The sequence below is a fragment of the Periplaneta americana genome, chromosome 3, assembly GCF_040183065.1.
Source record: "Periplaneta americana isolate PAMFEO1 chromosome 3, P.americana_PAMFEO1_priV1, whole genome shotgun sequence".
NCBI classification, from domain to species: Eukaryota; Metazoa; Arthropoda; class Insecta; order Blattodea; family Blattidae; genus Periplaneta; species Periplaneta americana.
Window position 1 is genome coordinate 53,915,876 of NC_091119.1, and position 72,089 is coordinate 53,987,964.

The window sequence follows — 72,089 nt, forward strand, 5'->3', positions numbered from 1 at the left end:
TCGTCACAACTTTAATTACCTTACAGCTAGTCTAACCTAATATGAAATAATGTAATTCAGTGCTCACCAGGTGATTTCAAGAGATACGACGTATGTAACTAATAGGAGTAAAATATAGGAAAGGTAGTGGCGAAAATTAAAAAAAAAAATCCAGTAATTAATTTATTGAGAAAAATGCATTTGGAATTGGAATTAACACCAAGAACTTTTGAAAACTGCAATTATTAAAAGTACAACCTCTTAGGATGCAACATAATAATTAAAGAATGCCACTAATAGAAAGTTACTCATGATCATAACTCACCACATTTATTGAAACGATAAGATACTTACGATTAACATTGTTATCAGAAACAACAGGAGCCACAGCTAGCTACGCTTCTTTTCGCATGATGGACACATCGTGTAGTCTAATATAATTTGAAACAAATATTGATCTCACACGTGTCTCGCAACTAGGCAGAGGCTTTTGCTGAATAAAGCTGTTCTTACATTTGACGCAATAATGACAAATTGTGTGTGATGCAAGTGCTGACTTTCCCCTTTGTCAACAAAAAGAGCCCTACGCATTAATAAAAAGAAAATTGGAGTAGGCCCTATAAACACAAACTTGATGGTACAAACTTAGTAATACAGATATTTCGCTTATGCTCAGTCCGTCTTATCTTATAATTATCTGGGGCAATGGTACCTGTATTGAGAGGGTTTAATTATCCAGCAACGAATATTATGATTTATGGTACATTTCATTTAAATCGGAGGGAATGAGACATTTTTGGAAATTTTAAAATCTTAATTATTACTTTTTCATTTATAAATCAGCTTTTTACAAAACCTATAGCGAAATGTTTAAATGAAATATTGATGTATCCGAAAAATATAATAATAATTTATTTTATTTTACCTGGCAGAGTTAAGGTCTGCTCTTCCACTGACCCCGTCTACAACTAATACAAATACATAGTAATAATAATAATAATAATAATAATAATAATAATAATAATAGATATGTTGTGAAATATTATTATTGAAACTGTATCATACAAGAATATGAAATAAAGTATTCATTGAAAACTACGGGACACCTTATTATTCAAAGTCTCCCGTTATTTCCGTTTACCATATTATAACCAAATTACTACTTGACATAATTTCAAATTTGTAATAAGTTTAAGGTGGTGTTAAAGGACTATTTGTTTCATAATTTTTATTCGCATCAAGAATTTTATTGTAATTAAATATACTGACATGTCCATCTGTACATTGTATGGCAGCTGACAAAAATAAATGATACGATATAACGGTACCAGTACACAAACACAAATGAAAAAGCAAATCCTTACATTTATGAAAAAAAAAAAAAAAAAACATAGTCCTGTTTTCAGTCAGAAAACTGAAACAATTTAGGATATGGAAATGCGCACAAGTTGTGCATATAACCATAACTAACAAGAGTTACTTTCACGCCTCCGCATGGAGCGCTTATCAGAGATATATTGCCTCTCTGTAGTATCAAACTCGTTGATTAAAACTTAAGGGTATCTTTTGTCGGCAAGTGGGTCAGCTTACTGTCACGCATGAAGAGGGGTGAGTATGTATGGCCTTCCTTCGAAGGAAGAAGGCCGTCATTTTCTGTAGCGAAGTTAGTGCCTATATTGTACAAAATTGCACAACAAATTATTATTCTTGTAATGTTTCTCAACTTATTCTACATTTCAAAATACAGGCATGGAAAGCGCCTTTTCCATGTCCCAATTGTTCTTTTGACCCCACTTCTAGTTATTTTAAGGGCATTGTTGTAATTTTGTTCTGAGCGGGTGTTAGGATGTGAAATTGGAGTATAAATGTAATTACGTTGTGAATATAATAATACAATGTAAAGCGCCGAATGGGCACGCAGTAGGTAAAGCGTTCTGGGTGAACCCCACACTAGTCTATTATTCTCCGTTTGCAGCTAGACAGAACTGAACCAGAGATACTGTTCTCTTGTTGCACTCCAAAGCATGGTACTATCACACTGATTGTTACACAATACACATCTACACTCGTGGCCGGGCTGAGGAAGAACTTCCTGATACATATTCGGTGGTGAAATCCATGAATCGCAAATCTTGTTACAAAGTGTCTGAGCTCGTACTCTGCTCGCATCCATTCTCTGTTTAGCATGGAATCCGTGTTGTAGAAACTGTCGCTAATAGACTCTCTCTTCCTTCTCATCTCCCGTAGCAGTTCTTCGCATGCTGGTGTGGATGGCAAGAGCAATTGTAGTCTGAGGTCTACCAGGAAGGTTTGCCAGTACGTCGACTTTTAAGACCCCTAGCACCCTCTTCAAGAACCTAGGCTTCAAACTCTCGAACTCCCGTAGACGTGAATATCCACTTTCGCCGAAAGATGTCCAGGAATTTGTCTCTCACCTAACCTAACTCTAAAACCACTATTTTCATAAATCCTGCTGTCATGCGCAGAACCCGGCCAGCTCACAACAATATCCAGGTTTTCATCGTTGGGTCCACTAACAATCTGGACATTTATGGAAAAATAACCTTTCCTGTTCCTAAACATTTCTGCATTATTTCCTCCAGGACTTTTAATAGGCACATGTGTGACATCAATAACATCGACAACTCGGGAAACCAGCTTTCTTAAAGAAGTCCACTTTTAATGGATTGAATACCTCCACAGATGCTGGAAATTGACACGATACTGCTTCGGAAACTTTTGAAATTATTCTGCACACTGTAAGCTGACTTACGTGGTACGGATCTGCACACATCAACTGTAAAATAACGTATTCTATGTTAATAAAGTATATGCCTATTGAATCTGCTGTAAGAAATAAACCTAGTGTAATTACGACTTACCTATAATTATGTTGCATAAAATCTTAGTGCTATCAACATTTTCAACAGCGTTGGGAGTGGAAACCCTCTGTTGTTTGCAACATATTTGTCTATTAAAGGCACTAAAATATCAACAACTGTGGTCTTGCTAAAACGATATCGTTTCTTAAATTCCAGTTCACTATACATTTCCAGCGGATTCTCCATGTCTCTAATAATATACCTTTTTGGGACACGTATATCTTCCTCATTTCGTTCAACAAAATCCTCAATCATTTTCGGTATCCATTTTGAAAATGAGTAGTCTTTTAAGGCTACACATCAGCTCACTTAAGTAATCACTTATTATGTGAATGAGAGACAACTATGAATTAGAAACGAGTATAAGTAACCACTTAAGGGTTCACTCATTTATAAGTGACGACTATGAATTCCGCCCTTAGTTTCAAAAACCGCCACTGATCGCTGAAAAAAATTATCTTTCTATAAGGATTTGTATATTCTATGAATAAGTGCCAAGGTCAGAAACATGTGATAAATATTGGCTAGGTTTACCAGGGGGAGAGAGTATTGGGGTACCTGAATGGTCCCTCAATCTGTAGCTCATTATCTTTTCAGTCAGTCAGTTGTGAAGGAAGTGTGATTGCCTTAACAGGTGGGAGTTTGTCTAGTAAAGTGTTTTATTGTTCTGATACGTCTTTGAATTAATTTTTAATGAATTTAAACACTGATAAAAACAAATTATAGTGGTAGAGGTTCGCATTAAGTAAAGACATGACAAGTTTCGAACGTGTGTAAACTATCCGAATAATTTCTGTTATATTATTTTTTTATGGAAAATTCACTCCGAAATCACAAAATAAAAACATAACACCGACTATAACAAAAGTCTAGTAACCAGTGGCGTGTGGTGATAAATAATCCTGGTGGTGCACAAATATTATTACGATTATGATTATATTATTATTATTATTATTATTATTATTATTATTATTATTATTATTATTATTATTAGTCTATTATTATGGGTACTAACTACTATATAACTATTAACGTATGTTACGTAGGTATAGATTTACATAATTTTGTTAGTCAAGAAATTGCAGTTAATCAGTTTCCTATGTAGGTCCAGTAATAGCAAAGTAAAGTATTCCATTTCTATTGCAGCACACCGTAAATAATATTGTTTTCGCTATATTGCGTTTTATAACACAGTTCACACGTTCACAAGCATTCGATACGTGTGTCGTCTCATCATGGCATACATCAAAATAGCTTGAAGGATTTCGTACTGTATAGTGTTTGATGTGCTCTTAAACACTGTTCCTCTTTCCAAATGTTCCTTAAGAGTGCGTCTAATTCAGAACTGAAATTGATGAGGCCAAGAAAAATACTAGCGCTTAAAGATGAGTTTCCGTCTTCGTGACCTCTTAAAGCCAGCTCAAAAGCTCCACAAAACCGCACGCACATATCTGTTCCTGGTAGCTTCATCATTGTGTAGTTCAACAATCCAATTGAATCTAATTGTGTCTGTATGTTTGTTTGACCCAACACTGCTAATTTAACATTACTGTTGATGTGTGCACCTGAAGAATCGTGTTTTTTAATTCTTTTTGTTGTTTTCACTGCTTCAAATCAATCATATCTGCAGAACGATAATCAAAATTATGTAGTTACTACGCACAGTTCTAAATTCAAACAGAAAAATAAATAAAATTCATAAAAGTACTTATTTTGTCAATAAATGTTCGCCGTCGAACAATAGGCCAGAAAAACAAAATACAGCGTTTTTTTTTCTATTGGAGCCGCATATTGCATTTTTCGTAAGTCCGAATGTTGAATTTACTTGTCACTTTTCTATTACTGTTCTTCGTCACTTATAATTTCAATTCATGTGTAGGTCTACCCTCTTCTTTATTTTGATCTTTTCGTGAAAAGGTGTGATAGAAAATTATTAATTGTAACATTTATGATGGAACGAGTTTGAGAACATATCTGAAAGTGCTCCTAACTCCTACGCACACTGTACTGGCTCCCTGCCATGCTCCAAAGTCTGCCAATGAAACATTACTACTGCGCATGCTCGAATGGAACAGTGTGCCGCAAGTGTCGAGCGGTAAACGTAAGTCCCAGGCATCAACAAGAACAGTACACGTGCAGTGTTATTTTTACGTAGTATTATAATAAAGAATTTTGTCGCTCACATATTGTACTGCAGCTCATTGATATAAATTTAAAAACATGCGTTATTTGAAGAGGTGGTGCACTGCTCCTGTGCTCCTTAAGAGAAATCGCCACTGCTGGTAACTCTACTTTAGCTGTCCACTAGGTGATCAGGATAGGCTTGAGGCCCCCAAGATATATTGTTCTTGCTTATATTTCATCCAACTCACAGTGGGACGCATTGCGATTCTAGCCGGAACAAAATCTAATATTAATACATTCCTTTCGAATCGTTAAAAATAGCAAGCAAGATGAAGGTAAATTATTATGACATTTGATGAAATATTTGTATGAGAATTGTTACTTCAGTATAGAATGCCTATTTGCAAAAAAATCATACAATAATAGAAATTACATAAACTAATGCGAATAAAAATTAAAGTAAACAAAAATTATTTCATGTAATCTACTATGAAAAGAAAAGTAATATATGTAGTAAATATTATGATTCACATTTAGAAATCTGAAGCGTCTGTTTTATCTCCAGAAGTATCGAACCCTCTAGCTCTAATGTCCTCGTCTTGGGGTTGCAGTTGAACAGTGCTGGTGTTGGCACTCGCAGCTGGTATATATGTTTGTTTTTATCACTTCTCTAGCATTTGTTTCTTTGTTGCCAACATTTAAAAATGCAAATTCTTACGGTACTATAAAACATATTTTGCTATCGTCATTTGTTTTCCGCATAGATAGTCAACTGAAAATATCGGCTCCGTTCAAGCGTTTTGGTGAAGCTAACATTAGTGAAATAGAATTTTATTAAGCCAATTAATATTTTATTGTATTAGAGTCCTTTATTTCTTCTAATCAGCATATACTTTCTTCTAATCGTGTAAATAGTCAATTAAATCCCACTCGAATTTTTATTTTTTCTAGATATATTAAAAGCTCTAGTGAGATTACTGTTGATAAATATTTAAAAAAATCGCATTTTCCGTCCTTAAGTCAACATGCCGTTTCTATAAATTCAAAGTTATTATGAAAACAAAAATTATGTAATAATTATCTACCAACCATGTTTTTCATTTTCCATTTCAGATCACACAGATCACAGAAAACAAACTTGCTTTATACACACTTCAACATGACTGACCGACAAAACCTGTTACGGAGGGGAAACCCCGTCAACATCACTGTGTAAAGTCGTTGTATTCAGTGTCAAAGCTTCTCTCTCACAGATAAGCATTCTGTGATTCATTAGCAACAACTTGAGATAGGACACGCATAAAAACGAGAACATGTGAAAATTGATTGTGTTCCGGCTAGAATCGCAATCCGTCCCACTGTGTGAGGGGCAGAAAGGAAAGAAAAGAGCTATGCGTTTTGCAGTTCCGATGATTTGGCGAGAACCTATAGATCATGTGACCGACTACTACTTTTGCTAGGCAAAATTTCAGGATTCACTATAAAAACCAAACATTTAATTGTTTATTTCAAAGTGGCGTCAGTGTCGATTGAAGCCAGACTTATTCACGTAAACCCCACGAGATCTTTCGTTTGGCATCAAAATTAGCACGCTAGCACATCTGAGTTGCGAAATATATGCCTGAATGCTCAGAAACTCAGATCTAATCAATTTTATGAAAGAACGCCACTGTGGTTCAGTCGCATTCTGCTTTGATTTACAGCAGGTCCAAAATTGGTAATTGGTGAAGCCTATCATTCTCGCCAAATTACATTTTATTCACTGTGCATCACTGACATTCCCACAAAGTCCCCAACATTCTACATATTATGGAGTAGTGCCATTTCTCGAAGCACTCAGCTTTGAGCTGGTTGTTACTTGCATAAGACTTTTCTGTGACGGATCTTTGTTTCTGGCTCCAAAGCAAAGCGCTCCCACACATTTCCGTAGTTGTAGTGCATTTTCCAGTGCGGAGCCATTCATTTCTACCGGCTGATAGACTTCGGAGTCGTAGAGAAAACGTTGTGCAAAAAGCCAAGATAATTACACCTAATGATTATAGGGCTGTTTATGAAACAGTGGATTCCGTTAAAAATCTAGGAGGAAATTGGACAATTCGAGATTACAAATCTCTAGCTTCACAGTGCAAAATGGTGGACAGAATCAAGGACATGAAAAGGGTTACGTTGAAAAGGATCTACAAAAATGGAAAATCAGAGGCTTCTTTGAAAATGGTATCCACATTTAGATGTGACGATCCTTTCAAAGTAGGCACTCATATTATAAAACGAGAAGTAAGAAGAATAACAGAACCACAAATAAAAGAAACTTCTAGACTTCTTACTGATGCTAAGAAGAACGATGAGGATGAGATTGGGAGATATCTGGGAAGAACTGGATGACTTGGGGCTCTATGTTTCTGCTCTAAGCATTGATGCAGGATCTTCTACTGAAAATAGTTAACATGGTGAACAGTGTGGCTGTCTTCTTGAAGAATCAGGTTTTGAAAAACTCTGAAAGATTGTATTTTCATAATTATACAGGGTGGCACATATGTCACGCATTGGTTTCAATGCCTTATAACTTTTTTGTTTGAGCATGCACAAAATTATTCCTGTCTGAGATGAGAAGTACACTGTTGGGAAATGTGAAAACACTAGGTATGAAAAAATATGTCCTTCAAATGACCGCCATTCGCAGTCTCACAAAGAGTGGCTCTTTTTAGTGCATTGTCCATAACTTTGCGAAGAATTGCTGGCTGCAACTCCGTATGCTGTCTTTGAGCTGCTCGATGGTTGCTGGTTTGTTGACGTATACACGTTTTTTCAAATATCCCCAAAGGAAAAAATCTGGGGCTGTCAAGTCTGGGGAACGTGATGACCAGTTGTAATCAGCAAACCGGGATATCACTCGCTCGCCAAAAAGTTGTGTTAACAGTGCTCTGGTCTCACGTGCTGTGTGAGCAGTGGCTCCATCTTGCTGAAACCAGTGTGCAGCATTATTCGCCACAGCTGGTCTGAGAAAGTCCCTGATCATGTTGCGATACCGCTCTCCTGTTACTGTTACGACAGCACCTTCTTCTTCAAAGAAATACGGACCGATGATCCGTTCTGAGGTTACACCACACCACACCGTACATCTTATTGGATGCAAATCACGCGGAACGATGGCCTTGGGGTTTTCCCGTGCCCATATTCGGCAGTTTTGTTTGTTGACAACACCATTTAGGTGGAAATGGGCTTCGTCACTCATCAGATTCTGGAGAAAGTCCTGTTGTTCCCTCGCCAAGTTTTGGAAGCGAACTGCATACCTGAGACGGGATTTCTCTTTAATATCAACCCAAGTCGTTTCATGATTTGCATGTATATTTAAAGTATGTCTAGCATCACCTGTGATTTTTGCCAAAATGTCTTTGACTAATATTGGTTCTTGATCTGGATCAATTAAGGATTTAGCTGACTCGACATTATGAATTCAGTCAAAGTTGACGGATCGCCTGAAAAACCTTTTTCAAACAATTTAGCTGCTGAAGTCACTAATAATTCATTGGAAATTCGTTGTTGTCTCAGAAGGGTTGTTATCTGATCTTCTAATATTTGCAGTCTTTGATCGTGTTCAGTCACATCTTCTCCTTCGAGTCTGAGTCTAGCCTCGACCATGATCTAACGGATACTTTCTGTGCAGAATTAATTCACTATTACAGGAAAAACGGGAAGAATCACTGATATCCCTCGGGATTAATAGAATAACTCACACAAGTGAAGGACTTGTCAGCAGGTGCACTCTGGCGATGATCCTCGGATCTTCGACCACCAGTCGAACAGTGAGGTTCTATGTGGATCAGTGATGACTAGAGATACCGGAAACCTCGATGATAACGGGCACCCCGAAGACCAAGGAGTCACACACGAGCAATCATGAGACGATCACTCTGGAACAACCAGCGCAACCAGGTTCGACGTTGATCGGACTCAGGAAACAATCTTGATGTCCAGCGATGACGTAGTAATTGAAAGAATATTCCCTTTGCTTGTTGATGTTAATCGGCTTCAATTTTCGTGATGATTATCCCCGCACGCCAGATGTATGTGGTGTAATGACTGGATGAGGAACCACATAGGGATACGGAGTGGAAGGGTTCGTTGGAACCTTGATTACGATGAAAATTGAATGAACGCACCAGACGTAATCAAAGCGAATACTATAATGAAATTAATTTGATACAGAGCTTTCCACTGCCCAACTTGACAGTGGTGAAGTGCAAAAGCAAGTATACCTCCTAACAAGATGCATATCTTTATATATGATTTAGTTCGGGTGTGGCAAGTCACATGCCTCTTTTGTTCTGGGCTTCTCGAAGGTTCGATTACCCCAATGATGAAATCTTTGCATACGGTCCAGAATATTCTAGAAGCTACCAAGTGCCGATGTCTCATTGACACATGGCAATGTTTTGTTCGAAAGGTCCAGAGACTTACATCATGCGTGAGGTTCACATAAGGGTGGCATATAGCCTATACACTTGTTACAGATACATACAGTATATAATTTAATATTAATAGAAGATATGATATTCACTGTACATCATTATGATAATATATATATACATGGTAATAAAAGCAGTTACTTCACACAATACACACATTCAGCGTCATTTTCGTCTTTTCACTTCCCCAATCGTCATCCTCTGACAGAGAAGGGAAGTCTGAATCTTCTGAAGAAGATGAAGTTGGAGGGACTAGACGTTTCCTTTCTGTGCCTAGGAACCCGTTCTGGTAACATCCTGGAGCCTTTTGGCCTGTGTAGCAGCTTTCTTATGCACAACTCCGGCGTTCTTCATTTGACTAATACCCAGTTGTTCTTTATGTGGGTACGAAGTTATGATCTTTGCTGAACCAGCTCTAGAACTTCTTTCAGCAGCGTCATTAGAAATGGATGGTAGAGGACTCACGTCTGAAGTACGCACAAACTCCTTGACAAATGCATTTGTGAACTAGAAGAGAATGGGGTTTGTTCAGAACAACCTGCTGAAGCCATAACATCAGTCGTGTCAGGTTCATTTTGTTGTCCGAGTCCATTGACAGAAGACTGTTGATCATGACGCCCGTTATGTTCTTCATCTCCAGAGCGAATGGCAAACCATTAACTGCCGTTTTAACAGTTGCTGCGCGGAGATATGCATTATCAAATAATTTCCCCACCTGGCGTATTGTAACGGTGCGATGGAAATTATTTTTTAAGTAAGACTCAGTTTCCTGCCAGTAGAATGTCTTGAGAGGTTTCATAAATACCAGGTCTAGGGGTTGCATTTTATGATGGCTATGGGGCGGAAGATATGCAATTGAAACCCCATTTTCCCTTCCCATCTCAATTACTTCCATATTCCTGGTGTGGGAGTAATGTCCGTCCAGTATGAGAATAGCAGGATCTGATTTTGTTGATTTCACCACTGCCAAAAAATTCCTGAATCACTGTGTGAAATCCATCCTAAAATATGATAGGCATGGATGTCTTGAGATGTCTAGGGGTTGCATTTTATTAGAGCTGTGGGGCGGAAGATATACAATTGAAACCCCATTTTTCCTTTCCAGCTCAATTACTTCCATATTCCTGGTGTGGGATAATGTCCGTCCAGTATGAGAATAGCAGGATCTGATTTTGTTGGTTTTACCACTGCCAAAACATTCCTGAACCACTGTGTGAAATCCATCCTGAAATATGACAGGCATGGATTGACTCTGGTGGAGTTCCATCCATGAGCTGCATTTGCATTTTTATGCGTGGAAATACAATTAACGGTGGGACGTAGCCCCAGCAGCATTCACACAAGCTGTATATGGTTAATTCTCTGCAGTTCAGATCTAAGATGCTGAAAAAAATATTCACGTTCTTCCCAGAAAAATATTTTACCCGAGCCATTGAAATTCCCTGTGGGATACTAAGACAGAGTTGATGCATCCTGTTTCAGAAATGCTTGCAACTGCTTTTTACTGGCAGATTGGCTAAGAAGCAGAGCTAAAGTCGCTGTATTTTTACCATTATCTATACATATGTTTATATTTTGCACTAAAATAGATTATTCTAGCTTGGTGATTCATATTTCACCAACAGAAAATATAAAGTATTGTTAAAAGGAAATTAAAAATATTTAGATTTTTATATATTGGCGACAATGGAGTTTCGTGTGATGTGATTGGTCTAGTATACCAATATGTTGATTGGTTGATCTATTACTTAAATGATCAAAGTTAATGCCAAATTCAGTCAAATGAGTAAATAACAGATTTGGTCCACGTACAAGTATGTAATTGATGAAATAGTTACAATGTCTAATCACAAAATCAGGTTCATTTTTTGTGTTGATCCATCATTATTTATTAATGTTCCATCCATAACCTCACAAACATTAGTGAACCCAGCAGCAGTATAAAAGTCCTGTGCTACAGTAAATAACATTTGGTGATCAAAAACCTGCCTTGAATTTAACTCTTTTAACAACATCAACTACACTGGAGGCACTTTTGCACACTGATATCTTATAAATTCCGTGCTTATCTCCTAACTCACGGAACTGAAAGCTAGTATGCAACCAATGCAAAACAATTAAGTTCTCGCTTTGAGGTTAGGACACCACTTGTGCCTTTCGGATGTTGGATGTGATGTCCCATGTCTTGTAAGAGAGATGTAAGTGCGAGTATTTATTAAATACAGTCTTCGTATATAAATACTTGCGATATTCTGAAGTATAGCGCGGGACTCATTCGAAACCTTTCATTAAATTCATATACTGATACGAATGTGTTATTAATTCTTGGTCGGAAAATTTTCCGTATACGTCGTTGTTTGATTAGGCCTACATTCAATATCTTTGTCTGAGTCATTAGAACTACTTAATAACATTAAAACTGCTCTAGTTTAATTCTTAATATTATCCATTACTCAAAAATTAATTTAATAAATATATCTTTATTGTATTTATTCACAATTTGTTCACAATTGTTGCAATGTCAAATTTTACATATCTCAGCGCTATTGTAGAAAATGTGCTAACTTTACAAGTAAAGTTTACATGTTTGTAAAATTACCTTTCATTGTGAAAGAAAATACTTGTAAAGTGCGCAAAATTTAATTTATAAAGATTTGATTTCCTTTGTAAAGTTCAACATTACAAACAAAGATTGTGAAACAGAAGTTTACAATTTACAAAGATTGTAAACATTGTGACACAGGCCCCCTGGTTATTCCAAAGAATCTCTCTGTCATCAATAGGCAATGGCTTACCAAATCGGATTCCAGATCCGGTGGAAATATTGACTTTCTTCCTAACTTCGTTGAAATCTCTTCCTTCTCAGATTCTCGCCTTTGTATCACATACCTTTCTAATGTAATTGGTGGTACACAGAATTGCCTGGCAGCTCTCAAGTACCCCATTTCCTTCCTTACAACTGCTTCAACAGCCCTGTTCATGTGGTCTTTATCCCAAGTCTTTCTTTTCTTCGGTGAAGTCATCTGATGAGAAAAAAATGATAGTTACAGATAATGATGATGATGATATTATTATTAATAATAAAGCGTTAGCTTAATTTTGAAAATATTCGGGTATTAAGAAGCACTTACACGTTCATAAAATTAAATTATTAAATAAGCTATTCCCAATAAGGGGTACCTCATATTAAGCTCTTTGCCATCTTTATTTTCCTTCGTAATCACATGCTATACTGAGGCATGAAATAGAATAACTACAGAAAGAACATGTACTTAGCATTAACACAAAATAAATAAATCATTTAGAAGTTAAATTCCTGAAGTTCCAACAACGATACAGCCTGATTACCGCAGCGCTGCAAAACTTTTTCACATAACAGGTTCAAACAAACGCGTGTAACAGCAACAAACACAGCTCAACTGTCACAAATGGCACATTTCTTGATGTGAGCCAGTCAATGATCTTTTGTTTACGCCTTGAGGAGTTTGGTTGGCGGGAGAGTCGTGCACTATGATACGGCGCATTATCTATAACAATTATACTACCCGGCTCCAGCTTAGGCAAAATATGTAAAACCCACTGTTTGAATACATCTCCATTAATTTCTTCGTGGTAGTCAACGATCTTTTTAGAGGTGGATGTAATGGCCTCTGAATATCTTGTGTCATAGGGCAGTGGATACAGAAGCTTGTTCAATGTCGGATGTGACCTGCTGCGAGGAACAACTCTGAGATCCACCGGTTTGACTTTCAATCTCCTGCTCATACGCAAAATCCTCATTTGTAAATTTATTGGAATCCAGAGGCATAATCCCTGTGACCTTAAATCCTGAGATACCCTTGGTAATTGTTGCCACATTTGAGTAAGCACGATTGAACAATGCTGCAAAATCGTCGGGCCGGATGATTCTTTGTGTTTTCACTTTCATAAATGTATCACATTCCCTATGGTAAGCCTTAAGTAGCCCAAAGAACGTAACGTGCTAGGGTTGTAGGCGGTGGGAAATGTGCCATGCAGTTTAGAATACTCGTATGATTCCAGGGTCACATGACTATAATGATTGTCTAGAATCAAAAGTGCAGGTTCTTCTGGAGATGATTTCACGTGACCATGGAAGTGCTGAATCCAGTCCATGAATAATTGTTCATTTGACCAGCCATTGTTAGAGCATTTGTACAATGCTCCAGGAGGTCCATCTTTTTCTAGATTGGGGCTCATTCTCTTCTGGGGGTAGACAAACATAGGTGGAATGAAACTACCTGCAGCATGTTACAGTTATAGTTTTACCCCTTTCCCAACTTGTAACAGAACCCACTCTTTTTTGGCCTCTGGGTGCAATAATGCTGCCATGTTCTTGTACGGTTCCCATACCCGTTTCATCCATATTGTACACCTGTACAGGAGAAAATTTGAACTTGTTCATAACTTCTGCAATGTTACTGAAGAATCTAGAGACTTCAGCCCTGTTAAAACCTTTAATTCGCCCATGCTTGTTGCTTCAGGCTTTCGTACAGAAATTGATGGGTTTCGTCACAGAAACGCCTCTAACCAATCCCTCGCTGCCATTCTACTTGTCACATTGAAGTCATGATTTAAACCTTTCTTTGCAGCAAATTCAAATGCTGCTCTTAAATCAACAGGGGTCAAACCGAAAAATATATTTGCTAATTTCTTAACAGTCAGCAATTTCAATAATTTATTGATTTTTCACATATTTCAGTTCAAAATAAACACAAAAAATTAGTTTTGAAAGCCATTTGAAAAAAAAAGATGAACAATGCAAATCTTAATATTCTAAAGTGTTGCTCCTAATATGAGACCCTTTAGTTTTTCCTATTCTTTACACACTGAAGACACACGAATGTTTTGTCACTAGCTCCACAGTACTCGTGAGCCCAGCAGTAACATACATGTACTGTACCCACTGTTCCCCATGTACATCAGCTGGAAGCATACTGTCACAAAATAAACACTGCGTCGTTGTCTTCACTATCAGAAGAGTCTGAGTATTTTGGGTCAGATTCTTCTTCGCTGGTTTCTTCCTGGTCTGTTTTGGTCGCCTTCTTTCCCTTTCCAATGAACAATCTCCTGGCCGCACTGTTTCCCTTTCCATTTACAACTCCATCTCCTGATTTCTCGTTTCCTCTGATCTTTGCCTGACTTTCGAGCAGAGAAGCTTTGTATGGAGAGGAGGTAACCACACTTGCAAAACCTCTTCTACTTGATGCTGCTGGTTGAATACGTGGTAGAGGTCTGATGACATGGAGACACCCCAGCTGGAGGACATCCTGAAGATTCTACAGTATCATCTGTATCAGGTGGTGTAGTGCCATTTTCATCTTTAAGTGGTTCATCTCTATGGGTAGGGAAATCGTTATCTCTAAAAATGTTTTTATTGAAAGGATAGAGAACTGTTTTTCCCAAAACATTAACAGATATTTCCATGGTTGCAGCTCTCTTGTAGGCTGCACGAAACAGTCCGGCGACCGCAAATGGAGTGACAACTCTGTCAAGGTTATTTCGCAACCAAGTTTCAATTTCTGCTGCATAGTAGATCTTCAGAGACATTTTTTACGATGTGACAATAATCGAAACTTAAAGTTGTCTCTGCGTATGGCAGGGATGCGGAACACAAGTTCGGAGATCACCATTACCAAAATGTTTAAACATAGAATGGTTGGTTCTATGGTTATCGTCACTGATCTTAAGACATGAAAGTCACAGTTTTCTACAGCTCTGATTACTTTTTCAGTCAATAGAAAAAGGTCAGGGCCCTGTAAACTCCTCACAAGAAAATAAGCTGCTGGGATGCTATACTTGGTTGAGTCCAGTGACGACAAAACAGTAATTTCTTTGCTAAAGTAGAATTAGAGCCAATACATTCATCATATACCCCTCAGCATTGACAACTTATCACTCGCTCTATCATATATCAATCTTTCTGTGATTGCCTTTCATCGGCTATTATAGATACTATCTTTTCCAGTGGTTGGAGACTTTCACATTCAGCCCTAAATCTGCATTTAATCAGTGGTGAAATTCCAGCATCGCAATCAGTATTTCCTATATACCTGTCTAAAGTGGAGCGCGAAGGAGGTGAGAATAGTTTGGAATTTCGGACGTGTTCATAATCCTTTGGGGATATTAATCTCCATGTTCTACAATGACGAATGCTGAACTCTGACCATTCCGGTTTTTTTTCGTCCAAAATTATTTAATTGCTCCACTAGATATACGGCTTTGATATCCATTTTGCCTGCAGCATCTTTCAGAGCCATGACCTTATTAATTTCAATGTGACTATGTAACTGTTTTTGTTTGTTTTGAACATTATTTTCCAATTCCATAATTTTCTTTTGTAGCCTCAGAATTTTGGAACGAAGCCTATTAATTTCTTTTGTTTGATACAGAGTTCCACTATTTCTTGTATCAATAATATCTGCTTCAATTCCTACGTCACATTTAGTGTTTGTAACTTCATCGTGGATATCTACGTTGAATAGACGATGCAGCTGACAATTAATTTTGTAAAATTCAGTCTTAGACAAATTAAAGAATGTAGCTATGCTCTCAGGGTTGAAACCCTTCACTCGAGCTTGGGAAATTCCTAGCGGGACCCGAACACACAATTGCGGGTGACGCCTCAGAAAACCTGCTAGCCACTTTTTCCCTGCTGATCCTTTTTTCTCAGAAAAAGGGTGCTGAATTCCATTTCTAATAGCCAGCTGGAATGCCATTCTTTTTACGTCTGTCCTCAACCCATAGAATCTGTCATCCATCTCCAAACAATATAAATGAAGTTTTTTTCTAACATTTCTCCTAATACTGGTTTGCGGCCCAATGATACGTTGACAAAATCGTCAATAGATTTATCATTAGCTCTAACATCTTTTACGAGATTTCATAATCAGAGCCTTTACCTTAAATACCACATTCTCCTTTACATCGCTCGTTTCTTCGATGCAGACAGTGACGTCTTCTGCTATAATAACATGACATACATAAAATACAATACCACATAATTATATGCCACTGAAAAACTTCAGTTACGACAGTTTTTGTTTATAGAAAATAATATAGCTATACGTATCCTCTACTGTCTTCGTCACTGAGGTATCAGCGTCATAAATAGGTCTATCCACTGTACGTACCCTCTATTGTCTGCATCAGAGTCAAACGGGTTATATATGGCCTGATGCAGCAGTTTGTAACATTGAAAGGACCCTTTCGAGGAAAGGGGCCATCACCACCTGTCAGCAGATAAACCAAATACACTGTGCTGCATTTATGGCATTTGTTCTGATGAAAACAAATATGAACAAGTACTGTTCTGAAGGCCTCTACTGTTGAGTTTGCAGCATCTCTTTTGCAGCTTTTTGTAATATTCTCCCACGCCGACTTCAGATTTTCCGCAGAGCGGTAGGCAAAGCTGTTTTCAGAGTTATACTCAACACTGAGGTGTTCCCATGCAGCAATTTTCTGCCGCATGGTCACACGGTCTCTTTTTATTTCCTATTATAGAAAAATAAACTTCAACTAGGTTCATTAACTTACGTTTTTCAGATGGAAGCCAATTTGGTGCTCTCTTCCTCTTATTAAGCAAGTGTCCTTTTGTTCCATTTTTCTAGCACATTTTTCGGAGAAAGCATTGCACAAGAACACTACATAACACTGTGAGACAAGACATGCAGAATAAACATTTCACAGGAACACTAAATAACAACGTGAAATAAGACATGCAGAATAAACATTACAAGGAACGCTACATAAATAACACTGTCAAACAATACATGCACAATGAACATTACACAGGAACACTACATAACACTGAAATAAGACATGAAGAATAAACATTACACAGGAACACTACATAACACTGTGTAATAAGTAATAACGAATGCACAGTAAACAGTACGCTACATAAGCACAGTACATAAAACTGTGAAACGATGAATATACACATAATAAACATCACCCGGTACATAGAAATACTGCACACTACGCAACAAAAAACATACGCATATAATAAACATTACAAAACACTGGAACTGAAGGAGTCACCCAGCAAAGATGTTCAATGGAATTATGGCCTTCCACCGGGGTATAATGTTCTTAATGTCCTCGATCAGGGCAGGGAAGGGATGTCTAGCTAGTCTTTTGCATTCCCTGTCTCCACAAATGCTCACACAAATGCATTGCCATGTCATTGTGGTGAATACCTCCACGATACAGTCTCTTTCTTAGTGGACGCCAGACAGATTCTATGTTATTGGTATGTACACCCGTGACAGGGTTGACAAAGTTAAGGCTGTGATTGACAGACATGTGTTGAAATTGGTGCTGGTTGAGGCTGTTGTAACCCCGCCAGCAGTCTGTATAAATTGTTGTATTCGGCTGGACGTGTTTCCTGGTGAAACGTAGGAGCGTCTGTGCATCCCGACCATTTTCTGGATGCATTGCCATGTCTTTGTGGTGAATACCTCCACGAGACAATCTCTTTCTTAGTGGTCGCCAGACAGATTCTATGTTATTGGTATGTACACCCGTGACAGGGTTGACAAAGTTAAGGCTGTGATTGACAGACATGTGTTGAAATTGGTGCTGGTTGAGGCTGTCGTAACCCCGCCAGCAGTCTGTATAAATTGTTGTATTCGGCTGGACGTGTTTCCTGGTGAAACGTAGGAGCGTCTGTGCATCCCGACCATTTTCTGGATGCATTGCCATGTCTTTGTGGTGAATACCTCCACGAGACAATCTCTTTCTTAGTGGTCGCCAGACAGATTCTATGTTATTGGTATGTACACCCGTGACAGGGTTGACGAAGTTAAGGCTGTGATTGACAGACATGTGTTGAAATTGGTGCTGGTTGAGGCTGTCGTAACCCCGCAAGCAGTCTGTATAAATTGTTGTATTCGGCTGGACGTGTTTCCTGATGAAACGTAGGAGCGTCTGTGCATCCCGACCATTGTCTGGATGCATTGCCATGTCATTGTGGTGAACACCTCCACGAGACAGTCTCTTTCTTAGTGGTCGCCAGACAGATTCTATGTTATTGGTATGTACACCCGTGACAGGGTTGACGAAGTTAAGGCTGTGATTGACAGACATGTGTTGAAATTGGTGCTGGTTGAGGCTGTTGTAACCCCGCCAGCAGTCTGTATAAATTGTTGTATTCGGCTGGACGTGTTTCCTGATGAAACGTAGGAGCGTCTGTGCATCCCGACCATTGTCTGGATGCATTGCCATGTCATTGTGGTGAATACCTCCACGAGACAGTCTCTTTCTTAGTGGACGCCAGACAGATTCTATGTTATTGGTATGTACACCCGTGACAGGGTTGACAAAGTTAAGGCTGTGATTGACAGATATGTGTTGAAATTGATGCTGGTTGACGCTGTCGTAACCCCGCCAGCAGTCTGTATAAATTGTTGTATTCGGCTGGACGTGTTTCCTGGTGAAACGTAGGAGCGTCTGTGCATCCCGACCATTTTCTGGATGCATTGCCATGTCTTTGTGGTGAACACCTCCACGAGACAGTCTCTTCCTTAGTGATCGTCAGGCAGATTCTATATCATTTGTATGTACACCCGTGACAGGGTTGACGAAGTTAAGGCTGTGATTGACAGACATGTGTTGAAATTGGTGCTGGTTGAGGCTGTCGTAACCCCGCCGGCAGTCTATATAAATTTCCGTATTCGGCTGGATGTGTTTTCTAATGAGACGTAGGAGCGTCTGTGCATCCCGGCGTTTGTCAGGGCACACCTTCAAACGAATTTCTCTATTCTGCCTGTCAATCAGGCCCAGGACCCACATTCCCTCTACTAGGCGACCAACGTGGCACTTTGGTCTTCCAATCTTGCATTCGTCCACTTTGACGATATGCCCTTGACCGTCAATCAGAGGTTGATTGCCATATCGGCAATCAAGGCTGTCCATACATACCTCGCAGCAGTACGATGTCCAATCCGCAATGGTGGCATCCGATATGTCAGGCTCTCCACGAGTGTGACACTCCTTCCTTATTCTATCGTACGAATCACCCATGGCAAAACAATACAAGAACACTAACACCTTTTTTACGGCAGTCTAATATCATAAGAAAGGTATTAGTCGTGGTAGCTTGTTCTAATTGCCCTCGTAGAGTATGATCTCTACGGCATCTGAATCTTCCAAATACTTGTCTTGCATTTACTCCAGAGCGTACCGCAAGACTATTATTGCAGAAGGGACAATCCATTTCAGTGGACAAAAGCCTCTGGTCTCGTATCCACTGAATACTAGTGCGTTCTTCCGTTGATAGTGAGGCGTCAGATCAGTGAAATTGCAGATTGACTTTGTCTCCACATCGTGATCTTCGACAGAAATTGATGTGCTATAGTTAACCATGCTAGTTTTGTTTATAAACATTTTCAACCCCACTACCAGATTTCATACTCTTCTGTAACTTCGCATATTCGTTCCAAGACGTACTTCGCAAAGTCCTGATTTTTTCCATGCTGCACTGATGTCGAAACCTTCTACATTTACAGCTTCAACCATTGATTGCAAAGCAACATCGCGGGCTTGTTTATTCTTACATTCTTTATTATTTACTTCCCACAAGCATGGGTGTCTCCCATACTCTCAACAAAACGCAGAGTACTTTCTTCATTCCACCTATCCATCTTTAGCAAGTTCTTTGCACTGCAAAACGCAACTACTTTACGCTCCAATCAGCCATTAAACAGAAAAACGATACATCACTGCTCGCTGATTTTGGAAGGCAACCAAACTGTTTTAGTGATCTGCAAGTAGTGATATGTTGACGTAGTGATGACTTGCACGGCGGTGTACAGTACACGGCGCAGTTTAGCGATTTCTCACCGACTACGCATCACTAAGTGACCACCTGATACCGTGTACATGAAGCTTTACAATCACCTCTGTGTTCCTTGCAACGGTGTTCTTCAATTCCGCTGTGACTGTTTCTTTTATTACGTTGATAAGAATGCTGAGCGTGTCTGCATCCTGAAGTACACGTTTAACAGTGTCTTCTACGGAATCACTTAAGTTTTTTCCACTCGTACTTTCTTTAGAATGATAAATTCTTGCAAACTGGAAGCGAGAGAATAAAAGTGATGCGTAACTAAACCCTGTCTCACGAAAGCTGGGAGGCCGTCAAAACAACTTCGTAGCACGTGGTGGAAAAGCTACTACCTGTTCTGCAAACATTTACTACCAGTCTGGTAATATCTCTGTTACAGAAGTCTTCTCTTTCTAATACGTTATAGACTACATTAACATTATTGTGTACATAACACACAGGAAGTGATAAAAATCTCTTTAACCCTTTATAGGTCAAAACTTTTTTCTTAATTTTTTTTACAAATTATTTTCGTGTAATATGTCTAATTACACAAACAAACCCCTTTTGAAGTAAATTTCAAAAATTAATTCGATATAAATTCATACAACTATGTGGCAAATATTTAACCACAATTCATTTAGGAACACAATTATGAAGGCATGGGTTGATGGTAAAAAAAAATTAGCCACATTCATAAACTACAAATTTTATTACAAAATTATCATTATTATACAATGTCATGTATGATAATTACTGCGCATTACTTTCTATTATGAAAAGGCGCAAAACATGTTTTGCAGTTTTGCAAAGGGCTACGTTACATGTGGAGCAACATATTGACAATCGCTTTGGCTTGTTTCTGGTGCTCCAAAATGCACACCGTCTACAAGTCCCAGGGACTGGCATGTGACCAGTAACATTACTAAAGGGAATAGTGTGCATGCCAGGTGACCTTTTGCTAAATTTTGCCTTTGTCACAAGAACGCTCGGTTTGGGATTCGGGCCCCTTTTTGATTTAGAGCAGTAGTCTCCAATCCATTAGCCAATACATTCCTGAATTCGAGGTGAATTTGTGTTTTCTTCTTGCAAGAGCACAGGTCTCTTTGTACGAAAGAAATGAATTAACAATTGCAGAGTCTATAAGATAACAAAATAATTTCATCCATCCGCGTCTGGATTTCCAAGCTATGTTATAGGTAGAATGATACTGATCAAATTTGTCCACTCCACCCATAAATTTATTATAGTCTGCAATTGCTTGGTAGCATGTTATGTCTTCTTTTATTCCTTTTTTTATTCCTTCTTGCCACAAATGAGATTTTCCGGGGATTATGCAACAACTACTGCTTTCTTTCCTCTGTCTCTCCATTTACATACAGAGATATCCCCAGACATAGCAAAATCTGAATCTCCATATTTCAGAACTCTATCGCAACTAGAGCAGTCTTAGGAAAATGTCTTCTTGTTGTCAAAATTGTTCCACAGCCATACATTCCCTGAAGCAACAGTTTTGACAACAGAGGCAAACCACAAAAAAATCGATCAAAAAATAAACAATATCCTGAATTTCGAAAATATTGTGCCAACTCTAAAACAGTTCTCTCATCCAAAGGGCTATCTCCAGCATCTTCTCCCTTACCTTCACAGACTTGAAAATTTAACATATCCTGTAACTGCACAACAAATTACAAATACTTGGTACCCACGCTTTATAAGCTTGAGTGGTATGTATTGCTTCAAACTAATTCTGCCTTTGAAAGCCACCATGCTCTCATCAATAGAGAGGTACCTACTAGGATGGAATGCATTCTTAAAAACTGTATTCAAATGAACTATCAGTGGTCGTATCTTATACAATTTGTGGTAATTAGGTTCATTTCTCTTGGGCATGGTGTTGTTATCGCTCAAATGGATGAACCGCAATATTTTCAAAAATTGTTTGAGGGACATTACATCAGAAATTCTTTGCACATGGAAATTGGGGTTAGAAGACCAATATGATAGTAGTAGTAGTAGTAGTAGTAGTAGTAGTAGTAATAATAATAATAATAATAATAATAATGATTTATTTTAGCTGACAGATTTAAGGCCGTAAGGCCTTCTCTTCCACTCAACCAGCAAAAAGTATACATACATATGTATCAACTTACAAAGAATTCAACAATTTGATTTAGATAAGAGCTACATGTATACAACAGTTATTTACGAAATAAACAACAAAATACTATGAACTATTAATTAAACACTGAAATACAAACTATGTAGCAGAATTAAGCTAAAATACATAGAATGTTAATATACTTCAAATAAAGTTAGATAATAGAAAGAGATTATTATGAGACAATTTTGAAAATACAGCGCTATCAGGATGCATGTCTAAAGGAAGGAGTAACAATGTAGACAATGATAGTCTAATACTTTGCAAAGAATGAAACCCCATTATGACAAGAATCCCAATGAATGCTTTCAATTCTTGCAAAGTAATGTCTAATGAATTTCCCTTCTGTACAACATACTTATTCGATTCATTGACAATATTTCCTAAGATGTTTTCAGTGAAGAAAATCAGAAAAAATTTGAGAGCAGAGTCCAAATCAACACAGGTATTTGGCCCAAAAGGTTGACAATAGGAAAAATTAATGAAATCGTTTGGAGAGTTTGCTTTTTTCGTAAAATTATACTGAGTGGGGAGAGGAAAAGGAGAGTCAGATTCTGATTCACTCTCTCTATACGAATCTGAATCGGACGTAGCTGAAGATTCATTATCTTGAATGGCTACGTAATCAGGGTCCTCTTGGCTGTCGTCATAGTCATCCAGTTCCATAAGCTGTGCTGCACTGCTACCTGGCTGCAAATTCCCGCTGTTTGCTCTAGGAACTAGTAATGCTAGATTCTGCGTTAGAATCATATTCAGAATCTGACTCCTGTGAAGGCTTATTGATTAGATTTCCAATTGACGCTTCATTTAGGCCCCTTTTTTCATTGTTTCCCTGTAAAAAATACAAAATAAAGTTTATACCGAAAGGTTTCATACACACAAAATCTATAGACATACACATATTCAATATGCAAATAGACCTATTATAATGTAAATATTATATACCGGTACACGCCATTTCTAGTGAATATAAATACTTAGATTTTGAAGTTACATTACCTCGAAGCACCGAAAAGCGTAAATGTTTACCATTATAAACAAAACCGTGCTTTACAAGTAATCTATACGTACAACAGCTAGTTGTCAAAACTTATATCAATGACTACTGCTTATTTCAAGTAATTTATATAAAACATCTCAGCGCAAAACTATACTCAGTTAAATACAAGTTGATATCAAAATTCAAACCTTATATTTACGATGGTCCACTGGAAAACTGTTGATATTGCGATTCAGATTCACAATTAACGCCGAAATACACACCTGCAAAATTCAAGATTGAGGTTAGAATCGTCGTGTGAGAACACGTGGCGAATAAAATCTCTGTATCACTTATATATTTGAATATTTACTAATATTCATATAAATACATACTAGGATAACAACTGGATAATTGTTATTTACTATGAAAAGTACATAATATAACACAACAACTTACCGTTAAATGAAACACGCACGATGATACATACGGGTTCCTAAATGCAATGTGGTTATATTCTTGACCACAAACAAACTCTTAGTTCTGCATTCTCTCGATTAACTATTGAAGCATAATTGTGGGCATTTTCTTAGCCACAGTTCATCCCCAAAGACAAATTATAACAATAAGGTTCATTATTATGAAAGAGTAAATGGACATTGAACCAAAAACGATGTGGTTAAGAAAATAACCAATAACCTATAAAGGGTTAATCACTGTCGTCTAAAGGTTCTACGTCATCGTCACTTCATCGCTGTTGCTGCTGCTGTTGATAAGATTAACAACCAGTCCGTCTCAGCAGTTCTCCGTAAGGCAGTTATAATTCCACATTTTAATCTCTTTTTCTATCACCTGTTGCGCACATGTCCTCCATTTCTCTCCAGTCACAGTTTCGATTCCTCCTTCCAGCAATATTTGGACCCCTGCTAGAGTGAATGTCCTATTATTACGGGCAACATGTCCTTTAATTTGGCTCCACATCAACTAGATGGGATTTAGGGCACAATGGTAAGGAGGCAGTCTTGGTGGGAGAACTGGGAGGAATGACGGTCACGTAAGCAGAATAGTCATTTACGGCATGTATTTTACCTTACGAAGTAAAATAAATGCACCGTAATATTCTTCGCTTATTGTAGTTTTGGCATGATAAATTACATGACTTCATTTTAATTAAAAAAACTGAGTAAATAGAGAAACTCAAAATGCTGCTCTGACCGCCATTACAATACATAAGTATAAAGAACTAGATGCAACATTAAATGTAATTTTGTTTCAATAATACAGTTATCAGCTACAAATAAGTGAATAGCATTATAATGAACGTACCAGAACAAAATCATGATCAAATACAAGTTAGTTCAATAATTAATTAACATATTCAAAACAATTAAGATAACAAAGTTCAAATGGTTAAATTTACAAGATCTAGGAAGAAATAATTATTGAACACAACAAATAAGGTAACAATAGTTTGTAAAATAATTAACAAAACTTACAACAATAATAAAGGTACAATAATGCAATTAATGCAGTAATTACTACAATAATTAAAAAAACACGAGAAATTAATCACCATATACAGGACATGCTAGATTTACATTTGTAATTTACCAGAAAGTTTATTGTCTCGCTTTACTTTTTTTTAAGACATATATCGCACATGTAATTCTCTGGATCGTCCCACCCACTCCATTCAGAATGTGCCCGTAGCCCGCAGGTTGTGCATCTATACCAGAGTTCGCCATCTCTACCAAACTCATTGCAAATAAAACATTGATCACATTCTGATTCTATTGGTATATCATCATCCGAATTGTCATCACAAACTACTTCCTCATCCAATTCACTGTCAGAATCAAATATTTTGTTTAGATTTCTACGGTAACGCTTCTTTTGTTTGGTTTTATGGGCTACAGTAACTTTGTTTTGACTTGAGACTTTCTTCTTCCCATTTCTCTCGTCCGTTTTTTGTCTTCTAAGACAGCTTTCACCGGAGGTTTTGTGAAAATTTGGGAATGCTGTTTGCCTTGTTCTCTGCAGATTCCCACATTACTTTTGTTAGGCCTGGAAGGCAATGGCGATACTGTTTCAAACGGAAGATAGCATTTAGAGGGACCTGGTTGAGGGCTGACTGTGGGATCGTTACGATCTGACTCTGGAATCCCTCCCGGCCGATTCGGAATTTGTGAGCAAAATTGATTTGAGACTGGGTGTGGAGAGGCTGCAGTGTGGTTCGGAATAGCTTGTAGAGTGGGTGTAGGGTGATAGGGAACTAATTGTGAACTGGAACTAGAGTGGTTAGGAAGTGGTTCGGAAGTAATTGCCGGCTGGTTGGTATCTGGTTGAAAAATATGTTTGGGTCCAGAGGATATATTCCAGACGCTCTAAACCCAGACACAGCCTTTGCAATAGTTGCTACATTAGAGTAGGCTTTATTGAACAATTCAGCAATGTTATCGGGTCTGATAATTTTCTGAAATGTACTTTTCATGAGGTAGATCACACTCTCGGCTGTATGCCTTCTTCAGAGGCCCAAAGAACGTCACATCCAGAGGCTGGACCCGATGAGAAGTGTGAGGTGGAATGGAAACTACTACGATTCCAGGCTGTTTACAGAATTTATATGCCTCGAGTGTCATGTGGCTATAGTGGTTGTCGAGGAGTAGGAGGACAGGATTCTCATTGCTGCGCTTGACAAATTTTGAAAAGTGTTCCAACCACTGCAAATAAAGGTGCTCATTCGTCCAACCGTTTTTTGAGCAGCAATACAATGCCCCAGGTGGTCCATCTTTTTCCAGTGCTAGACTCATTTTCGCTCGTGGAAATATGAACGTCGAGGGTACGAAAGTACCAGCAGCGTTCATTGCACAGATAATCGTTATATTTTTTCCACGTTCCCAGCTGGTGACGGATCCCACACGTTTCTGTCCCTGTGGAGCCATAATATTTCCCGGTTCCTGGACAGTCCCGATGCCCGTCTCATCAATATTATATATATTGACGGGAGAGAAGTTATATTTATCCATCACTTCTTCCAAATTGGAAAAAAATATGCCCATTTCGGTTCTGTTGAAGCCCTTCACCCGACTCATGCTCGTGACTTCAGGTTTCCTGACGGAAATGGTTGGATTTCTTTGAAGAAATCCATTTAAGCAGTCCCGACCAGCCATACAGGAATCCTTGCTGGAATTGTGTTTGATTCCATTGCGTTCCGCGAATTCATATGCAGCGCGACAAAGATCAGGTGGACTTAGACCATAGAACATATTCGCTAATACCTTTAAATGATTAGCGATTTCCTCCTCTTGCTGTCTTGAGAACACAGGCGACCGTCCTAGTGATGGTTCACTGAAAACTCCTTTCTGTATTCTTTCCTGAAGAGAACTGAAGGGGATTTCAGTACTTTTGGAAACAGCACGGATCGAGGCACCTTCTGGCAGTTTCCAGAAGTTCCTGACTCCATATCCCTCGTTCTGTTTTTCTTTGGTAATTTCGAGGCATCGAAATCAATTCGAAAGAGTATATATTATATAAAATCACTCCTAATTGTCTGTGAAAATAATTCTGAAATCTTTGTCATACAAATTATCCTTGAATAATTTATAAAACTTGAATAAGTGAATGAATGGATTGGCTAATGAATTAATTAGTTACCGTATACTTCTTTCGCCATATTGATAATTGTTTAAATTTTAATACAAATCGCCTGTCGATATTGTATGTTATTGAAAATGAATTGATTCTACTAGGGTTAATTATTGCGGGAAATGCCGGTCACACGCGGGGTAATACCAGTCACCGTGACCGGCATTCCCCCCGCGCGCCATTTTCACTTTCATGGAATGTGAAGCCTAACAGCAACTTACGAATGAAATCATTCACAAACTAAAAGATATCTCACATTATGATCTTTCAAAAGAAAATGTTTAACAAGCTGTAAATTTAAAGAATTCGGTACTTACTCTGGCTTTTATGTAGGGCTGGTATTATAACAAAAATGCAGAAAACACTTCGTGACGCCAACACAATCGTTGTTTACCAACCACTGCCTGTCGCTTTCGCGGTAACTTTCGAGGGGTAACGGAGATGGCAGCACTTGTCAGAAGCGAGAATGAGCAGTCAAATCTGAAATAAGTGCCTGACCGGTATTGCCCACTGACCGTTATTCCCTCCCGGCTCTCCTACTTGTACTTAGTCTTAGTACTGTCGACATGTTGCATATATGTCACATTTTTTACATGTCGTTGCATATATGTCACATTTTAGACAAGTTGTTGCATATATGTCACATTTTCGACAAGTTGTTGCATATATGTTGCATTTTGTATATGTTGTTACATATATGTGACTCGAAAATGTGACATATATGCAACGAGAATGCGCTATGTGTAGTATGCTTGTCTATGGTGGGGAACAGGGCGATGTATTGAAATAAAAACAACTGTATACACAAGCCCTGTAGGTTTATTATGATTAAATCAAAAGTATATAAATTACAACATTCTTATTATTTTCACACACACACATTTTACTCTTGCACACGTCTTCTTTTACATGGAGGTTCATAAAATCCATGCGGCATTGTATTAAACCCATCTTGTAATATAACTCTTTTATCATCAAAAGAATTTAAAGTCACTTTATTTACACATATTTTAAACACGTTGTGAAAATATGATCTAATTGGATTGTTTTTTGTGTAAGTACATGATACCAGATTCACATGTTGCATAATCTTCAAACGTAAGTTCATTCCTAATTACGCTTTCCTTAATGTCTTTCAGTTTCTTAATTTCAAAATCTGAACACTTTAAGGCATACACTTTAGCCTTCGAACCAACAAACTCATCAATATGCGAATTTGGAATTTCACCCTTGAACTTCCCAAGTACACTTTTATTATGTGTTGAAAATAAAATATGATTTGGTGGATACACACTAGCATCCAAATGATCCCGTACATTTTGCAGATCATGGTACAAATCATCTGTTTCAGTGAGATATATAAAACTGTCTGTATCCATATAACACAACTTTAATTTATCGCCAAACTGTTCTTTCATAGTGCTATAGTGAAAATTGTACATGTGCACTTTTTGAAAGTTCCAAAATATACATACCCACATATAACGCTTTATCAAACAAAATTTGAGTTTGCGCTAAATGAATACCCACCAGGTTTTCAGCATAAGTTACTCTGTCAAGAAAGTATGGTTTCGAAATGAGTTTTTCCAGTTTTTCATCGTTTGAAACTAATCTGAACATTTTCCATCGTCTTTCCAAATACTGCATTATTCATAAGCTTGAAAAAGTCTTTTTGAAAGTCTTTTGCATTTTTACGCATTTCATTATTCAGATCAATTATTTTAACCAATACGAATGCTTGAATTTTATAATGATGTATTTTGACAATTGCATGAGACCGTTCACATACTTCAAAATGTATTAAATTAGAATCCTAATAATAGTAATGATGATGATATTAATAATAATAATAATAATAATAATAATAACAACAACAACAAGAATGTGTGTGTTTAATTTACAAGTGTGCTAGATTAATTTTTTTATCAATTAGCAATTGGCTTAAAGTACAACCATTTACGTCATCAATAATTTCCCCAATCCAATTTCAATTAACACTTGCGAATGTCCAACCCCCAACCCCCCACTTTCCATTTCCCCAAAACTATTTATCAATTAAATTACCATTACAAACTTGTATGAATGTATTTCAAATTATGACGTCACGCCCCAACTTCAATTACATACCTGCACTTGTGCATTTCAAATTTATGACGTCACACTTTAACCTTGCACTCTTAGCTGCCTCTTTATGACGTCACACTTTAAATTACGCCACTATGAATGTGTGTATTTCCAATTATTACCCTCCCTCCCCCCTTTCCAACTTCAATTACATACCTGCAATACATTTCAAATTTATGATGTCACACTTTAACCTTGTACTCTTAGATTTTTGTCATGCCCCTTTATGATGTCATACTTTAAGTTACGCCCCTTTATGACGTAACACTTTAAGTCTCACCCCCTGTTTGACGTCATACTTTAGCCAATCCCTTGATGTCACTTCCCACGCCCACTTATGGCGTCACTTGCCACGCTCACCTATGACGTCACATGGGGATCCATGGGAGCCAGCTGGACTGGCTTCCTAGCCGTCATTTGTATTCTAGTAGACAGGATTCATCATACTGTATACTTTTAGAGTAGCCATTGTTTGATCCGAATTTTTTTTCCAAGTTTTGGAGATTTCGTGAAATGGTCGTACTTGTCTGAAAGAGTTCTTCTATTGCGAACTTCCTTTGGACTGACGAGAATGTTGTTGACTTTATCCTCTTTCCTAATTCTATACACGGTATATCGTCCTCCTTCCGTAGACTGTGATGTCGCTTTAACTATTTCTTCTAAAGTCAGTTCTGGATTTTCTTTACATAATGTATTATACATATTGAGAACACATCTCTTTTCCCCAATTCTAATGGGCTGTCTCCTTTCATGTTTCACTACAGAATTATCAGCCATCGTGAGCTTGTTCTTATAAAATATAGCTACTTCACACGATTCTTATAAACACATTTACTTTCCCCACTTCATACACTTAAGTTAGATTTATTCACTTCACTCTAATCTATACACTTAACTTCATAAACTTCACTAATTTCAAGGAAGAAGGCACATTAGGAAAAAATCACTGCTACAAGTCAAAGACTTCACAATCGTATGGTTTCCTCATGTGTAGTGCGCGTATTCACGCACGCTGTCGGTATACCAACAACTGCACTTCCACCCTAAATCATTTTCACTGAAATAAATGTAACATTTTAGTAATTTCGTTATTTATTTAACAAACACTTATCAACATAAAGTGGAAAGCCGTTACCACTTTTAAATTCAATATAGTTCACATTGCATTCTCTTAAAAACAAGCACAAGCAAGTGAAAGTTAAATTACAAATTGAGAGGCTAAGGGACTGCCTTCGGAAGCCGTAACAGCGTTTCCCATTACTGTGTTTTGTTGAGATCGCCTCCCAGCTTTCGTTAGACAAGGTTGAACTAGCAGCAGTCCGCCATATTTAAAACCTGTTGATTAGTCGAATTGTTGTGCTAATAATTATGATGAAATATGCCCCTGAAAGTATTTTCCTTTCTTATGATTAATTATAATTTTGTTGGTTACTTCCTTATTCCGGGGAGGTTCAATTGTGCATTTACTTCATAATTTTTCCCATCCTATTTCTATTTCTTTTCTTGTCACGTAGATATTGCACCACTTTATTAAGATATGACAGTCGTATGTACAGTATGTTCTTGTTCTAACAAAACAGCTGACAGCTTCGCGAGGTATTTTTTCATCCGCTGCTTCCATTATCTTGTCTGTCACGATATTGAAAATATTTTTTGACTTACAAAAAATAAGTGCTATGAATGTCTTAAAAATATTTGCACGTACATTCATAGCATTTACAAAGTTCTATGAGGTTTTCGTTAAATTCCCTCTGGAAAGGGAATCAATCCAAGCGTTCTTTTTAGTGGGATTAATTTCACAAATTTCGGAATGCTTTGCTCACAATCGATGGGTAACACAACCTGAAAAATAATCCAGGCCTTCCCGACTTACTATGTCGTTAAAATTTGTAAATCAGGGAGTTTGGGAATATCTTATACATCGAAATAGTTTCCTCATCTATTGAACTCGATCCTATGTTAATGTCAAGTCTGAGCTCTTACTCAAGGAATAGATCTTCATTTGTCCCTTCCTGGTGTGAATAACGTTATTTTAAATCTATAATTAAACAGTTTTCCTCTACCCTTTCGCCTTTTTGTGGAGAAAACCGCTGCCGAATTACATTTCATAATTTCTCATACGATATTTAAACTCTATAGGGTGTTTTGATGCCCCATACCTTTTATGCAAGAAAAAAACACTCTAAATAAATCTTGGTTTAATTTTACAGTGGTTATGTAGCGGACTGCTTATTCTTATCTTAGATATTCGAACAAATCTTGGAGGGATTAGATTTCCATAAGAATGCCCTGTTGAAATGGTAATTTCATCCCAAGTCCCTTGGCTCTTATCGTTTCCATAATGTCGCGTATTTTATCTAAGATACTGTCCTGCTCACCTTTTTGCACACCGTAGGCCTATGCATTTAAGGGGACCGGGTAGTATTTTTCCAGTCAAAACTATGTTCTTTTCAAAATTCAATATCTCAAGTTCTACCCAAGATAGGTGTGTGAAACTTGTATCATTAATTAAACTCACAGTGTTCAACATGTAAATATTTGAATTAAACTTGTGGCTGTGTCTGTTTATGATCTAAAATGAAAAATATATGATCAATACAAGATTGAAAAAAATGACATTCACCATATACAGGTAGCGTACACTTTCCTAAAAAAAACTACTGTAACAGCTTTGTTGAAAATTTTTCATGTTATTATCCAACACCTATTTGACATAGCCAGGGGACTCTTCTATGAATTTTATGTTTCAAAGTCAGTTTAAAAAAAAAAATATTATGAATTGTGTAATGATTTTTACTCAGTTTTGTTATAAAATATTTTTTTTAACTCGGTACGTTTTGGTGAGAGATTAATAATTCTTCACCAGCTGTGTAAACCTCCAAAAAATGTATATGTATGCAAAAAATCAGCCTTCTATCTCTAATGGCACGCACGTCTCTCACATCTTGTTGGTTCCTGGCATAACAAGAACTGGAGGAAGGAATCGTCCTTCAGCGTTCTTACATGCTATGATGGTGACATTTTCTCCCTTCTCTGCAGAGGTCAGGACAGAAACATTTTTTGAGCCTTTTGCTGTCAGAACTTTACCTGCTTTGTTAATTTTCTGAATTCCTGACTCGTCCATATTAAATATATTTGCAGGTTTGTCGAACAACCGATGTTCGGTCATAATCTTTTCCAATAAATCGAAACCCTTCACTTCCCGGGATGGGCCCTGATCTCTATTAACAGACAGTCCTTGTGACTGCTTGAGACTAATCTTAGGGTCAGTCATACCCCGTCTCTTGTTTTTCCATATTGAAAGGATGTTTTAAACCCAGTGATTGGGCAAATTGGAAATCCATTCGACGCACCAATCTTCAGTCTGGTACAAACCCCGACGAAGCAAGATGTTTGATGTGTTTCGCCAACCTTTTATCAATCTCCCTCCCAAAAACTCCTTCAGGACCAAGAGCAGTTTTGATCAAACTGTTAGAGGCTTTCCTCCTTCGAATAGTACTTTCAGGGATGCTGTAATACCTAGAAGCCATTTCCCCTTTTGTAATGCATGTTACTGCTTCGCGCAAATTTTCCACCTCCCACTGACCTTGAGCAGGAACTCCAGGCTTCCTCTTGTATGTTCTAGGCATCGTTCCTGCGATTACCTACTTTAAAATGGAATAAGTAAGGCATTAATTAATTAACATTAAAATAATAGTGAAAATATTAATAAACTGGGTTTAAAATGTTTAAAAATTTGTAGTTTTGTTAATACATTTTCTAAATAATTTTTATTACTTTGCTAATTCTTAATTATAAATGCTCAATTTCTGTCCAGGAATAATCAAATATTACTATTTACGTATTTCATACTATTATTCATTCAATACATTCATTTATTATTAATAATTACGTTCAGGATATTTGTTTATATTGCGTAATGTGAAGTTAAAAATCGCGCCATCACTCCCCATAATGATATGCACCATCTATCCGAATTCTCAGGTGTAGATGGCATACATGCCATACGCGCGATGTGGGAGACCAACATGGTCGACAATGCATGAGATGTGTTGTATGAAACCCATGGGTATACAAGCATTTGATACCGCAATGATTTAATACTTATTTTCTGATAAATAGGGCCTTAAATGATCAACAAAGTAAATTTTGACTAATTCTGCAGTGCACTTACCTAAAATATCTAGTTATTACCTCCAGAAAAGCAACAGACAACAAACGGGGAACACAATGCCACTACTCATAGAACTGGTAAGCTACTGAAAACGTCTGCTGCTTTGTAGAACCATCTAGCGGATTACGACCGAGCTACAGAGAGTGCGCCATCTCTCCCTGTGCGCCATCTCTCCGGGAATTACTGTATTCTACACATACCTCATATTTAGAATAACCTAGCACCATATTCATCATTATTTCCACTTTCTTTATCTTCTTCCTCTTGGATCTTCTAGACCTCATTCTGGCTTAACTGGACAAATCATCTGCATCGCATGTGTAGAGATAGAATCCCAAAAGTCATGCTCCACAATCGTCCAAACAGGAAGAGATCTCTAGGTCGTCCAAAGAAGTGCTGGATTGAAAATTCAACTGTGAGATCGTAACAGGCCATTTGACCTAATACTTGAGGGAAGAAGGAGAAAACGCTTAAATTATGTCAATTTCAATTGAATCACAAATCGCTATTAATTATGTAAGTTTCAATCAAATCACAAATTGCTATTAGAATCTCCTTTATTGAACAGAATAAATAAATGCAAATAACAATAAATGAAGTGACAGACATAAAGCACTGAATGATCATATTAACAGAGAATAGCATCGTAGCCTTATTGGACTGGCTGGTGAATGCAGCAGGTCACTTGTGAGCATCTGAATTTCGCATCGTCTGTAAAATGCAGGTTTGCCTAATGACCAATCCACAGGATGATAAGATTCACTCTGTATATAGGGGCTCTTGTTTACTGCACATGCGCAGTGTGTTATAAGCAAAACATAACAGTAAGGGAGCTCCAAATTTTTTTCCGTATCAGCACATACTCGTAGATATGTGACTGATACTCTTGTACACGGTTTGTAACAGATGTGTTGCCTAAACCCCAAAAGACACTAAATCCTATACGGAAGAACATACTGTTTTATCGTAGTTAAAATCTACTCATTTCCACACTTTCAAACATGCAAACTATCAAAAAATCTGTACAAACTAATTTCAAGAATTAAGGAGAATTGCCCATTCAAGAAGTTAAGAATATGCAATAATTAACATGAATATTTCTCAAAGCAAAAGCCTTATATTTCTAGAGGTAAATAATCTTAAATCGCCAGTTTTCTGCTACTGCAATGCAGACCAGGAATACTGCTGGAGTAATAGTTCATAATTCAATTACTTGACCTAATAAAGAAGATGAAAGCCGCAGATTCTTACTTTGTTAGTGAACGTTTAGTCACCGTCATTACTTCCATTGGGTATCCCACAGGGCCGTGCGGTGTATTTTTTGTGTGGGTAAGCTCTGAAGTTTACTTATTCACATTTTTTATAATTACACATTAATCATGACTTATAAAACTTTCAGGGTGATTCGCGAGGATTTACCGTCCCTTACGGAGCTTATTTTTAGCTTTAGAAAACTAGCCAGTTAAAGAAATGGCACTTCTGAATAGTTCATTCTCCATTTATAATATTGTTTACCCGTAAAACTAAAGAAAAAAGGTATTTTACTAATAACTTCAAATTAATGTAACTCTGAAAATATTTCGATTAGGGCAAATGTTCATATGACATTTTTTTGCTCAGAATGTCTTCGGAAATAAGCTCCGTAAGAGACGGTAAATCACCCTGTGTGTGTGTATAGACTATTTTAGCTACAGTACTACAAAATGTTAATAATATTACAGCATTCTTTCATTAGGCTTACTTGCATGTAATATGGCGATGAACAGCAACGACAATAGCTGTAGAATAGTAGCTGTAGAAATGTATTACTTAAAAGTAAAGTCCATTCTTCTTTCTTGTTTTGTGAACTTTTTGATTACATCTTCATAAAATGTGGCAGATCGTATCACTGTATGAAGAAGTCCCTTTTCAATGGATAGAAGTGCTAACCCATTAAGACGTTCTTGGCTTTGTGTTGATCGCTGGTATGATTTTATTCTTCTAAGTGCAGAGAATGTTCGCTCTACGGAAGCTGCAGTGCTAGGGATAGTGACAATAAGTAATCCAAGTTTATAGACTTCTGGTAATGCTGTGTCAAGTTGTTTTTTCTTGAGTGTATTAACCAGCTGGTACGGATGTTGTCCAGAAAATTCATCATAAGAGTAGAGCACAATGAGTTCATTTTTCAGCCTGATAAAATCAAATGTGTCGGAGTGATTTTCTTTCAAAATGTTAAATATTGTAGCAGGAAAGTTCACCCTATATTCTTCGTACTTCTGAGGATCTAACAAAGCCACAAAGTTTAAGTTATGCATAGAACTAAATCTTTCATCAATCTGAAAAACTATTGTATCGATTATCTCAATGTAAAGGACCTTTCTTGCAACTTCAGGGTCTTGTTCTGTGCGGCGACGTTTACTTGCAGTTTCATCATCTTCGTGGTGGTAAACTACAGTTTCTGTCCTTATAGAATCCCAACATTTTCTGAGATTTTGGATATGTCTCTTTGTTTCTGTAACTTTTTCACAGCAATACTGGATATCTAAAGATTTGGACTGAAGTATATTGAAAAGTATGTCAGTGTAGCTGAATATCTTACTGAAAATAACTAATAACAGTGATGTCTCAAAACTGGTCAGAAATGTAAGGAAGCCTTGTGCAGTAACAACTGTTTCACTGTCCCAGGTAGAACTGTTGTCTAATATGTCTTGAAAAAAATCCAATAAATTCATCCCTATGTTCCTTTACAGTCTGAACAAGACGCGATGTGAAATTCCATCTAGTTGGAGCATGTCTAGGCATTTTCTTTGAGGTGTATTCCTTAAGTCGTTGTGTTCTTTTGGACGATTTACTGAAGAAAGAACCCAAACCAGTTAAAGTCTGTAAAAATATTCTGCACTCTTTCAAACACGTGACTGCGACAAGATTAAATTTAATTTATGACTGAAACAGTGCACAAATATTGCCTTAGGATATTTTTCAAGAACTTTAGCTCTCAGACCATTTGTGTGACCAGACATGACAGCAGCTCCATCGAACGTTTGAGCAACGGGCTTGTTACTTATGTCATACTCAGTGGCTATATTTTGGACATGTTCGAATAAACCATTGGCAGATCTATCATTGCTTACATCAGTAAAACATATGAATCTTTCATTAATCTCACCAGTCTCTGAATCAACATACCTAAGAGTTTTTATACCATTAAGTACGAGAAAAATTCGTACCGGCACCGGGAATCGAACCCAGGACCTCTCAGCTGTGCGCGCTGAGTGCTCTCTAACAACTGAGCTATGCCGGGACCCGATTCACGACGCCGGCCGAATTCCTCTCGTAGTATCGTGTTACGGCCTTACCAAAGAGTGGTTGAAAGCTGGGATGCATTCATAATGTCTGAAGTTTCGTCTAGCATGATTGCAACAAATGACGTTTTTGAAAGTTCTTGTTTTATGTTATCCATAACAACATCACTTACAGCGAGAATCAAATCATTCTGTATTCGATTTGAAGTTCCGCGGAATGTGGTAGAAGTTTCCAGATGATGACTGAGGGTTAAGTCATATTTTGCAAGGTAATTGAGCGCACCTAAATATACTCCTTTGTTAACTGCCTCTTCTGACTCACAATGACCACGAAATGACAATTCATGCATGGCTAGAAAACAGACTGTATCAATTAACCTCTTCAATATTTCCCTGTTCTTTCGCACCATTTTATTGTGTTGCTCGACACTGACACGAAGTTGTGAATCTAACTGTACGTCTATTCGAGATGATCCAAATGACTTAAATTGTAAAACATTAAAAATATGTGCCTGTGACTTTTCATGTTTATTAATGGCATTGTGCAGATTTTTCAGATTATCATAACCATTTTTAGACCAAACTGTTTCTTCTTTAGAAAACATAAGACAGAGCCAGCAAAAGAGTTTATTTAATTTCGCACTTCCTGCAATCCACTGAGTTTTCTGATATTGGGACGCTTTAAAATGTCGAGTATAATCTTTTCCTTTATCTTTATGAGCTGCAAAAAAGCGTTGGCATTTCAGGACATGGTCGATCACTTTGTATTATGTTTAATTTTTCTTGCAAAGAATGTAGTCGAAATGGGTGTTTCAATAATTGTTCGATAGGACATAATGAATCACCCATTCTTAATCAATACCGTATTTAGTTTATACACAGAAAACTACGACATAAATTGTCACTCACAAAGAAACAAATCTTCAAATAACTGAGAGATCCTGAACACTATCTCAATTGACAAACAAATGGCATGTTTCACACACACTGCCAAATTCAACACTGGTATTCTTGTGCAGGAACTTAACAAGCCTGGACACGGCCGACTTTATATGCTCGCTTTGCTTCTCCTTATACAAAAAAGCGAAGGGAACATCAAGTCGGCCGTGGCCTGGACAAGCGATAATCCCAACGCTTATTCTTGCTGAGTACGAGCGTATAGGCAATACAGTGCTTTACGAGGAAATTTTCCATCCGTGTCTACTGTCCGCGCATGCGCCAGCACTGTAAAATGAGACTTCGGGCAAGCTGTGAACGAAGAGCTGCCTTACTGCAGAAGTGTAGTTAATGCAGAACATTTAAATTTGAAGTGCAGAATACACTTTATTAAAAAATGTTTATTTATAAGCTGAATGAGATAAAATGATACATTAATTTGAAGTGTAATTCTATTAGGGTATGCGGCGCTTACCCCGCTTGCCCTAAATGCACGCCCCTGGTATCCCATTCCATTGTCTGGTATCCTGATGTAGCCAGATGTTCGGCTGGGTTAGTTGTAGGGTTCCACTCCATGGGCTGCATTTCATTCTCAGCGTCGATGCCTTCCCACTGCATGAACTCCTGTTGTTCTTACAAAATTTCGGAAATATGGAGTAATAAAAGGTAAAATTTTAATTGACGATGGAGAAGTTTTAAGAGCTATAAATGCCGTAATTTAGCTCATTTTAGAACAAAAATAAAGTGGGGTGTCCCATGATGTAGATCAAAGGCGTCCAAAGTAATATTCTTGATTACATCGTGCTTTACGATTATATCTCCATAATCTCTGGTAATCACCAGTGTCTTTCTTCTCTTTGCGCGTGACCAAGCCGCTTACTTGAACATACACAACAGAGTAATATACAGCGGTACTATTTTACATGTCATGGTGAATATGCAGAACTGACAGGTATTGTTGTTATTACTATTATTATTACCGTAAAACTGTAGATTACTGGCATGGCGTTTGCTGATTCATTATATCAGGATTGGAACAAGCCAAGAAACTTATTGAGCTGAAGGATAGGCATACTGCTCCTGCTACTAAAACACACAATATGACAGAAAAACAACTACTACCTATTAATATTTGAGGAGAAAAATTCGCTCCGGCGCCGGGGATCGAACCCGGGTCCTTGGTTCTATGTACCAAGCGCTCTGACCACTGAGCTACGCCGAATTCAACCCACAGCACCGGACCGAATCCTCCTTCAATGTTTCCCTTTGTGGCCTGACTCCAAGTTAGGCATATATGTTGATGTATATGTCCAATGTCAACTGCCATTATACTAGGAGCGCACTCAGCTGAGTGACTTGTTTGGCCGGAATTCCGCAGTTACGTGCACAGTAATCTGTACAAATATATGCACTGCAGCTATGAGAATATTATAGATTTGTTAATTTGTCCTACAGAATAATATCTGTAATATTGACAATTAATATTTGAGAAGAAAAATTCGCTCCGACGCCGGGGATCGAACCCGGGTACTTGATTCTATGTACCAAGCGCTCTGACCACTGAGCTACGCCGAATTCAATCCACAGCACCAGACCGAATCCTCCTCCTTCAATGTTTCCCTTTGTGGCCTGACTCCAAGTTAGGCATATATGTTGATGTATATGTCCAATGTCAACTGCCATTATACTAGGAGCGCACTCAGCTGAGTGACTTGTTTGGCCGGGATTCTACAGTTACGTGCACAGTAACCTGTACAAATATATCCACTGCAGCTATGAGAATATTACAGATTTATTAATTTGTCCTACAGAATAACATCAGCTGAGTGCGCTCCTAGTATAATGGCAGTTGACATTGGACATATACGTCAACATATATGCCTAACATGGAGTCAGGCCACAAAGGGAAACATTGAAAGAGGAGGATTCGGTCCGGTGCTGGGATTGAATTCGGCGTAGCTCAGTGATCAGAGCGCTTGGTACCGGCGCCGGAGCGAGTTTTTCTCCTCAAATATTAATTGTCAATATTACAGATATTATTCTGTAGGACAAATTAATAAATCTATAACTACTAGCTAGTTACGTTGTGGAATGGAAAATAGGTAAAGCACTTAAATCTTTTCAAGAGGGGGAGTTTGTTAAATCATGTATGGTTGACTTGGTAAAAATTTAGTGCCCCCAGGAACCGACTAATTTTAAAAACTTGATCTTTCACGATAAAGTATCCCCTGAAGAATTTTGTTGTCCATTAATACAAGCAGGCAGGTGGAAGCGAAAATCGTAAATTTGAGTGCTTTTCTCTAGCTCTTGATGAAAGTACAGATTTGATTGACACAACTCAGTTGGCAATATATATGTAAGAGGTGTTGATGACGAATTAAATGTATGTATGTATGTATGTATGTATGTATGTATGTATGTATGTATGTATGTATGTATGTATGTATTTATTCACACTGCAATGGGTATATACCCGGTGGCAGTGGTAACTGAGTATGTGCTAGAATTGATTCCTTTGGATGATATTACTAGAGGAGAAGACATATTTAATGCTGTTTATATTAAATCGACATACTTAAGACTTCAACAAATAAAATTTGATAACACAATCTCAAGGGAAAAAATGAAACTCTCTACATCGTAATCCACAGTTGATTCCCGATTTACCACGCAACTTATCTGCAGCTGCATTTAGATTGGCAACAGGCCATGACTGTTTGGCCAAGCATCTGCATAGAATTGGAATATATCAGTCTCCTAACTGTCCATTGTGCAATTCAAATCAAGAAATGGATTCAGAACATTTCAAAGTCTGTGCGTCAGTGACTAACCATGACAATATCTTTGAAAAATATTGGAGTGCATGACTTTATTGTCAAATGCCTGGCATTAGAAAACAACAACAACGTAAGGTAAAAGCACCAGTCTTTGACACTTTAGTGATGAAATTTCTTTATTTTGCGTATAGTTATAAAACTAAATAATTAAACTAAACAGTATCATTACACACTAATTGTTTCAGGCTTTATGAGTGCCATATGGTAGTTTTAATTATTAATAGTCATTATTAATGAAGCAATAATTTTTTTTTGTAACACATGTTTATTGTACCAGTCATAGACACTCAAGATTTTAGCATGTACCAGTCTTTGACAGTGTCCATGTACCAGTCATTGACATTTATGTTAAATCACTTTATAATATATTAAACTTAGAAGAAGGTGATATAATGATGAAATGTTAATTAACAGAATTGTTTAACACTTAATTTTGTACTTTATACCTTCGTTGGTGACTGACTTCACTTTCATTCAAGGTGCAAATTGAAAAATAAACAAATGGAAATGCGCCAATAGACAGTCAGTATGAAAAATCAATAATAAACAACTACAATAATCATCAACTTAACACAAACAAAAATATAAATACTTCTACACACATTCTTTCTTTTTATAGTCATAGGATAAACATAAAAATATGAAGACTTATTACTGAGGGGCTGGCTGACATTAGACATAGTTACCCTACACTGAAATACATACATAAAACTTGTGTTTAGGCTTTTTCGAAAATGTTCACAGGCTTAGAAAATTCATATTTTAATCTTGCTCCAGTGCGCAAGAGAATTGGTGAAGGTAGTTTTCCAATGACCGATGTCATTTTTACTACAGACACATCTTCTTCATCCATCTTAAAGATTCTTTTGTCATCGCTGATACATTTCATTGACATTACTTCCACTTCATTGTCATTGGGATATATCTCCTGCACCACACATGCATATCGATACACAGTAGAATTCCGTTTGCCACCATAAAACTTGACCAATACATAATCGCCAACATTAGGTTTCTTGCAGGTTATAATGTCACATGTTTCTTCCTCCGACTCTTCTACTAGTTCAATATCATCTAAGCTGTCCTCACTCTCAATCCACTCCTCTGAACTTTCTGAACTGCTGGGCTCAAATTTTGCTTTCTTCAATGATTTCACCTTTAGTTCCCTCTTTTCTAATCTTGCTTTCGACCTTTCTTCCTTCTCTAGCTGTTTCCTTACTTTCTCTTCTTCTTTCTTCATGTGATATTTCTGCCAAGCCTCAGAAGTTACTACAGAAGGTATTTTTTCCTTATTCTTTCGTTTTTTAGTGGTTGTTGGCTGAGGCCAAAATAATACCTTTTTAAATGGTGAAGGAACATTTGACATCAGGGTAGGTTGTTTTGAGGATGTAGGTCTACTTGGTGGTGTCATGGGAACAGCCAAATCAGACTGTGTTGTTTGAAAGTGTTTGATGAGGACTTACAGATACATTTGATGAGGAAGATTTGTGAGGCGTGGTGTTTGTGAACTTACTTGGTGAAGACGGCAATGATTCAGATCCATTTTGTTGTGTTATGACCTGACTGTTTGTTTGATTGTCACTGTCTAATTGTTGTGTCATAGTTTTCCAGAGTAGGAAAAGTGAAGTATCTTCAATACGTCCAGTCCAATCATGTTTGTCATAACTGTTTCTGAACTCAGCCATTTTATCTTCGGGTATGTTACTTTCCAAAAATGACAGCCAATCTTTTAGATTAAATTCACTTCTGCAGGCAACTGATGAAACTACAGGCACTGAAACTTCACAATCTTTGGGTGCAATTTTGTTGAAATTTACATTTGCAACACTAAAAGGACAGAGCCCACAACTTTTGAAGCCATTCTGAATGGATTGCTCGGTAATGCATTGTATTGCTTCAGACATGACAGGTCCAAAATTTTCTTTCTTTAGTTTATTTCCGGAATTTGCTAGACGCCATTTCTTTTTCAGTGGGCCAAATACTGCTACGTCCATTGGCTGCAGTAAATGTGTCGAATTTGGAAATAGTGCAATTAATTCAATTCCATTCTCAGAACAAAACTGAGACAAACTGAGTGTCATATGAGACACATGGCCATCAATGAAAAATATTATGGGTCTCTGGATTTCTTCCTGAATTAACCATGGATAGAAGACATTAGTCATATATTCATAGAAAGTAGGACCACACATCCATCCACTTTCAGATCGTCCAATCCCCCACGTTGTAGGTATACTATTTGCTATTAAGCTGGGTATTCTGGCATATGAAAAGACTGCCATAGGAGGAGCAAGCTTGCCAGCAGCATTAGCAGTCATGAGAACTGTAAGATTTTCTTTCTCATCATTCCCAATACTGTAGACAACTTTACTCCCTTTTTTCGTAATCACTTTTTCCCCCTTAGGCTGCAGGAAAAATGCACTTTCATCTGCATTAAATACCCTATTTGGATCATTTGTAATGTCCAAGATGCTTTTGTCCCAAAGATATTTATGAACTTCTGAAAACCAATTGCGAACTTGTTCTTCTGTTACATTTGCTCTAGCAGTCGTCAAATTTTGTGCCACACGCTCACTTAATTCAGGATGTCTTTTTAAAAATGATGTGTACCATTTCCTGCCTGGCCTTCCATCGATGAATGGATTTGCTCTTTTCATTTGTTTCAAAATTTGTTCAACACTATCCAGCAAAAGTTCTTTTGTTACTGGATACTGTAGACATGCTGTTGACAAAAGCCACTGGACTAAAATCTTCTCCTCATCATCACTCAAAACAGTGGCAGGTCCAAATCTACAAACTTTTGGACTCTTCCCGCTCGTTTTATAATATAGTGTAACCCTAGGCACACCAAACTTTTTGGCTGCAGTAGCTGTGGGCATGCCTTCCTCCACAGCTTCTATGGCCTTAGCCATTTGATCAGAGGTATAGTTTCGCTTACAAGCCATACCTGAAACATGATGTTCCAAATATTGACAGTTGGTGTTCCAGTGATTGACACCATATCGAAGATTGGTAAAATTGGTTGTATAGTAATATTTTCAAGATACACGTCCAAAACATTTTCATTCTGTTCAATTTAGGAATAATTAATGACAATCAAGCTAATAATCTTTGTACCAATCATTGACAGGGGTGTGTCTAAAACTGGTACATCACATAATTTAATGTACCAATAATTGACACCACTACAATAAATCATTGATTTAGGTTAGGATTAATTTTGACCAAACATATCCATTCCTTTATCATCACAGATCAGCCCTTCATAATAATATTTATCGATTAAAATATATAATTGTTGTTAATAACATACAAAATAATATCTTACCTTAAAGGTTGTAGCAAGGAAAATTAGGAAAATCTTACGAACTTATGCTGCAACAATTTCGCAAAAATTTTCCCGCCAAACCAATTGAGAGTTGAGCTTGAACTGTTCACCATTACTGCCACATGAACTAAACTTAATTTACCCATATTCACAGAGGACAAAATAAAATAATTTCTCTTAATATTTCGTGAAGTTTACGTAAGTGTCAATGACTGGGTCACAGTCAAAGACTGGTGCTTTTACCTTATGTGTAAATAAACAATAATTTAGATTAATCTAAGATAGTGTCAATAGCAAGGGATGGAGCTCGCTCAATGATTGGGGATAAGAAATGGTTAATTGGCAGGCTCAAAGCCCTTCTTAAGGAAAAGAGTGTAGAAAATGTTTGTACTTTCCATTGCATTCTACACCAAGAAGCCTTTTCTGCATAATCTGTGGACATGCCAACTGTTATGAAAGTTGTGACTCAAAATGTAAATATCAGTAGGAGCTCGCCGTAAAAAAAATTGGCTAAGTGCTGTTCACATACACAAATGCATTAACATTTTTACCAATATAATTAGTAAGGCTACTGTTCATAAACTACGTACAATTTTAATAGTTTTAGAACACATGCAAACACGAAAATTAATTTATTTCAGGACTCACCCAATTTCTTGCATACGAAGTCAATCTTCCTATTTTTCAAAGCAGCAAACCAGCAAAATGTCTAAGTTTAACTGAGGGGTGGACAGTATATCTCTATGCAAAGCTGTGGGGCTAATGATGAAAGTCTCTCCTGTGATGTAGCATTCCGAGTGAAATTTTCAATCTTTTCAAGCAGAAAAGCTTCTTTCATCGGAAGAATTTTTTAGTTATTTATATGACTTCTCTATTTTCTTAGCAATTTTTAAAACAAAGAACAACTGGAACTGTAGGTCATCCAGAATTTAAAACATCTTTTTTATCCTCATATTTAAGTCTACAAAACGACATTTCTAATAAATTACAAACCGTGTCATTTTCGGGATACATGCTGTATTTTGCACTCATTTATCAAAATTTTCTATGTACTGGTATCTAGGTATTTGTATAATCGCATTATAGTGATTAATCATTATATATACACTATGATGTAGGATTAATACACTGTATAGGCTACACTTATCACTTATATACTCTAAATATATTAAATAATAAGTTAATATATACATACACAATATTGGGCTCTAAACTACATGTGTACATTTACGCGCTCATTAAACTTTCAAATACAAGAGCTGGAACAAAACTAGAAAGCTCATGAGAAGAAATAATACACGCCGTGAAAAACAAATTTTAAACTTTGCGAATGTATGTGGAGTGTATTCCTGATAAAATGATATAGAGCCAGCTAATCTACCACTGCAGGGATGGCTGCTCAGACACAAATAATGACGATAGGTATTGTTCTCGTATCAGGCAGTACATACTGTAAAATTTCACAACCCCTAAACAATAGACCCCGGCCTTAGAGAGTCCAGCTTCAACTCTTCTCTATTATTAGTTACCGTTAGATCTGCAAACTGGTTACTCCACCTACAAGAAGTCTGACAGTTCTTTGTAACTGAAAGATTCAGAAATGCACTTCACTCATAAAATCTTTTTTTAGTGCGTGACGTCACATTACCATGGAAACCAAGTGCTGTAGGAGAATAGGAGTCAAAATAATTTCACCTCTACAATATTGTAAGTTCCAATAGACACTGTTCGGCGCTCGTAACAGTTGACATTATTCTATTCAGCGGACAGTTACAGGTACTATTATACAACTAAACGCTGTTCATAATGACTGAAGAAACTTTTTTTTTTTATTTTAGAAATAAATATTAATACGAGATAAAATTGTTTTTTACACAACTAGGTGAAGTGGCACCTCACCTACTTCACCCGAATAACAGCCTCTGGTAAATATAATAAAGAACAGTGCATTGAAGCACTGCCAATTCAGATATTTAATCGAATTTTCCAAACATAAATTTGAAGATCTACAATAATTTTGTGACGTAAGGTGGTTGAATAGAGGTCTGATACTTCATAGATTTTTTTATCTTCGGAATGTTATTGATGATTAAGAGCATTTTTGTGTGACATTTGTGAACACTTAAACACACTCAATATTTCTTTGCAAGGCCGAAAACATAATGTTGTCAATATGTAATGCTTGATTAATGCATCTGTTATAACACTTATCAATCTTAGTTAAAATAATAGATTTTGAATAGTTTGCCTTTTCTTTACAATGAAAATGTTTATTTAGTAGTTATTTATTAATTAACACTTACATGTAACATTTTCGGCAACTAAAAATATAAAATTCCCTTCAATTTCAGAACATTTAAAGTCCCTCCTATAGCGCTTAACACCTTGGCAAAATTCGTGGAACCAGGAACGGCAGCGCATACACTGTATCCAACATTCTCCACTTCTGTCATCAGAAAACAAACCGCCGCATGTTCGACAGGCTTCGGTTTCAGGCTCTTCTTCAGTTTCTCTTCTCTTTTTGTTTCGAGAGGAGAAATGGAGTTGACGTCTTGTTCTTCGTTGAGCAGATGTTGCATGGGAAGAAGGTTGTGGATCATTATATTCTTCATTTTGTTCATCATTTTCATTTGTCTCTTCGTCCTCTTCTTCTTGCGCCGCCTCCTTCTCCTCCTCCTCCGATGATGATGATGATGATGGCATGGAATCGAAAATACGCGACTTCTGTGCTGCTGTTTGTCTTACTCTGGCATTCTGAAAGGGTTGTGGAATTGGAAGGACGTTATCCTGACGAACCTCATTGTTCTGCACATTGTGCAAGATTCCAACATGGTAGGTTTCATCAGGCAATGCATTGTTGTTGAAAGGATAAATTCCTGTGTCCTTAAAACCACTTTTTATATTTTTCATAGTGGCTCCTTCTTCATACGCAGGAACAAAAAGATCATAAAAATCATTCCTGGTTGGTTTTCTCCCCTTCGTTGTCATGAATGATTTGACTTTCTTCTTCCAAGCCGTCTTCATAGGCCCGAATACACTCACGTCCAAAGGCTGAAGCAAGAGAGTGGTATGCGCAGGGAAGGTAACGAAGATCAAACCATTTTCTATAATAATATTAAATTGGGCTAATAATTAACGTTTTCGGCACTTATGTGCCATTTTCAAATGTATGGAATTGCCTTATTACATGATCAAATAGATACACCTTATGTGTGTGACATATATGGTATGTACCCTTGATGATCTACCATCGTTTACAAAATAATATATAAATTAAATTAAAAACACTTGCTAATAATTAAAATCTATACTAATTTACATCTACAATAAAAGTCCCATTGTTTTATGTGACAATATGGTCATCTTGAAGTTGTTATCACATGCTGTTCCTATATTTATTAAAATGTTTTTGAGTTGCACTGTGTTGCACGTATTAAAATGTTAAAATTTGTTTGTTATATATTAACTCACCAAGGATTCATGTTGTTTCACTTACGCAAGTCGAAGCACTGTACCACGATGAAATGTTGCGTAATATCAGTTACATTGATGCTTGTTATTGTGTTCCTTCGGTTTGCCAAGGTTGGATGTTACAAATTCATCATTGTCACCATACGATTTTCAGTTAAGCCTTTTACACTGCGAACATAAAATGTTGTTACGTGTGTGAATATACTGGTGTTTAAATGCATTGATTGAAAATATGAACTTTACTTACATTGGTTGGACGTGTTGTGTGCTCGACGTTAGTCAGGCTGTTACTGAGAATCGTTCGGTACTCACAATAGTTCTTATTTTAATGAACGTCTGGCGGAACCGGAAGTGAGGTGGGGGTAGGGGGATGTGATGTAATATTATGGGATGATGTCCGATTTTTCGAGATTAATTTAAATAAATTGAATAGTGGGTTATTGGGATTAACTATTTGTTCGTTTAAAAGGTGTTTTCCTTCGTTGAAATTCTTTGCAATATAAAATTGCTCTGCAATGTCTATTAAGGGGCTGTTAATGGCTTTTATAACTTTTAGTGTACATTTTATATTACATAATTCATATCTTTCTTCTATGAGGTGATGGGCATATTTCGACTTGTTTCTATTGTATTTAAAATCTGTAACGTGTTCTTTATATCTTATTTTAAAATTACGGCGGGTTTGACCGATATATATTTTGGTGCAGTTTTTGCATTGCAATTGATATATACCACTATTCAAGAGGGGTTCATTATTATTGGTTCTATTGGGGATTATGTTATGAAGCTTGTTGCTGGTTTTGAATGCTATGTTGATGTTTTGTTTTTTGAAAACAATATTGATTTGATTGGAAATTTTCCCGAAATAAGTCATGGTTTGCCATTTTTTGTTCGGTTTTGCATTTTCTGATTCTAATGTAGTGTGTTTTTTCTTAAGTAATATGGCTTTTCTGTTTTTAAGTAGTTTTTGAATTAAGTGTTTTCCATAGTCATTTTCTTTTGCAAGGTTTTGAATATAATTGAATTCTTTTTTTGTAGTTACTCTTGTTCATGGGTATCGTAAGTAAACGGTCAATAAGGTACCCAAATTTGCTGATTTTGTGTGTTGTGGGGAGGGTGGAATAAAAAACCATTTTCTGCTCGAAACTTCATTACTTCCGTGGACAAGTGGCTGGCATGTGAATCCAGTAGAACAACTACGGGCTGGCTGGTGGAATGTTCTCTACAAAATATTTCAAGAATTGTAGAAATATTGTAGCATTTATCCATCCGTTGGGAGAGACGCATACAATCGAATTCGGAGGATTTGGTTTCAGTTCTGCACTCAACCTTTGACCTTTAAAAATGATTAGAAATGGCCCAGTCTGCCCGGCACCATTCACAGTTGGAAGCACTGTTGTTGTTTCTCCTCGTTCTGCTGGCGTCTGCTGATACACGCGTTTCAGTCCCTTAGGAGACACTATTTTGCCTGGTTTTTGCACGTAACAGAACCCAGTTTCGTCCAAATTCCACACGCGATTAGGTTTATCCATCAGGTTGTTTGTAGCTGCAGCTCTATTCACAGATAGATTTTTCAGGCAGCCTCATTGCTAAGCCGTATCTGTCCCTGAAGGAATACCACCAATCCCATCTAGCTATGCCTTCCTAAGAATTAAAGGGATTCTTACGCCCGCTTTCCGCTATCAGATTGAATGCCTGCTTGCGGACGTCAGTTGCACTCAGACCGAAGCCCATTTCCTGCATTTCCTAGATATAGGAAACTACTCTCTGTTCTGCAGCACCTGATATTACAATGGGCCTACCCTTCTTCACTTCAGGGACATCATCAGGCCCTGAAGAAAGTGTAAGATACCTTTTCAGGCTGTTGAAAGGGACTTTATGGAACTTGGATGCCTTGTAAATGGACCATCCCTCCTTTAGAACTTTGCCAACAGCAGACTTCAGGTCGTCTCGAGAGTATTTGGAATACTGCCCCCTTTCGCCTGGCATCTCTGCAACACACAAAGCACCAAAGCTTTTAAAATGTCCTTTAAATATATTGCTGACTAAGGCATGGTGGAAAAAGTTCCATTAAAACCTAAAAGATGGCAGCATAAGCCAATATTTTCAACGACCACAGTTCCCTTGAACATTATGACGCCTTTAAACTTCTTAAGAAAAGAGCCAAAGAAAATAAGCTCTCACTCTGTAATTTACAAAAATAATTTGTGTTTTTTTTTTAACTTACCTCAAATAATAAAGTTTCCTCTTCGAAACTGTATAGAACACAGCACGTTTAATCACTTCTGATGTAGTTTAAAACTATATTCTTCCACAATAGACATCAACTTGCCACGAGTACAGAAGGAAAGTAGTAAACTTCTTAATAGTTCTAAAAAGTCTGTAAGGAAGCGCTCATTCTCCTAGAAAAAAATCAGACGTGTTTGGGGAGCTCCTGACATCTTGTGGACAATACAAAACTAAGTGAAAGAACTTAGTTTAACTTTGAAATTAATCTTGTGATAGACTGCCAAATTTTCCTTACTACCAAATTACCCATGTCTCCCCTACATTATAACACACATTTCTTATAAAATAACTTTACTAGACACATTATTATTAGTCTGAAATCAATAGGCATTATTTAGTAATTTCCCTTGTATCCTGATAGACAGCTACATATTGAATCAAGAACGCGCCCTGTCCCGCTTCTGAACACCATTTTTGTTGTGCACCCGTCAACTTAAGTCGGATGACTTAACTGATGATTACTGCGTTCGACTCCTCACACTTCTCAGGATTTCTGACACCACCATTATATTTATAATGGAAAAGAAACGATTTTACTGAAAGAGCTGGGGCTCTCAGTATATTATAGGAAAACTACATGTTTACTGAACTTAGGTTCTAGACTGAATTAGTTGTGAATGAAAGTATACTTGATTTATTATTATTATTATTATTATTATTATTATTATTATTATTATTATATATGAGTTACTTACATGGTATTATCTTTTGTCGGCGCTGACGCCATTACAATCCTGTCTCCGACTTGTTCCTTTCTTAGACTCTCACCGGTTTCCAGATAGGGGTACCACCCACGCTATCCACCAGGTAAGATGGGCTTTAAACTCCTTTTTGATTATATGTGCTTAAAGATGTCGTCTTAATCAAACATGTTACAATTAATTCGATTCAGTACAATACAGTGATAAGTCACTTTAATGAGACTACGCGTAAGAAAAGAGTTCGAACAATGCGTGATTTAATTTAAACTGTTAAAATGCATGCTTTGTTCCACTGGACCAATGCGATTGGTCCAGCAGTGATTCGTGGCATAAGAATACTTTATCGTAGGCAGTGATTTACCGCACGCGCGACAAAACTCTTTAACGCTGGCTAAGCATCTATCTACTTCACAAGCTGGGGTTTCGTTGGGTGTCTGCTTAAACCCATGTATTTCGCTGACACTGGTCCTGGACAGTTTCAAATTTAACACCATGCTACAGGGCGTTCTTAAGCCCTGGGACATAACACTTCTTTTCCAAAATTGTTTTACTGTACTTGTTCCTTTTTCCAACACTTTCCTTGAACTTGGCTGCTTCAGATTTCTCTTTTAGTTTTTTCAGCACGTTTCTTCTTGTTATGTTCCTTTTCTTCCTTTGTTCTTTCCTTCTTCCAGGTAGCTTTTAAAAGGGCTACCTGTAAGAATGGGGCTATCCCTCCTTTCGTTTTTCTGTTTTGCGGACCTCAGACATTTTTGGCAATGGCTGAATCTCTGAAGGACTGATACACAAGGAAGAATGTGATATTTTTGGGTCTTTTTTGGTGTGGTACAACTGATGGACTGCTGCTTCCCTCTTATTTTTTCTCCTGCAAGAATTTCTATCAGTCTTTCTAATACGTCTATCCATAGTTGAAACTGGAAAAGAAATCGAATTACTTGTAAAACTTGTATCGTTTCAATATACTACGTCGGAGAACATAGAAATCAGAGTAGAACAATCAAGAACTGTACAAAACGGCCAAGCACTGTGTAAAACGGTCATCGTGCGTGGTCGTTTTACACCGAACACGGAGCACGGGAACATCCAATGTGTTTCCTCCATAGGAATCTGTTTTCACAGGGAAGAAATAAAACGCACGTCATGCCATATATATTTTTTACTCTTATAAGACACCAAGAATATAGGATTGTTTATGGTACACATTTCACGTACCGGTATCTCCACAGCATATCCTTCCTCATCGTCGTAGAGGTTTTCTAGTGGTTCGGCTGAATCAGCCAATATCACTATGACGTTTTCTTCTATAGTGGTAATCGGGCTTCCTGGAGGTCCACCTCCTGTTCCTTTGCTGATGTTTCTTTTCTTGTCCATGCTGCATTTCGCTTGCAGCGTTAATCGACGCCACATGCCTGTGAATATACCAGACGTAATTTAGCACATACCTGTTCACTTAACAGCCAATTTTTCGCGTTTGTTTATTTCTCACGTTTCAATATTTCACATTGAAAGGTCTGTTATTCTTGTGAATAAAATAGCAAAATTACTTTTAACTTATCCATTGACGTATTTGTATCACGTGGCGGGTTCTGAGGAAAACTGCTGTTAAAAACATCTGTTATTTTCCGTCACGCCGCCTTCTTCTCCAAAGTTTCACTGTTGTAGGACTTATTTTCTACAATATCGTAACTTCTTATTATGTCCGATAACACGGTCTTTTCTTCCTTTGAAAAGTTCGAAACACGTTTTGCCATTATGCTTGATTTCCATTTGCCGCCCGCGTTAAAGTAGCTCCGCCATTGTTGATCGGCAAAGAATCTAAATGCAAGATACTCCACACTTCTCCTTCCAGACTAAAACCGTAACTAAAACGGTGCCTTACTAAACATCGGCTGAACATTGTTTAAGCAACGGAAATTCGTACGTAACTTAGACGTTGTTTAGTTAAACAGTGTCTAAGACTTAAAATCGGTCATCATTTCTGCAATCGGCCCATAATGTGCAAGATAGTACCACTGATAAAGACATGCTTACACATGGCCATTTTACCCAGGTATACCGCTTTAGACTGGTCTCCCCTATATAATAATGAAGTTATTAGAACCAGCTTAAAATAAAAATTGAATAAATTTTATTTAAAATGTACAGTTTGGACTTTCACAGCCGATGAAATAATATTGAAAGGGAAAGGTAATTGCTTGAGTGTAACATATACCATTAATCTGAAGTAATTGTTCACTTTAACGGCATTTTAGGTCCCCTGAATTTGAATCGATCAGAAATAGTGTTTTCTGCAGCACAACTATCACACATAAACACTTCTTCCTCGGCATCGGAAGAATGACAAGAGACATAAGGCACAAAACAAAACACGCAATGTACCCATCTTGCGCCATTCTTTTCCACGTCTTCAGAATACCGTCCTCCGCAATTGCCGCAAGGCCAGTCATCGTCGTCGTCCTTAGTTTTTGCTCCTCTTGGTTTCTTCACACTCTGAGCAGTAGACGGAGCTGACGTTTCTCTCGTTTTCTTGAATAGGAGTGAAACACTATGTCCTTGCGTCTCTTTTTCTCCTGCTAGGATTTTAATTGGTTCTTTCCATTGGCGTTGCCTCTGTTAGGATGTGCTGAAACTGTGCAACTTCTTGTAGCTGAACATCTTCAGCATTCTTTGTGAGTTATGATGGTGCTGACGCTTCCCTTGAAATTGCTTTTCTGTTGAGTGGAAAGACGCCAGTTTTTCGAAATATTCTTCTGAGAGAAAGCCTGAACAAATGCTGGATTCAGGATTGTGTGAAAGTTTGTCCTGTTGATTTTCTCTCATGTAGGTAGGCCTATTTATACTTTCAGTCCAGTGAGATTTGAGAGATTTATAAATTCCTACATCCAGAGGGTGTAGTAAATGAGTCGTGTCCGAAGGAAAAGTCAGTAAGAAAATGTTCTCCTCCGCCATCCTTATTTATTTCATCACTACTACAGAACATGTGTTCCAATTACAGTAGGATATATGATAACTAGCCTATAACTAACATGCAACTAGAGGTTAACATATTATTATGAAACTGTTGCTATATATAGATACATATATTGATCTTTGTAACATAAGGTACACATTTAAATTTTTAAGCATAATAAAGTACGAATCGGTTCTAATAATAATTATTTTTGACAGTACTTAAATCATTGACATCAAGTAATGCTTTACATAATTTTTTCTTGGACATATTGTATGATAACGAAAAATCTAAATCCTGTTTATTTGATAGATGATTGATTGTATGTTCGAAGCATTAATAAAAGTGGAGACATTTTATGAGATTGTGTAAGCACAGTCTACTATATACAGTCGCGAATCTCAATATTTAGTAAAAATGCAAACATGGGTAGTTGCCCACCACTAGGATCGCTACTATCGCCTCATCATCGCAGATCTCTCTCCTAGTAGACGACAAAATATGTTACACTTTCATTGTGTTCTTTTGGAAAAATTAACACCTTCCTTCCATCATTGAAATACTAAATGCATAAAGTTAATTTATTATTTTAATGAAGTATATTAAATTCCACCATAAACTCGAAGATACCTGCAAGAAATAGGTTAATATTATTTTCGTTTGTGCAAAACGAACTGAAATTTACTATAATCGCTTCACTCATTCAAGATTATAGCGATAATTAACTATGAAACCAATAAATATTAATTTGCATTTCCCTTTACAACAAGAATAGTGGAAATATGAATTAATGGAGTAACTTACGTGTACCGGTACTTGTAGTGTAGGCTTACGTAGTTAACAAAGTGGGATGAGATTAAGCAATAATAATCACACCAGAATTGGAAATAAAACGTGATCAATAAATTTTATTGTAACAGACTTTTTCTACGTCTCTAGTAAAGTAACAAATAAAAATAACAACAAAATTAACAGCTATAATTAAAAACATATCCTTTGAAAAAAAAGTAGCCCTTATCAATAATAATCCCACCAGAATTGAAAATAAAGCGTGATCAATAAATGTCATTAAAACAAACAATTTTTCTACGTCTCTAGTAAAATATTATTATTCCAATTATTATATTTTAGCCATTAACATTTTCATTACAACCAATAACGAACATTTCACAAGCATCAATGTGAAATACGCAACGAGCTAGCACTCGATGGAAATACGACACAGTCCAAAGTCGACCGTGGACAGTTCGTTTCTAGTTGGTAACCGCTTGGAGCGCTTTATCACGAGATTTGCAAAAAATCACCTCAAGCTTCGCGACTGTATATAGTAGACTGTGGTGTAAGCATGGATTCATAAGATTGGAATGTGTTGTAATATGAATCTTTTTTTTTTTTTTTTTTTTTTCATATATACTGTAGCAGTTTTATGATTTTATTCTGTACTCTCTTTAGAATGACCGAGTGCAAGTGATAGGTTCCAAACTATAGATGCGTACTCTAATTTACTTCGTATTAAACTATTATATATTTTAAGGAGAGTTTCAACATTCCTGAAATCTTTTGAGTTTCTGTAGATGAAACCTACCAGTTTGAAGGCTCTATTCGAAATTGTTTTTTTATATATGTTAGAAAGGATAGAGATTGCCGCTCTTAAATCATTTACTGAAGTGATCCTTGCTAATTTTATGTTATTTATGCTGTACATGTAATCCAGAAAGTTAGTATTACGAGTGAAGGTAATGTGTGAGTATTTTTAGAGTCCATAATCAATACTACTGGACGTGCAGGTGGAATTGAGTTGATAAAGAACTGGAACCACTCCAGAAATAGCTGACTGCTGTGCCACCTCTTAGGAGATAGTTTCACCATTGTATTTAGCAGACAATCCCTTCTTAGGAGGTCTCTTCATCGAACTCACTTAAAAATAACAAGAAGTGAAATCCACGTTTCATTTCCACAAACGCATCCAAATAGGGTATGAGTTTTTCCTCTCTGCGTAGGCTCTTCTGTAAACATATTTTTTCCTACTACAGTCACTACTCTCTCAGGTGAACAATGGGCAGATCTGTCTCATCGTAGTTCCAGACTTTGTGAGGACTGTCCTTGATGTCTAGTTTTATAAGAAGCTCTTCCAATTTATCGAAGAAGTCTCCACAGATATGCCAATTATCCATTGAAGCTCTGTAGACAGCAAGATTTTCCAGAACCCAAAGTGTGAGGTTATATCTCTTCTTGAAACTCGTCCACCACCATTTACTAGAACTGTCACTCTCTGGATTTAGAAAGTTCTCTCGTCCACCGCATCTTGCTAGCTGAGGGCAACTTTTCTTATCATGGCCGCAGTTAATCCAAATCCTAATTCTTGCATCTTTGTAATATAATTAACTAACTTGATTTCCATGTCCTTTGTCAGTGCAAAGGGCCTGCGTAATTTAGGCAAATTAACTGATTCATCCTCGAAAGAATTTGTAGAAAACCATCTTTCAAAGCACTACATGGGACGCCCATCCTTTTTTGAAGCCGCATAAATTGAGACATCCTCATTCTTTACTAATTTTACTGCTGTTATTAACTCGTTTCTCTCATTTTCAATACTTTGACTTTTCTTTGGACATTGTCAGACCTGAAATATGAATAATGTAATTTAGATTAGGTAATTTCGTGATACAAACAAAGTAAAAAGATAAATAAATAATAAAAAAAATTAGTAGATGAATATGAAACAAATTATATAAGCATTCGTTTTTCCTACGTATACCATATTGATAAACTGCACAGAAAACAAGTTATAGGGTAAGGTGGTACATTATGGATCACTAAAGACAGATTTTATTGTTCCAACCAAAATGCATGTCTGTGCATTATGGTTTTATGTTTATATAATCTTTGGACATTTTCTGATATGATACAAGTGTTTAAACAAAATTACTTCACTTAAGTTAAGCACTGAAAAATAAATTACATTTAACAAAAAATGATCCATAATGTACCTCGGTACAATTCGGATCCCTACATAGTACATATAGAATCACTGACATTTGCCACAAATAAACTGTTTTTTACCTTTTCCACCTACGCAGATTTCACGATACCACATTTGGCACCCTTGACAACAAATCCAGTCCTCTTTCCTTATGGATTTCGGACTATAATAATTCAGCGAACATAATCTACATACATCTTTTCTTTTTTGGTGATTCCTTGATGACACCAACACACTTCCTTTTAGCACTGTTGCGCTTCTCGCCTTGGATTTTGGTTTTATTTGTGGTCTCATTGCCCCATATCTTAACACGAGTGGTGTCAATGTTTTGTGGGGAAGGAAGGTGGACAAGATCTGCAGTTTCCGTTTTCGGCACGACTCCTTTCTAGGTAGAAAAGGCAACAAATTTTTTTATTGTATCCTCTGGTGACGAAAAACAACTTTCATGACTTGAGAAGTTACCGCTAGTTTTGGTGGATGATCCAGTTTCTGAAACTATAGGCTTGGTCGCATTTGTGTGTCTGCTTGAGGGCTCTCCAGAGGTTTGGGGCCTACTAGTGCTAGCGGTTGCATGACCAGCATTATTTTCGGTATCATTATTTGATTATATAGACGTGACTGCACGTTCAAATTTTTCCTCCGGGACAATGTCATCGTTGAATGGGAACATCCCAGTACATTGAAACGTTTTAACAGTTGTACCTACGGAATTCGTGCTGTTCCAAGCCATGCTGAATATGGGACAGAATCTTTTCTTCGACAGATTTTTCATTTGGATGAATCCATTCAATTGCATTCTTATGGTATTTGGTCTTCAGTGACTCAAACAATGTTCTGTCTAATGGTTGTAAGACATGAGTGTTATGTGGTGGTAACCCTAAAAATTCATCTCATTCATCTGAAAATATTCCAAGGCTTGCAAACTTACATGGCTTGAATGATTGTCCAGAACTATCAAGACTCTGCCTGGGGTTTTGTATGTATTGAAGTGATTCAACCATGCCAAGAGAGATTTTCATTTTTGTACCCTGACTCGCTCTTTGCCACTATCGAGCCTGGAGGCAAGCTGTCCTGAAATTCTGGGTGTTTCCTAACACTTTCAAAAATGACTATTGGAGGGATGAAGCCACCGGATGTGTTACAACATGCAACGATGGTTACATTTTCCTCTCTTTCTGCGTTGGTGATAGCAACAAATTTTCATTTCCCCTTTTGATATACTATCTTAGAAGGCCTGTTATTAAGTGGAAAACCACATTCATCCATAAAGGACACATTATAAGGCTTGTCACACAATTCAAATTGGTCCGTAACTTCTTTCAAGTTGCCGAAAAAATGCGCAACTGATTGCCTATTTAATCCTTGAGCTCTGGCACGTGACGACACTCGGGTTCCCTTACACTCGAATTTGAATGCCTCGTTAGAAATGCGAGAAACCTATCAATCCTTGCAACTCTGTTCTCCGTATTCCACCTGACTTTCCTCTGCAAAGTTAAATGCGGCTTGCCTCACCTGAAGATGTGTTAAACCAAGACTATTGCGTCTCCTACACGAAGCTTTCACCCAGTAGCTCTGTGTTCTTCAAACTTCAGTTTTCTATGGAGTGCAGTAAAAGTAACTCGAAAGCCTCACATATAAACAAATACCCTTCCTTGACGCTCTTAATTGCAGTGTTCATTACTGATGGCTTCCACTTTCGTCTGCATTTAGGTTCTGTTTTTACCCTTGACATCTACCCATGAACATGTAAGAAAAAATATTAAAATCAACAACAAAACGAAAAAAAAAATTGTAATATATAAAATATACGCGTAGGACTATATATCGAAATAATTACAACAAAAAGTAATCGTCTAACTTCTCCCGATCCCATTTGTACTACTAGGCTATATCCATATTGTAGCTAGGCTACTGATCCATATTGTACCTAGACTACTGATCCATATTGTACTTTAGTAATGTTAAATGTATGGGGCTCATTCATTGTTACAATGCAACAATTGGTGACAGCACTTGCACCTACAGTCGTCTATTTCAAGGCATCATAAGACTGTATAAAAAGGAAAATGATTCTGCTATGTTTGAAGCTACACCAGGAACTTAAATACTGTGCAGTTTTATAAATTGAATATTTTCCATGTGCAAGTATTTACCTTCCTATGCAAAATAAATTGTAGAGCTTCAATGAAAGGCACAGCTGTACTGAAACTCACACCATAAACACAACAAGGATCCTACTTTTTGATGCACTGCTCAAAACAGTTCTACCAACAATAGTCTTGTAGAAAATTACGCTAATCTTAGCGTGATCCGTATTGTACCTATATCCATAATGTACCACCTTACCCTAACGCAAAACAATAGACGCGTGCATATGCCAACCACAACATACCTCCATTATGGTTGGATGATCGTCCACCTCTGTTTCAGCATGTGGACGTGAGGCCAGCAACCGGCTGGTCGGTTTTGGCCGTTCATGGGCTGTAGCGCCACGGATTTACTTTTTTACCTTGTCAAACTGCGTCGCTTTTTTCTTCGGCATCTTCCTGAGAGAAGAAATAAGCGGATCCGAGAATATCAACAGCACGTTGAGGACATCATTTGATTTTGTTCTGAAGACCTTCTTGAAAAAATCTCTGTACTTTTAAAATGCCTTGTTTCTAGCCTCTTGGGCTTCCTCACTTAGTTGGGGACTATAGCGTTGCGTATGATTTCTGAGCCATGGATTAGGATTTTATGAATTGTTGAAAGCATGATGTACCATGAGTATTTCTGTACAAAGAGCTGGGCTGTCTCGAACGCCTTCTGTCTTACGAGCTTGCTGCCATCTCTTCTTGAAATCGGATACGAAAAATGAAATTTGCTTGTTGAGAGCCGTAAGATATTCGTCCGTGCATCTTGTCTTCATTCGGACGAAGTCTTTCATAACCGTAACTTGCTCCTATAATAAAATTGTACACGTTCTGAGTGCCTCATTGTATCTTGAAGTTCTCTTCTACTTATAAAAACACAATCGGCTTAACCCGATCCTGCGAAGAAGAAAATATAATATATACGAATGCTTTGGGTGTTAGGTCAGGCGTACTTTGCTTTCCGATTTTTAGAAACTCAATTTTTGAAATCGCTACAGTTTCAAACTGAGCAGATATGAGCAGGGCTTGTTTCCAATTACGGCAAGTATAATGTGTGAAATAAACATAAATGTCACAATGTGGAACATGATATGCCCTGATATACACTAAAACCTTAAAAAAAAATCCCTTTTTCATATTTTCGGTACATTACTTTATCGTCCCATAAACCATTACCAAATTCACAAAACCTATATGTAATTGTACGAAAATGTTTTTACCTGTTGGTAAAGACATGTTAAGCCACGCCTTGTTCCAGCCGCACACGACAGCAGCGACTAACGACAAAAACGCGTTCCACAAAGTACATGCCATAATCTCTGTATAGAATGAATTCAATAAATATTATATAATTAAATGAATTTTACTACAAGATATCTCTTTTATTATTATTATTATTATTATTATTATTATTATTATTATTATTATTATTATTATCCAAAAATATGCTTAGCTTCAAAACTAGAAAATTCTTGCTCCTCACATTCTTGATTAGCATGATGTCTTATTTGTAAATGAATTCGTAAATCCATATTATTTTTAAACGACACCTCACACCCTTCCAAGCACTTAAACACGCAAATATCTTTGTCATATTCAATAATTTCTTTTTCTCTAATACCGTGTACTACTCTTTTATGTCTGTTCACATTTGTTTGATTTGAAAAATCTTGTTACAAAACAAGTAGGCAACACCCATGTGTCGTCCACGTGGCATGCGTGTCGCGTGAATAACGGTCATGCAATGGGCTAATGGCGCGCGCAGTTCTGGTATCGTGTGCGTGGCTAACGTATCGTGTGTCATGATTCCTTCAGCTACCAGCATTTAACTAACGAAGGAAGCATCTCATTTGTGGCAGTAAAGACTTTCAGAAATTTGAGTTGTGGTCAGGTTCTCACTGTGTGCCCTACTGACGTGCATTTTCTCGAAATTAGTTGTATAAACATGCTTCTGTGTAAGGCGCCTAAGTAATTTCATTTTTTTCTTTCTACAGTTCATAGAGCCCCCTAAGAAATCAGCCAGTCACAGATTTCCCAAAATTATGCAGCTCTCTTTTCACGTCCAATAAAGCACTTCTCAGATTCTTCAGAATAGGCCTGTGCGAAAGAGCTTACATTTGTGGCATGATTGGTTGTCCGCTACAATTCGTAAAACATGCGATGCAGTCTCAACTTTTTCAGTTACGTTAATTCTTGTATTAAACCTTGTACAAGAGTTACATGTAGCATATAGGGTAAGATGAAGTAACACAAATTGTTTAAAATTATTGTATTCAGTAACTACACTAACACACATCTTATACAGATATTACATTCTTGTGCACATTGGAACTATTCATAAACCTAAATTGAATTTGGGCATACGTAGAAAGGTAATTTCGCAGTAGGTAAGTTAATTTTGCAGTAGTGGCAAGGTAATGTGGAAACATTCATTTTATTCTTACTACTGCGTACACTCCTCGTTTCCTGAGGCTGAATTTTCACAGCATTTTTCGCACATGTAAACACATTCCTTTGTAGGCTGTGATTGACATTTGTCATGGTAAGGTGTCAAGCAAAAGAGCATTGTGTCCATGATGCAGCTGTTTTTTTTCTTGACACCCGATGAATATTTATTTAAACAGACACCACAAATTTAGTCGTCATAGAGGTCTGATGATTGGATTACTGTTTGCATGCACTCTCTGCAGCTGTCGGTGCAGTATTATCTGCTGTGGAGTTGGAAGTTGATTGTCTTCAATTGGATTGAGGCACTTAGCAAGGGAATCTTTTTTCTTTCTGTTTTGTGGTGGCGTGGAGTGTTTAGGAGCATTTGGAATGTCCAGGATGTCTTCCACACTTCGCAGTGACTGGTCCCGTTCTGATGACAGTATCAGTGAATGAGGTGCTTGATTATTATTTGGGCCATCAGGTGTAGTGACTGGAATCAATTGCAGCTCTCTCTCGGTGAACTTGCTGGGTGCCAATGCCTCTTTCGGAACAGCATCGTAATTCAGGGGACAAGTACATGCTTTCATGAAAGCATTGATAATGTTGAGAGGGGAAAAACTTCGAAGGAACTTCCAAATTTGGAACGATTGGGTTTGTTATAAGGATGTGCCAACATGTAAGAGTTAAGTTTTTGGCCCCAATGACTTTTCAAAAAATCTGTAAACACCCACGTCAAGAGGCTGCAGCAAATGACTCGTATGTGCAGGAAATGTCATTATATAAATCTCATTTTCCTTCTCCACATTTGACATCTATCCCGACGTGAACACTATGCGAATCCATTAACAAAACAAGCGGCCTCTCTGATGGGACGGAAGCAATAAAAAATCAACTATTCAAGGAATAATTTTGTACCAATTCAGCCTTTCGGTAAGGTTCTTGTCACAGAATTAGGTAAAGCACACTGTGTACACTGAACCCATTGTTCTTCACTTTTGTCTTCGGAAAAGAGTTCACCGCAATAGGAATATTCAGCATCATCACCACTGTCAAGACTTTGGGTCCTTGTCATCGTCTGTGTCGATGAATATGGGGTCGTCAACATCAGATTTTGAGTCAGTTGAATCGGGGCTTACATTCTTCTTGCGTGCAGTTCTTTTTGCTGTAGCCTTCTCGGTCATTATTAATTTTCTTTTCGCAGGCTGTTTTGCTGCATGTTGAGAGGTATTACATTTTGTTTTATTCAACTGGTTCTTGCACAGAGAACCGCTGACGAGGGCTGATGTGCCTTGTCTTGACGGTCTCCCGTTTCTTCTGAAAGGTGGGAATTGGACTAATGTCCATCGGAAGAACCAATGTTGACGATTCAGCGGCGTTCTGAGTAGAAACCTCTTCCTCCACAACTTCATTGTTTAGACCATGAATGGAGAATTCATGATCTCGAAATAAGTTTTTGTTCAGAGGACATAAACCAGTCTTTCTGAAACCGTTCACAACAGTTTCCACAGAAGCAGCCCGCAGTTGAGTCTTCGCCAACATTGCAGTCACCTGATAGTGTGTTACCACACGCCCGGGATGATTTTTCAGCCGTGTGTCTATTTCCTGTGTGTAGTAGATCTTAAAGGCCTCATGAAAGCCACATCAAGTGGCTGCATCTTGTGGGATGAGTGCGGAGGAAGGCAGTTCAACGAAACATGGTTGTCTCCTACCATGTCGATGACATCCACGTTCTTTGTATGGGAATAATGCCCATCGAACACTAATACATCTGGGTCATCTTTAGTAGGTTTCACACAATTTAGAAAGTGTTGAAACCACTGGGTGAATATATGTTGTTGTATCCACCCAGAAGGATAAGCTGAGACTGCTCCTGGTGGTGTCCATCCATTAACTCAGGCTTCATACTCTTCCTTGGGAAAATTAACATCGGTGGAACAAATGTTCCTGCGGCATGTTATCACAGTGCATTAGTTTCCACTTTCTGCAGATGTTAGAGTAGCTATTTGTTTTTTTTCCTTTGTAGTTTACAACTTTTTGGTATTTACCCTGTACTATGGTAATGCCTGTTTCGTCAACGTTGTAAAGTTTCCAAGGTGAATGGTTAAATTTTACCATTTCTGGCTCAAGGATGGAAAATATATTAGCCACATTCTCTGGGTTGAATGCCTTCACTCTAACAGCAGAAATTCCCTGTGGCGATCTCATATAGTGATTTTTGGTTATGTCCGTGGCCTACATTAAGTTACTTGACTATATGTAGTAGATGAAGGAATAAACAAATGAGAATCTACAGCGATGTGCGTCAATAAAGAAACCACTTCTCGGCGATCATCGCTTGCGATTATAATCGCTGGCGATGTGCGTCCGACAATCATCGCCGTAAACAAACCGTACTTTAATCTGAGTAATAGTTCGGACATTCGTATTGACGTTCATCCTTTGTGCAATGAAGGTGAGCCATTTCTTACAACTGATGCACATCACCCACTTCTTATTAGGAAGACTATCACTTTAATTATCCGGGCAGACAAGACAAAGACTCTTCTCCTTCCTCTGATGCGCTTCCCTCTGACATTTTTTTGTCTCTGGTAGGTTAATTTCTTTTAGCACGTTTCTGGATTTTTTTTTTCACTTTTTCCTGCAAGTTTCAATTTTTTACTGGCAACCTCTTGCCTCTTTTTGGTCACTTCTTCAAGTGCTAGCTTGTCTGGAGTGCTGGTTAGGACTGAACTTTTCCCTTTTCTTCTATTTTCACGTTGGAATGGGAGTATGGAGGGAAGTAGCCTTCGCAGATGGACGAACTATCTCTGAGGAGAAAGCTAAGGATGACGGACTACCTCTGGAGAGAGAGCCTGCAAATAGAAATGTCAAATGTGAAAAAGTCTAAGAATAAAATAAAATTTCATATTGCGGTTGCTCGGCTTCCTCGCTAATCTTATGGTTAAGAATGTCTATTATCATGCGTTCCTTCTCTGTTTGAATTCCTATCAGTAAAACTGCTCCAACAATACAAGCCTGTGTAAATCAGTAGTGCTGAGTATTTTTGTTTCCTCTGTTTCTGGTAAATTTAATTTAGGCCTTTTTGAGGGTGGTGGTGTGATAAATGAAACCTCGCTGGACATTGGTGATGATGACCTTGAATCTAGAGTTACAAGAGGATTTGCAGCGCCTGCAAATAGAAATGTCAACTGTGAAAAAAAAGTAAGAATGAAATAAAATTTCATATTGATGTTAACTGATTTTGCAATTTCAATAAAATATGTGATTAGCTGTTTCAGAATTCAAATTCTAATTGCTAGTCTATATTTAATTAAGCTTAAACCTACAGACGTAAAATTGCAATAAAGTGGTTCCCTATTGCATAATTACTTCCAATTAGCCCTTTTCAATAAATATAATTTTCGCAACAGAATAACTGTAATTAAAATTACTTGGTAATTTTAAAGATGTAAACTCAATGTTTGACGGAACAGCAGCATAAGAAGAAGAAGAAGAAGAAGAAGAAGAAGAAGAAGAAGAAGAAGAAGCAGATGGACGAGGCTCCACGCATACAGCTCCTGAAAACAATTAAAAAAAATATAAGTAGACTTATCGGTATGTAATTTTAATTTAAAATGTAATTTTGACTTTAAATACGTATGGTTTTAATGTATAGCTTATAAAATAATTACATCAACTATGAAAGGAAATATGGTAAAGACTATCCATTTACCTGAAATTTTGCTGATTACAAGATTTGTGTCACCTTGTAGCAGAGTGAATACCGGTAGTTCTTTCTCCCAAGTATTCAAATTTATTGGCTTGTTTCCTGTTCTATTCTTGTTGGTTTTCTTTTTGAGCCTTGTTTTCATGTTATTAATTTTTTTTAGTAGTTGCATAAAATTTATTGGTATGCCGAAATTTTCTTCGAATAATGTTATCATCTCCTGAATTGCCACCTCCTTTTTCGTTTTCACTTCCGGAACTTGTGATTTTTCTAATATTTCTGGATACTTTCCTAAAGTTGTCGCGAGAAATATCATTGTATTTTCAAGAGGTACAGTGCTACCGTCGTCGAAATCGGAAGACACCATTTTAAATACACAGAAATCCTACCCAGTTCTGACGGAAGTGACCATCAGAACGAAAGTTGATGTGCCATTGGGAGTCTTACCATTGCAGCTTATCGCATTCCTTTATGAAACCGAATGCTCGGAATCAATTGACAAAGAGCGCCGACAAATACGCAGTAGTGAAACACGAAACGCCACAAGAACATACATGACACATTCATGAGCACATGCTCCTGTCTTAGAAGCAGGAGGTCAAAGAATAAGGTAAAGGTTATTCTTACAATTCGAAGCATATGCTCATACTTCAACCTCTTACTTCGGACCACATCCTTATACTTCAACCTCTTGCTTTGAAGAAAATCCTTCAATTTTATTCTTATGGCCCAATGACATTTATAAACCCTACATAATCTTCCCTTAATGTAATACTTCGCATATTTAAATACCTAATGCACAATGTTAATTGCTCGCAGTACTTTCGCCAGTTCATCCGCTACTATTGTAAAATACTGACCACTTTTTATGCGATCTACATTTTTCTGAAGTATTAACTCTCCGCAACACTCAATTAGATCATTTTGAGTGGTTTTACTGGTAAGAGCTGCATTTTTGGGAGTTTTTCTAAATGTTCTTTCAATATTGCATCGCCACCACTGACTTACTACCTACGATCTATTATCATCGTATCTACAACTGTATAAACAAAAAACTACAAAATTGTCGATTTATTATGGACATTTGTCCCTGTACCTGGTAATAATAATTGTGAGACTTTTATCTGTCCCTGATGCTGTACAACTTTTCAGTGTGTGTGTGTTTTTTTTTAGATCATTGTTCTCTTTCACCAAATATGATACAATACCACAAGACATCATTTCCCATTCATGTCTTGGCAACCCTTTCAGTTCCAACACACTGTTGTCGCCAATTAGGCCATCACAACTTTCTGCAAGATAGGTTTCGGTAGAATGAATAAACGTTTCGATAGAATGAATAATTAATCCGCATTCAATTACCTTGTGATCTGTTATTTCCTCATACCTCTGTCTTGCCAAAGACTCCATAATATCCAAATCCCATCTCATGAATTTATTCTTTTTGATCAGTCCAGATATTTAACTTTTTAAAGTTGGACCATACCGAAAAAATCTGTCTCAACAGTGGTTACATTTATACCGAACTCATATGCAAGTTCTCTGTCTGCCTTAGCCAATGTTAACTTCATTATAGTTAGCTAAAAGCAATATCCTGGTGGAATTGGAAATATTTGAAGATTAAACCTAGTTTCTCCTAATTCTTCTGAACATTTGAAAACTAAATTAAAGATCTCTATTGCTACCTGCAATTAAATTACTTTTTTTTTTTCTGGTATGACAAATCCTTCCAAAATTACTTGCAGTGAATCTCCTTTTTCTCTCATAGCATAAGGTTCTGGACTGTCCTCTTGTTTTTCAATATTCTGTATGGCATAATTTGTAAGTTTTGCTGATTTACATTCAACTATATCTGGTAGTATTTGATAGCAGTGATCATGTATCACTACTTCAGAACTTATTTGAACTTGGGATAAGGTGATAGGAATGACAACTTCATCCCAGAATTTTCTATTATGTTTTTCACAAGCTGAGCATAACCATTTCTATTTCTAAAAGTAATTGGCCTAAGGTCAAAAGATGAATTCTGGCCTGGTGCAATTGCAAGATGGGAAACCTTAACTGGACTACTGAATATCTTTATTTTCCTCCCAGGTTTTTGAAATGTTTGCAACACATCGGTATAAGTAAGGGCACACTTTACTACATCAGTTTTGCTGAACTGTTCTAATACATAGCACATAGCTGCAGTATGCTTACAATAAACTCTTGGACCTGCCTCCGCCACACATTCACGTGCTGCCGTATCAATGTCGTCACTCAGTGTCACCTTTACAAGGTATTGTTTGTTCTTGGTGTATTCTGACTTGACACCCAGAACAAATACCTCGCCCATTCCAAAAACACATTTTACATACAAAACAAATCTGTCTTCAAATAATTTGAAGCCTGTATCCCATAATGATTTGTAGTTCTTTGCTTGAATCCGATCAATTTCAGACTTCCTAAACATAAAATAGTCCGTAAGGTGTATATAACAATAGTTTCACATGTGCCTGAAAAGGAGAGAGATTTCTGAAAGTTCCACTATTATCAGGAAACGCCTTGGACTCGTCTGTTCCGTCTAATATCGGGTGATGCACCTTTATTCCTATCTCAATGTATGCTTTCAACCTTTAAAAAATATATTAGGCCTACTTAAATGGCGTCTCAAAAGTGCTAGCTATCCAACATAGGACTACTTCAAAGAAGGAATTGCTGGCTACCAGTAGTAAAGGTACAATTTCATTTTGGGTAAAGTCAAAGAAAAATTGTAAGGAAAACGTGTGCAATGTCGACAAAAAAGAAACTATGATTTCGCTATGCACCACACATGTGAGGGAAAAAAAGCAAATAAATAATTAAAAATAATCTCAAAATTGTAGTAAATCACTCCACAGACACGATGTAATCCCTGCGAGAGCTATAAACCTATCAACCCACCCCGAATACCTTTGCTTCTTATACACCAACCAGACGAATAATTTTCTCACAAGGTACATTCGCGAAGTGCCTGACTGATAGTGGTATGAAATCAAATACGATGGAAAGTTCAGCTGTAATCAATGTTCATGGTACCAATTATAGCTGCCCATAGTGGTAATTACACAATGTTTATGAGCCTACAGAGATATTGGTATAATAATAAATACGAAAGGAAAGTCAGCTATAAATAATGATTATTCTACTAATTTTAGCTCTCCTTACATTTACTTAAACACGTTTGTGGGTGTTGATGTAGAAATCCGTTAAGCACAATGTAAACGACAGTAAGCACATTGGATGAATGATGCATTTCTGCAGTTGGGAGTTGAGCAACTAGAATCTTCAGTATGCCAGATAACATTGACAGGTGCTTCAAGGCAACACATTTAACTGGAAAAGTAGCTTTCTTCCAGGCATGCTTAATCATGTGAGTGAATATGGACGCACTGAACTAATTATGGATAAGTGCATGCAAGTTGATGATAACATTACGGCTTTGGAGGTCAATATCAATGTTGTCGAACGTTTCACCCAATCATTGTTCAATTTCAATTTAGAAGTATGATGTTCTAAAGAATTAAACTATATCATTTCCATTTGTTTATTATACACAGTTACTCTCTCCTCCATTGAAGCTTTAAGGAAATTGTTTTCTAGACGTTCCCTACGAACATCAGGATTCTCCCTGCATGATGATGCTTCAGAAAGATAATTCTGGATAGCCAGGAAGTTTTGAAGGAACAGCGTCTGAAATAAATTGTACATATGAAAACTGTTTTAGATTGTGGCGAAGACTTTATGCTGTTCTTATTTAATGATGGTTTATAGAATGTAAGCAACATAAAAAATAACAGTAAACAATGTGTCTCATTAGTCTTGAGGTCATAACCTCAAACCTGGAGCAAAACAATCATTTTCGATATTTCAGGATGTAAGCAAGTCACAATACTGTACTAACAAATTACACTAGCTTATAGGAAGCTACATACCTTATGTAACTTAATTAGTTTCTCTTTGTACAAATTGCAACTTACCTTTCTTAAGACGGGGATGTTATAATTGTTGTTCATAATCTCCCAGTCTTCGGATCATACTCTGATGCTTGTCTTTCAATATTCTGGGTTTCAAAATGTAACTCGCATACCTGCGGAACAAATTAATACTCATTAGTTTTTGTTTCTCAAGCCATACAATACAGTATATCACCTGATGTTACATAACCTCTTATTTAGAGATTGATACACATTGAAATACTACTTTTTACAAGATAAGGGTTTTAAATTATGTTTCAGCAATATTATATACGTATCTTACATTACTTATACTTATTATATACCCGTACATTAATTACCAGCTAGTCCTAAATACTTTCTCACATTAGTTGGGAGAAAATTATCTCGATGTATCGCCCTGATAACTTCCGGCGTAAATCTTCATCCTTAGGGAATTAAAATACACTGACTTTCGAACCAGTTAAATTGGGTCGGGAGCTTATATTGAATGTCAATGAACTGCCACTCGACTTCAGTACAGTTCACAGTCTGCGTAGCATTATCATCTGAAAAGTTAATGACATTAAGTATGGCTAATTGAGCAATATCTTTATTATCTGTAATTTCATTGTGCTTCTACATCAGAACTAAGTACTGTACCACTATTCTGCCCGCAACTGTGTGAGGTGACACACTAATGCACTTGAATTGTTCCACTATGTTAGGGCAAACATCTTCTGCAGTTAAAACTAAACATCTTTAATATTCCCCCCGCCCCTTGCGAATGGTTTCATTCTATCCGCAGTATATTTTGAAATGCGGTAGCAGGCACGTGCCAATTTTTGTGTTATGGTATGTTCACTATCTTGTGCGATTTTCTCATTGTTTACCTTTTTAGACTTTCCACAACTACTTCCTCTCGTACCCTTTTGTTGATACAAATTATTATAGAATTACATTACACTAATCGTTAAATTTATTAGTAAACAATCATTTGACGCAGCTAAATATTAACTGATAAGTTAATTCCGTAATTTATTACATGTTTATTTTATTAGAGTTACAATAATTCTACAGAAATGACATTTCATAAATGGTACTTGAAATTATACTTTTTCTAAACTTCTTGGTAGGCCATTGCTTCGTATTGAAGTGTTGTCTGTAATGATGGGTCGCTCATGAGCGAGTCGTTTCGAATGAACGACTGCTGCTCTGGAGCGGCTCTCCGCTCGCTCCTTACAAAAGAGCGAGTCGTTCATTACATTTCGCTCCCTACTCTTGGGAGAGCAAGGCAACTTCACCTCACTCTCTTGTTTAAAGCGGCTACACACGACCCAATCTGCAGAGTCCGATTTGCAGGGCTTGGGTCGGACGATCTGGTTCTGCTCTCCACCTGACCCAACCTGCAGTAGGCTGATCCGCTCCGTTGTGAAAAGATATATTATGGCTCGTTCACTTTCCAAGTTTAAAAAAATTGGAATTGCATTGAGTTTGTTCTTACATAACGATAAACAGGTACTATATGAAAAAAAATATTTTTCCGAATTAAAAAAAAATTTAGGCATATATATACGTATATATATATGTATATATATATATGTATATATATATATATTTTTTTTTTTTTTCACAATTCAAAATGTTGGCAGTTCACTGTGCAGTGAAGAAGCTTTTGCCTCATAACTTAAAAACTTGTTAACTTTTCATGTTCTCTCTTTTTATTTTATTGCTGAAACTCATGTTTACAATATCATGCTCTTTCAAATATATTCCTTAACAGATATTTTTTTTATTTTGTGTAATAAAAATACTGATGTTTGACCACTTTTTAAATGAATTTATTTTTTATCAGACAATCTATCAATGGTAGAGAAGTGATCTTGCATCACATTGTAGATATGACATACATACGAGTAAATACACACAAAAAATTTCATCACAGAATGTTGGATAGTTTTTTAGTTATGTGGGAAACGCATCATTACTGCACAGTGAACTGAATTTTAAAAAAAAAAGTACATAACTTTTTTAAACATAAAATTTTTTTTTTTCATATAGCAGAAGGACAGTTGTCTATGCGGATGACTTGAATTTGTTAGGAGAAAATCCACACACGATTAGGGAAAACACGGAAATTGTACTTTAAGCAATTAAAGAGATAGGTTTGGAAGTAATCCCAAAAAGAAGGTATATGATTGTGTCCCGTGACGAGAATATTGTACGAAATGGAAATATAAAAATTGTAAATTTTACCTTTTGAAGAGGTGGAAAAATTCAAATACCTGGGAGCAACAGTAACAAATATAAATGATACTCGGGAAGAAATTAAACACAGAATAAATATGGGAAATGTCTGTTATTATCCATCCAGTCTGCTGTCAAAAAATCTGAAAGTTAGAATTTATGAAACATTTATATTACCGGTTGTTCTTTATGGTTGTGAAACGTGGACTCTCACTTTGAGAGAGGAACATAGGTTAAGGATGTTTGAGGATAAAGTGTTTAGGAAAATATTTGGGACTAAGAGCGATGAAGTTTGCGACGGTTTATTGTGTGCCACACGTTGGTTGCGCCAATTCGCGACGGTTTATTGTATGTGGGGTTTATGTTGGGGGGGGGGGCAGTTGCGGTGGTTGCTCTATCCTTCTTTTGCCGCGTCGCCGACAAAGTCCGGATCGGATAGCTCAGGTGGGACGCCGATCCAAGCTGCTGTCCCGCGGTGGAGATGATCTCTTGTCAGGGCTGCTGAAGTTACGCGGGTATAGGGTTTTGTCAATCACACGAATACAATAAAAATCCGGAGGTAGAGTTCCATTAATCTGATTTATTGTTGCTCACGTCCCTAAGTAAGTCGGAATGACGTAATACTGGCTGGTGTCTGTTTTGTGATATCGGTAACGTTTGTTATCGGATATCCCTGTTTAAATCACGAATACATCTAACGCTACCGGTCGCGTAATACAAAATATGTACGCTGTGTTCTTCTCACGAATTGAATCTGATTGGCAGTTAATCACTCTGCGGCGGAGTTATTTTAGTCGGTCTCTCCAATCTTGTAACTCCGGTCATCTAACTTTATGCAGACAATACCCGACTCCAATGTAATATAATAACTTGAAGATAAACTGACATTCAGAATTATCGCAGTTCGGTAACTGACACTTAAGTCCCACTTCCGACGATGTTTAAGGAAAGTTAAACTGCGCTGCCTTTTGGCGATTAAATCAAAACCCGAAAAATCTAACACTCGCACTGTCTGCCGTATTCAAAACTGTCGCCTACGCGATAACTATACTCGGCTCAAACACACTCCGGCCCGCGTATATGGGCCTAATAAGGGCTCTACTGCAATAAGGGTTCCTAAGCTCTCGATGTTTGATGACTAACACCGGCGTCTCTATCCCAACACTTGGTAATAGAAACTAGGCCTATATTGAATCGTCGTCACTTGACCACCACACTCGGCTCGAAGGCCGGCAATTAGAAAACAAAAGTTTTTTTTTTTTTTTTTTTTTTTTTTTACCTTGGGGATTTAGTGAAGTGAATTTTTAATGGCAGGCAGAGTAACTATCTCATGCCCCCATGTTAAATTGCTACCAGTGCACTTCATTTAGAACCAGGTACCCAGCTTCGAAGCCGTTAGCCCTGTGAACTTACAATGTATTTATGTTCCCCTATTGTCATAATTCAGGGTTGGTATCTAAGAAATTAG

At 37.2% G+C, this 72,089-nt stretch overlaps 2 non-coding genes across 2 annotated transcripts; both read right to left on the bottom strand.

Moving 5' to 3' along the window:
* Positions 1–38,743: 38,743 nt before the first annotated feature.
* TRNAY-AUA (transfer RNA tyrosine (anticodon AUA)) lies at positions 38,744–38,816 on the bottom strand. The gene has a single exon. It is a non-coding gene; the product is annotated as a tRNA-Tyr (tRNA).
* A 280-nt stretch (positions 38,817–39,096) lies between these two features.
* TRNAM-CAU (transfer RNA methionine (anticodon CAU)) lies at positions 39,097–39,169 on the bottom strand. Its single transcript has one exon. It is a non-coding gene; the product is annotated as a tRNA-Met (tRNA).
* Between the last annotated feature and the right edge of the window lie 32,920 nt (positions 39,170–72,089).